This window comes from Lotus japonicus, chromosome 2 (assembly GCF_012489685.1).
Source record: "Lotus japonicus ecotype B-129 chromosome 2, LjGifu_v1.2".
NCBI classification, from domain to species: Eukaryota; Viridiplantae; Streptophyta; class Magnoliopsida; order Fabales; family Fabaceae; genus Lotus; species Lotus japonicus.
The window spans coordinates 54,896,643-54,968,731 of NC_080042.1; the positions used below are offsets into that span (position 1 = coordinate 54,896,643).

General features: G+C 40.3%; 4 protein-coding genes and 1 long non-coding RNA gene across 5 annotated transcripts; 3 read left to right on the forward strand and 2 right to left on the reverse strand.

The window, feature by feature from the left end:
* Window positions 1–3,581: 3,581 nt before the first annotated feature.
* Window positions 3,582–4,304, reverse strand: LOC130736658 (uncharacterized). The gene has a single exon (XM_057588461.1). The coding sequence runs from the start codon at window positions 4,302–4,304 to the stop codon at window positions 3,582–3,584; it is 723 nt and encodes a 240-aa protein (XP_057444444.1).
* A 2,945-nt stretch (window positions 4,305–7,249) lies between these two features.
* Window positions 7,250–10,263, forward strand: LOC130738371 (uncharacterized). Its single transcript, XR_009019355.1, has 4 exons — window positions 7,250–7,438; window positions 7,719–8,883; window positions 9,625–9,735; window positions 9,988–10,263. It is a non-coding gene; the product is annotated as an uncharacterized LOC130738371 (long non-coding RNA).
* A 13,263-nt stretch (window positions 10,264–23,526) lies between these two features.
* Window positions 23,527–25,485, forward strand: LOC130738372 (carboxylesterase 1-like). Its single transcript, XM_057590343.1, has one exon. The coding sequence runs from the start codon at window positions 23,591–23,593 to the stop codon at window positions 24,581–24,583; it is 993 nt and encodes a 330-aa protein (XP_057446326.1). The 5' UTR covers window positions 23,527–23,590; the 3' UTR covers window positions 24,584–25,485.
* A 5,893-nt stretch (window positions 25,486–31,378) lies between these two features.
* On the forward strand, window positions 31,379–41,702 carry LOC130736659 (uncharacterized). Its single transcript, XM_057588462.1, has 2 exons — window positions 31,379–31,747; window positions 41,139–41,702. Exons 1-2 carry the CDS (start codon window positions 31,379–31,381, stop codon window positions 41,700–41,702), a joined length of 933 nt encoding a protein of 310 aa, XP_057444445.1.
* Window positions 41,703–68,623: 26,921 nt separating this feature from the next.
* On the reverse strand, window positions 68,624–69,870 carry LOC130738373 (carboxylesterase 1-like). Its single transcript, XM_057590344.1, has one exon. The coding sequence runs from the start codon at window positions 69,808–69,810 to the stop codon at window positions 68,755–68,757; it is 1,056 nt and encodes a 351-aa protein (XP_057446327.1). The 5' UTR covers window positions 69,811–69,870; the 3' UTR covers window positions 68,624–68,754.
* Window positions 69,871–72,089: the final 2,219 nt, after the last annotated feature.

The following is a 72,089-nucleotide window of genomic DNA, read 5'->3' on the forward strand; positions in this document are numbered from 1 at the left end:
AGCTTTTCTTTCCATCCCTCAATCTTTTGTATGACCCTATCTTTAATCCATCTAAGAGTAGAGTTTTTAGATCCGCCCCATTCAGCCGGGAGGCCAAGATACTTCCCTGGGGAAAGCCAAACACTCATATTAAGGGTAGTTGCGATCTGATGCTGGTGGTGAAGTGGGACATTTCTTCCAAAGATGACCCCTGATTTCTCCACACTAATCCGCTGTCCTGAGGCCATTGAATAGGAATTAAGCACTACAATTAATTGGTACGCTTCCTCCGAGGTCGCCTTAGCAAATAGTATAGAATCGTCTGCAAAGAACAAGTGTGTTAAGGTGGGGCAGTTTCTTGCCATTTTGAGTCCTTGTATCTCTCCCTTAGCATGCTTCTCATTTAACATATGTGAAAGGGCTTCCGCTGCTAGTACAAAGAGGTAAGGGGACATGGGGTCCCCTTGTCTAATTCCCCTTGTCGGATTAACCCTTTGGCCAACAACCCCATTGACCTTAAATCTGTACGAAGCTCCTCTAACACAAGTCATAATCCTGCTGATCCAAGTCTCATTGAAACCAAAGGCATTTAAGCATTCAGAGAGAAAGTCCCATTCCATCCTGTCATAGGCTTTGTTCATGTCCAATTTAATGGCCATGTATCCCTCCTTTGCATAATTTGTCCTTTTCAGGTGGTGGAAAGCTTCATGGGCAATTAAGATGTTATCTTGGATTTTCCTTCCACTAATGAAAGCGCTTTAGGCAGGGGAAACGATGGCATCCATGTACGGTTTGAGTTTATTGACCATTAGCCTAGTGATTACCTTGTAAAGGAAGTTGCAGCAACTTATGGGGCGCAATTGAGTTATGCTCTCTGGGTTCTGGATCTTGGGGACAAGGCTGACCAAGGTTTCATTCATGAAAGGGGGAAGCACTCATGATTGGAAGAAAACTCTAACTGCCGTACACACTTCATTCTTAACCGTGGCCCAGTGTTGTTTAAAAAATAGGCCATTAAGCCCATCGGGCCCTGGGGCCTTCAGCTCTCCTAGGCTGTCCACTGCTCCTTTAATCTCCATGTCAGTAGGGGGCTCATTGATTAGGTCGTTACACTCATCGGGGATCAACTTGGGGATGGGTCTGATGCCTTGTTCCATATTCCTGGGACCTGTGGTAGTGAATAGGTTAGTATAATAGTGGTTCACAGCCTGGAGAATGTTATCCGTTCCTTCAACCCATTCACTGTTCTCATTCTTGATTCTTAGGATCTTGTTAATGCCTCTTCTTTGCACTGTAGTAGCATGGAAGGACTTGGAATTTCGATCCCCCCATTTGAGCCATTTTAACCTTGAGCGTTGACCCCAAAACTTCTCTTCTTGCTCCCATTTAGTCTTTATCTGCTCTTGTATCTCTTTGGATTCTGCCACTACTTGCTCAGTCTGATCATGGTGAGCTAAGTCCTCCAGCCTAAGTTTGAGTTCCCTGATCTCATAATCTGCCCTTTTAAAGGTTGCTTTCCCCCAGTGTTGTAGGTTTGCACTGCTGCTTTTTATGTTCTTCTTGAGCTTCTCCCAGGGTAGATCATCTACACTGTTGATGGGTTCCCAATTCTCACTTACCACCTGCTTGCAGCCTTGGTGGTCACCCCAATAAGCTTCATACTTGAAGTGAGTTGGATAGTGTTTCCTTGGCTTAGTAAAAATTATCAACGGACTATGATCGGAGCTTACTGGTGACACCGCTAAGAAATCAACGTGTGGGAACATTTGCCGCCACTCCCAGTTCAATAAAATTCTGTCAATCTTTTCCCTTATCTGAATATTATGCCTTCTTGCTCCTCTCCAAGTGAATTTGCATCCAGAAAAGTCAGTATCCATGAGTGCTGTGGTATTGAGGAATTCACGTAAGATGTTCATCCTGTTTGGACACACAGGTCTGAGGCCTTGCTTATCATGAGGGTGCAAAACCTCGTTGAAATCCCCCACGCAACACCAAGGCCTGTTGATGGGGGATTGCAAGCTGCTGAGGACGTTCCAGAGCTCTCTTCTGGCAGCAAAATCTGTGCTTGCGTAGATGAAGGTGTTGTCCCACATGTACCCTTCATCCCTACAATGCACTAAGGTGTGGATGTAGTTTTGAGAGTAGGACATGATGTCTACTTGTACATTTTTGGTCCAAAACAGAGCAAGGCCTCCAGCTAGGCCAATGGGGTTAACATAAAAGCTACTATCAAAATTCAGTCTACGCCTAATAGAGTCAATTTTTTGGTTTTTTACCTTAGTTTCACAAAGAAATAAAAAAAAGGTTTATAAGTCTTACATAGGTGCTTCAGTTCATTCATTGTAGAGGGAGAAGATGCTCCTCTACAATTCCAGCTAATTACATTCATGGGGGGGGTTGGGGGCTTGATTCGGCCCGCCTCTTCGGCCTTGGTTGGGATTGGGAGCGGCTTTGCTCCTAGGTATCCAGATTCCTCAGCATCACCCATCCTTTGCATTTTCTTCCCTTCTTCTCCCTGGTGAATTGCCCAGTGTCTCCTCCTTTGTCTTCCATTCTTAATCTTTTGAATGAGAGACCCTCCATTCCTGCCGCACTAAGCCCTTTGTGTATCTCTCTATCCTCAGCTTCATCTTCAGGCATCTCCACAAAGTATTCTTGGTTCTTGTTGCTTTTCGCTTTGTCAGTCCGTGGAATCCACACTGAGGCCGCGTCCCTTGCTTGTAATTCATGGCTGACCTTGGAGAGAGTTTTGTGGTAGGGGAACTCAAGATCCTCTTTGGTTCTCTGTCTTCGGTGTACTAAGGAATCCTGAGCTTTCAATTTCCTCCTGCACTCGTCAATTTTCCCTTGTGTTAAGTTCACTGAAAATGAGCTTGTTCCTCTTTTGATGGGGCTTGGGAAGTCTGTAATGAACACCGGTTTCTGCAGCCCAATGTCTTCCCTTAGGAACCCAACTTCTTCTGGGTCATCTGGGCCCAATCCCGGTTGGACTGTATGAGTCTTCAGGTCAATTTTTGTAACACTTCCTTCTTTTTTGTTTAGGCCTTGAAGCCAGTTTTTATTCATAAAGGGATGGAGCTGGGTCCATTGTGGGCCATCAGTTCTATACTTTAACTGAGTGGTGGGGTCCTCTCTCGTAGCCAACGAGCTAAACTTTTCCTTGACTGCTAGTTGTCTTTGGTTACCATGGGTTTGCCTATGGCACTCCACTTGTGTGATCAATTCTTGACAGTTGTGCGGATCTTCACTTTCTGCTTCCATACCTGTTGCCCGAGGAGCTGTTGATTGATTGATTTGGGGCATAGGAGGCTGGCCCTGCTGTTGCAGAGTAGACTTGGCTTGTAGAAGGACAAGAGAAGCTTCCTCCTGGGCCATAGGCGCCACTCTATGGCTGGACCCTAGGTTATCTGCTACAGTGTCCTTGGGCCCCATACTCTGAAAACCACTGCTCTGATCCGCTCCCCCGCTGCGAATTCCAACCCGGTTTCCTCCAACCCTGTGGAAAGAAGCCATGTCATCATCTTCCTCCCTGTTAGGGTTCCTCCCCTTTCTAGTTGTGCTTTTTGATGCTATGGCTGCCAAGGACTTGGCCTGGGGAACCACTAAGGAGATACTATACCGTGGTTTACTTGGGTCAAGGGTAGCCATCGCTCTCGGCCTCGAACAGTTTCTCTGCAGTTGAAGCAGAAGCCCTGCATCTTTTCATATTTGATGAAGACCCAGGTCCTAGGGAGGTCCTTCCTTGGGACCCAAAACCCTGTGGCCAAAGGTTTCCTAGTGTTGAGGTGAACTTGCACTCTCATTAAGGACCTGAGCATTTGTCCCTCGACAATGGGATTTTCCACTTCCCTGACTTCCCCAATATGTTGGGCAATTTTAGCAGCATTAGCAGTGGTGAAGGATTCCAGGGGCAGCCCATGTAGCTGAATCCAACAGAGTACTTGAGAGAAGTCTAGTTCAAAGATTGATTCCTCAGGGATCCAATTTTGCAAGCTCAAAAGGTTACCCATAACATTCCACGGACCTCCTTCATAGATTTTCTTGGCTCCTTCTTTGTCCTTGAAGTTGAACATGAAGATATTCAGTCCCATGTCAGAGATTTTAACTTCATCCTCTGTGGCCCAAGCTTTGGTGAGGACATCTTTGATAGCAATCTTGTTCAAAGGTTTTTCAGCTAGGACTTTGCCCACCAAGGTTCTTTGGGCAAGTTGGAGTCCACCCACCTCATCAACTTCTAGCTCGAGAGTAGCTCCTTCAAGATCCATCTCAAACTGCTTATTCCTCCTACGGACAAGGTTATCTTGAGAGGTATCCATGGATTCCATGGTAGCCTCACTTTTCGGGGAAAAGTGTACAAAGATTGAAGAACTAGAGGGACGGAGAGAACGAGGAGGAGAAAAAGGTAAGGACTTTTAGTAGTATCTAGATGGATTAGGATGTATAGACAGGGTGGTTGAGAACAATCAGCTAGTCACACATGGTTGTGAAGAAGCACCGCTTGAACGGAGAGAAATTAACTCTTTAAACCATTGCTTAGTTATGAGGAGGAATGATAGATGAAGCCTTTTTTTTTTTGGTCAAATCTTCTATCATTGAAGGATTTAAATTTACTGTTCATGGCCAACTTTTTTTTTGCACGGGATAACTATTGGGCTGGGCCTTGCTGAGATCATAGCCTAAACCCTTGCGTGACACCTACTTCATCATCCTCTGAGATCCTTCTCCCCTAATAGCTACCTCTGCTCCTACATACAAAGCTATTGTCTAAACCATCTGCCCATAAAAAACCTATGATGTACTTGTCGTTGTTTCTGGAGCATGCCATAGAACTCGCGAATTCCTCCTCTTCCTTGCCTTTTTCCTCCTATTCTATCCCTATGCCAGACGCTTGACGTACATTCAACTCGCGAATTACAACTGTATGATGTCCTTTACAGCTTCTCGATCTACACTCTATGCTATGTACCCTATTACTCTGTGTTGCTTTACAGACATGTGAATCTATGCCTTTTCCCTTCTATTCGTACGTTTAGGGGTAAATGGGCAAATGATGCCAGCGTTCTATTAATACTACAGCTTCGTTGCTGATCTCCCCACACTTTCTATACTTATTCTGCTGCTTTGTTTTGACTTAAAGCGTGATGAGTATGCTACTGTGTGCTTCTCTTTCGTTTTTACTGCCATTGAATGCCGCTTCACAAACTAAGCTCCATTAGCCTGAATGGGTTTTCTGCAGAGACGTGAAAGATGTTTTTTTCTATTCTCGGTGTCAATTTCTGTCGTAGAGTTGCCGCATGTTTCCGACTTCAGTGATGAATGATGAGTGTTTTCATTTGTACTATGAGATGCTATGCGGGAGTCTTTACTTATCCATTTTCAAATCAAACATGACCTTTGTGAACCAAATCTTTCATTTTTTCTTTTACTCTAACATTCTTCTTATGTTGTTTTTCTGTTTAGGTTCATGATAGAAACTGAAATGTACTAAAGAAATGACACCCTCCAGATGCAAAACCACAAGGTACATACCATTACTTATATGATTAGCTCGCTTCCTAGAAACAGTTCATTCCACCTAGAAAGGCAAGATTAGCTTATATTTTTAAATTTATTTTCTTTTATGGGGACGGGTGGATGAAAGAACATTTTTTTTTCTTTCCGTTTTGGTATATCTTGGGATTGAGAAATCATGAGTTTCCTGTCTTCATTCTAAAATTACAATTTGGGATCAATTTATTTTGCAGCTTGTGTTAAGCCTTGGAACTGGCGTCAATGGTTTCACTCTTGACCCGGCTCTTGGTGAGTTTATCCTGACTCACCCTGACATTAAGGTATTACTCTGCTCACTCATGGACCTTGATTAAAAGTATACCCTTCTCTCTATTGTAAGATAATATACAGATTCATATAGAGCATAAAGGGAATGTATATCCACACATCTGTGGATTACTTGAGACATGTGTTAACTCTTTGGTGTGTGGTTCTCTGTGCAGGTCCCAAAGAAAGGCAAGATTTATTCTGTGAATGAAGCAAATGCCAAAACTAGGATGCTCCTACTGCCACGTATGAGTAATCAATGAGTATATTCAATGAGTAATGCTTAGTTTGTCAAGCATCTATTAGTGATTTTATTTTTTATTTTTCTTTCTTAGAGTCTGCATATGAATTTCTCTTTTCTCCACCTAATATGCTTCCTTCTCCTATCTGTTTTATAACTCACTCAATGGTGAATCTGATATATATTAAGCCAAAGTTAGTGAAATAAGGCATTTTAAGTTAATCAAAAAATTGATAAGGGTGATGCAAGTAATCTTTTTTAATTGCATACTAAAGTGATTCATGTATGCTTAGAATAAGATTAGTATTTGATGCTGCGATAAATATAATGAATCTAAACGAACTGAATATTTTGTGTTTCAGAATGTGAAGACACTAATGTTGCAGTAAAGATTGCATTAAGAACTCCAGTTCAGTAAAGAATAATTCATTTCATGAGAACATCTTCTATTATATACTTTAATTTAAACCCACCCTATTGACATGATCTCATGGAGCTTAATGCGACTGGATCCGAGCACAAATGGCAATGGTGAAGTCAGTTTTTCTATTTTCCTGTCCAATGGGTGATTTTGTAGATTTGAATTCATCTCATTTGACTTGTACTATTTGTTATAGGTAAAGGTTTGTGATTTTTTGAACAACTAATCATCCATCTTGTGTAGCATCTAAAACTTATGAAGTAGTAAGCTTCTATTTCTCACGCATGATATGATGCAATGTAAACACTATAAACCCATAAGGTGACAAAATATTAATGATGAAGGTAGAAGGTTCTCAACAAATATACCATATAGAAGTGTGTCTGTTGTTGTTTCTTATTTAATGGATGATGCTTATTCACTTGGTGCTTAATTAGCTCTTTGTGTTTACTGAAATATATGGATCAATAAATAGGGTGCAAATGTGCAATTGATTCTACCAATGCTAGTGCTAAAAGTTTTTTCTACCGGTTAACTTTTTACACTTCTGTAGGTTTTTGCTTATTCATCCGATTTAGATGTGTCTAAATTTCTTGTAGATTAAAAAATTGGAGTATATTTGGGCTTCTTAAATCAGTCCTATAACTATTCATATTAATCAATGCTGGAACTTGGTGTACAGGGTTTTGCTAGGAGTCTTGGCTCGACCACAATTCTCTTGGCTCGATATTGGAGGATCCTTACAGCTCTGCAAATAGCTTGGGCCAAAGAGTTAGATACATGGTAGTACGATGACTATATTTCTCTCTAGGTTCCTATGATTTCTATATGCCTAACTTGTGATTTGTTTGCTTTAATTATGTACATGTTACCAAGGAGCATAGTCATAACACATAAACTTTCCGATCGTATGTAGATGATGGAATGTTGGTCCCAGTTGAGGAGAGAATATCAGCTTCAACAGTATGTCCTCCCTCGGGGTAAGAGATGTAAAATTTGGGTTTTCATCTTTTTGATCTACAGTTTTGGACTTTCTTTGATGCCTTGATTCAACAATTTGTGCATAAATGACCTGTTCTATTTTTCCCAAAGTGTGATCATAAAATATTTTCTGTGAAGTTAACATGCCCGATGAGACAAAACTATAAGATCAAGTTTTGATCGAGTAGTACAACTCTATGTTTTGATGATTACAAGTTAACATTTTAGTATGAACAATTATGGTACTCTAACGTGTTTTTCTGAGTGTGCTATTTACAGGCTCTGACCTCAATTCAATCTCACACAAATCAGAAGCATTGTGCATAAAGAGTGACCCAAGCAACGCTTTCGCAACATCTATGTTCACTCTGAACAGTAGAAACGCTTCAGAAGATCTGAAGTCATACAAGCTCTGATATGGACTCAGTCACTTGAAGTTCTGAAGATCCAGATGTTCTGACAACCAAGAAACTCTGAAGGTTCAGATGTTCTGATGGTGTAGAAGACTCTGAAGATCCAGAAGCTGAAAAGTGGAAACTCTGATATCCAGAAGCAAGATGACTCTGAAGACCATGTACTTCCCTCTGAGTTCAGAATCAGAAGATACAACGGTCAGAGGATCTCTGCTTCCCTCTGACTCTGATCAACGAGCTTCACAAGTTCCAACATGAAGCATTCCCCTGATCAGAAGTCTACTAGGTTTAAAGGTCAAGTCACTATCCAAGTACAAAAGTAAATGTACTATCCTGACGACCTACCTAACATTCTCAGCCACAGCAGAAGCTGGAATTTCCAGAACTGCCCTCCAACGGTAGCATTTCCATGCAGCGTTCAAACCCTAATCCTTGGAGTATAAATAGAGGCTGAAGATTGAAAGATGCGGTTAGAAGAATCTCAGATGCGCAAGCTATATTCAAAAACCTTCTAAGCATTCTTTCATCTGAATTCATTGTGTTTACTCTTAGCTTTTCAGAAGCAAATTCTTTGTAAACATTCTTTCCTAAACAGTTGTTTAGTTACCTTTAGGAGATCAAGGTTGATCGGATCCTAGAGAAGACTAAGAGAGTGAATCTTAGTGTGAGCTAAGTCAGTGTAATTGTTAGTCACTTGTAGGTTTCAAGTGCAGTTGTAACACTTACCTGATTAGTGGATTGCCTTCATTCTAAGAAGGAAGAAATCACCTTAACGGGTGGACTGGACTAGCTTGAGGGATTTATTAAGTGAACCAGGATAAAAATCCTTGTGTGCTTTTCTATCTCTTATCTTTAGCAAGGCAAAGCAATTATATATACCCCATGATAAGTTATTAAATAAGCTAAAGCAAGGGGAAAAATAAAGAAAACTTGGTGAAAGCTAATAAGCGTGACAAGGATGTCATGATAAGTTCTCATGACAAATCAACTTGATTGGTATTGAATCAACTCTGTCTCATGTTAGTGAAGTTGTAAGTAATTATATATATATATATATATATATATATATATATATATATATATATATATATATATATATATATATATATATATATATATATATATATATATCCCCTTTTGACATGTTTATGATGAGCACTTATGTACCATCAATTCTAACTCATACACTAGCTTTACAAAATCTTTTATGTTTTAGTAGGCTGACTTCTAATGCAAGCTCTTGTGTTTATCTCATAAATAAACATAACTATTCCTGTTTTGAGTACTCAACTAAGACTCCTTCTCCAAGCTTTTGTGTAAAAATGTCAGCTTGGTGATTTAGTTATCAATTGAAGCTCCTTGATAATTATATGATGGAGAAGCAAAATATCCATCATTAGTGCCATGGATATTTGTAAAAACTGTGCTTTAGCCCTGTTTATTAAATTAAGTGCATTTTTAGAAGAAGATTTTCAAGAGTTAAGTTGTGAAGCTTTTCAATGCTTTGATAGTTTGAAGCTAAAGGTGAATTCTACATGTCACTCATGAACGCCAGATTCTTTGTTTGAACAATAAAGCATTCTGTGGTTGTTTATTAGAATCATGTACAACTTTTGTTTTCTCAAATTTATTATAGCAGTTTATACTTCCTTGCTAGAAAATGAATATCATAATAACTGAAGTTGTTCCGATGCTTGCTTAAAAACCAAAGGCTAATAGTAATTTGTAATTTATCACATTTTAAGCCATGTATATTTGTAATGATGCGACAGGACACTCATCTTGGTGGAAAAGGAAGTGATATTGAGAGAAAGCATGAATCAACACCTTCACCAAGCAAACAACCACCAACTGGTTCCAAGAAATCTGTTTCACAGGGTGAGGTAGGTTTCAAAAATTTGGCTATGAATCTATATATAATTTAGCACCTTATTTAAATTGTGTAATTAGAACTATTAGAACTATTACCAAATACCACATATTGTAATAGCAAGTTCTTCTCTCTGCATTATTTGTATTATTTCCCACCTCATAATCTATGTTGTACTCTTCGTTGTCCATGTAGTAGCCCTCGCCCTCCTTCCGGTTTTCATGACTTTTTACCCATAGTAACTTGCGTGTCTGACAATTTGTAGGTACCTTCAAGCTACCAAAACCAGCTGGAAGTTCTTCTTTATAGGTTGTTTGCCTACACCCTATCTCATGGTTGTTACTCTTTGGGATGGTGCTTGGGTTGTTGCTATGAAAAGGGTCTCAAATTAAATGTTGATTATTTTGATGCGAGGAAATATTCTCCAGCACAAACTTCATAAACTAAGGAGTTAAAGTGTGTTCAGATATAAAAGTGATGTATAGTTAACAATTGATTGTACTCCATTATTGAGATTTGAGACTAATGCTACATTATATGTTGCATGTTATGCTATTCATTTTCTTATCAAAACTTCATTATATAGTACGTATGGTTTTATTTATAAGAACTAAATAAGAGGTTTACTTTGGGCATTTTTATAAGAATTAACTTGCAGTTTGTAGTGCAACAATTATTTTTGATAAGAGTATTATTTAATTGAACTTTCTCTTTCTTTCTACTCTCCTAAGCATTACTAATACACAGAAAATAAGAAAAGTGAGTTCAGGACAATTTCGAAAGTTCAATAATAATTGAGAACAAAATTTATGCAATTAACTACTTTAACTATATTTTTTAACCCGTGTGAATTAGTTTCTCGGTTTTTATAAATAGGACTAGAGGTAGTAGCTTGGTTTGGTTTTCGCTTAAACTTAGATATTCATTTTAATAATGTGATCTATTTTTTTTTTCGGTCTCACATGTCAAACATTAACCTTTTATCAGTCATGTGATATATTTTTTTTAGTCTCCTAGCCTTAATTGAAAGTCCTAATTTCACTGTTCATGGACACTTTTTTTTTTGACCCGATTTCGTTTGGGTTGGGCCTGTAGCTAATGCTAGCCCTTAGTTGATTGTAGGGGGTTCGTACACCTCTGTTTTTCAGTTGTGAACTTCAGAATCCCATCCCACCGTTTTTTGTCGTGATCGCCTCAAACGCTCATTCCTAACAGCGAAAATGACATAGCTCCAACTCATCCTCCCGTACCTATTCCATGCTATTCTCACAGTTGTATTGTACTTCCTATATCTCCTTTTCATGGATTCTCGCTTAAAGACAGGTACAAATTTCCTGTAGCCGTCGTTCTCCTCTATCGCTTTTCCATGATTTCCTTCTTACTTTTACTGTTCATGGGGCAATCTCTATGAGGATAATAATTATGAAGTGTTCGAAAGTTGTCTGATATAAAGTTCACTAATATTGAAGATATTTCCCTTATCATTGCAACGTACGCGCGGTTTGTTGCTATAACTTTTAGTTAGGCATAAACTCAAAAAAAACGACAGATGAAGCCTAACGTGCATCGCACGAGAACCATCCTAGTGATAGCTCAAGCTAGAGTGACTCTTTTAAGAGTTTAATGTTTGTTTTTTTTGTCAATAGAGTTTAATTTTTGTTAGTCGGACCTTTGCATAATGGGACAAAGCCCACAGGAAAAAGGGACAACTTAACCCAAGATACAACATACCAACATAGTCGAGTCCTTACACCATAAGACTAAAGACCATGGGCTAGCATGATGATAAAATAAAAATAAAGTTGATAATTAACATGATTCGTTGATATTTAGAAAATATATTTTCTAAAATATTATCAAAATAAAAGAAAAAATATTTTCATTTTCACCTAAAAATTAAAACGATTGAAAATAATGAGATGAAAACACGGTGGTGGGGAGATTTTTGGTAGTGAGGTGGCAGCGACAATGATGGCAGTAGCGGCGACGGTGACGATGGTGGTGGTGGCAGCGACCGCAATGATGGTGGGGGAAGTGACAATGGCAATAAGAGTGGTCACTAGTCACAACAAAAAAAAGGGTACCAAAACTAGTGTCGACCACGACATCGACGCTAATTTTGGCTAATTAGCTCGACTAAACTGATGCAAAGAGTAAAAAAACACATTTATGTCGTCAATCTGACCAACGACAATCAGTGTCAGTTAACTAACATTTATTGTTGGTTAACTAACATCTCTATGCATTTTAGACAAATGCTAAAATCAATGTCCCATATGTAGCGTTTGATGCCTATAATTAGCAGTTGTGTGTGGTTGAGTCAACGTACACCATCAATCTTTGCATTAGTTTTGACGAATGCTAATGTGGAAAAATACAATCCATTTCACGAGGCTGAAGGGCTAGAGTCGTATAGGCCGATGCTAACTTTCGTTGGTTTCTCCGCCCAATCTTTCTTATGAAGGTATGAAAAACACTAGAAGGGGAGGTTCAATAGAATTTTGCAATAAAAACGTTTACTTTTGAAGTTTCACGTAAATCTCTCGGTATCAAAGATAAAGGGAGCAAAGAGTAAAGAGAGAAGCACACAAGGATTTTATCCTGGTTTACTTGAACAAATCCTCAAGCTACGTCCAGTCCACCCGTTAAGGTGATTTCTTCCTTCGTTGAATGAAGGTAATCAACTAATCAAAAGTTGTTACAACTGCACTAGCAAACCTTGCTCAGTGACTAACACGCCTATGAACTAGCAACCACAAAGACACACAAGTCTTAGTCTTCTCAATGATCCTGACCTAACTGGTCCCTTAAGGAATACAAACAATATATTCAAAGTTTGGGTGTACAAAGAGTACTTCTAAAACAAGCAAGGTGTAAACAAATTTAGAACAATGAAGAAAATGATTGCTAAGGAATGCTTGAGTGTAGGTTGATTGCAATGAGTTTTTTTAGCTTTTTCTTCCTTTCTTCAGCCTTTAAGTACTCCAAGCCTTGAGTGATTTTTCCGTTGTGAAATTCTATCCGTTGGAGGGTACATCTGGAATTTTCAGATCGTACAAAGGCTGATCCTCGTTAGGTGGTGGTCAGGTTAGTACACTGCGATTGTACTATTTGATAGTGACCATTGTCAAACGTGAATCTGTGAAGCTTCTAATCAGAGTCACAAGGATGCTTGGATCTTCAGAACTTCAAGCCTTCAACATCTGGACCGTGCACTTCAGAACTTCTAGTCTTCAGAGTAGAAGCACTTGGTCTTCAGAGCCAGCTTTCGTTGGGTCTTCATAATATTCAAGTATTTAGAATCTTTGATCGTTCACTCAGAACTTCTGGTCTTCAGAGTCTTAGCACTTGATTCTTCAGTACCCTCATCAGAGCTTTTATCTTCAGAACATCTGAAGCAGTAAACTACCGTTTGTCAGAACGTAGTGAGTGCAGAAGCGGTTTGTTGGTCAATACTTTGGTCTTTGACTTCTGATAAATTCCACTTTCAATCAGAATCAGAACCTGTTTGTCAAACATACAAAAGACAAACGTTAGAGTACTAAAGTTATTCATATACAAAATATATACTTGTTATCATCAAAACCTAGAGATGTACACAGAAGTAAAATCTTGGTCTAACATTTTATACGCCTCTTCTCTCCCTCATTTCTCAAACCTTTACATTCTTCCGCTCCCTCTGTCGCCCTCTGCATTGGCCCCTCCCTCCTCCTTCTCTTCGATGCTCTCTTTCTCTTAGGCCCTTCCTCCTACTCTTGCACCTTCACCCTCGGCCTCCCTCACCCTTTCTCTTCGTCCCTCCCTCCTCCTCGGTTATCCTCACTGTCAACATCTCTATCTTCTTCCTCCACCATCCTTTCCCTCATCCTGAACTCTTGGCATTTTCTTCCTCCATTCTTCTCCTCCGCCACTATCACCCTCACCCTGGACCTCTTCCTCCTATACCTTCAGCTACGCCACCTATCTCTCACCCTCTTCCTCAGACCCTCCTTTATAATCTCCTCTCATCCTCACCCTCTCTCTCGACCACTTCCTTCTCCCTCTAGTGACGGTACCGTCACCGCCTCCCTCCACCAAACAATCCTGTTGTTGCACTGCCTTCAATTGTTGTCGCACTTCTGTTGAGAGATTTTTATACATCGATACTACATTCAAAATTCTCCAGATTCAATTGTAGTATAGTATAAGGTTTTTTTGTATCCACAGGGAATTGCTAATACAAATGTCATTCTATAGTAAAGTTACTCAAGCAATAGAATTTCAAAAGGTTGATGATTTTTAGTGAACAAATGCACATGTAAATTAAACAAAGTAAGAATGAAAAGCGATTGGATATCAAGATGAGAAAGCAGTTGGAAATGGAGTTCACTGTTTAACTACTAGTGTCCTATGATTCTATATGCAAATTCATTCCTATATATGATTCACCAACACCAGCTCTACCCTATTTCATTGATTCCTCACATTAGTGGTTATATATAACTCACTTTCCTAAGTATTGATTCCTCACATTTATAGAAAAATTAAGTTATCTTTAAGCTTAGGTGTTTAAATGACTAACAAGCCTAATTCCATTCCTACACATTAGGTTTATTAGATGGTGAATCCTAGGTCAGACTTTAGACGTCGTAGCTTCCGCTCTTATGCCGAATCAGGCGATATGTTCTAGGTGCGCAAACTAAAACATAGCATTAAGAACAAGAGACAACCATTGAATCATGTGATAAAAATGATATTACATATAGAAATCAAGAAGAGCACATCAGAGTTAAAGGTTACATCTAAATCCAACAAGAGAAACTTAGAAACTCATGTTCATGGATTCCTTCAAGCTTACAAGAGAAGTGTTAGAATATAATATTAGAATAGAATATTAGAATATTCATTCTTGATTTATTATGATGTAATTACACATGTAATCTAGTTTAGATTTATTTCCTATTAGCTATTATCCTAGGACTTTTGTATATATATACTCAGTTGTTTATCAATGAAAAGCACGGAATACAATTCTTTCATGGTATCAGAAGCTAGTTCCGATCCTATGACCTAGCCTTTATTTCTTTTTAAGTTTTTTTTAGTTTTATTTTCCTTTCGTCGCCGCCGCCGCACCTTCTCCTGAACGTGCCGCCGTTAAAGCAATCGTGTCGCCCTTTATCCTTAGAGCGTCGCCTCCACCGCTGCTCTCACAGGCCCTTGCCGTGATTGAGCCCCCGCCGTCCCATTCTCCTCTTTGAATGCCGTTGTCGCTCACACGTGCATCTTTGTCGTGATTGAGTCGCTCTCACGTGTGATCCTCGTCGTGCTTGAGCCGCCGCCGCACCACCTTTTCTTGTTCTTCCTCTTTCCCTCACCACCTTCTTCTCTTCTTCTTCATTCAAACAAATAAAAAAAAAACCCAGTCGTGCTCCACCGTATCGCCGCCACACGCTTCCCCACCGCGTGTCGTCGCAGTATTTGCATCAGCAAAACCGCGACCACGTATTACGCCTGTGGTCTCAGCGTCATCAACGCGCACGCCTCCTGATCCGGCCTCGTCGCGCCACCGCCTACAACCTCCGACACCGACCTGTCCCGATCCGCCTTCTCTCCACGCTCACGGGATGTTGCTTCCACCTTCCAATCGAAGGAACCCGCGACCCAGACAAAGCCAAACAGACACGACCTGCAAGCCACGAAACCCTAGCCCAATTTGACCCCAACCCCAAAGAAAAAAAGAAACCCAAAAATAAATCCGGGTCAACCTCCAACCCAGTGTACCGGACACTCGGTTTGCCCAGGCCTCCAGCCGGTTCTTCTCTAGAACGGTTGAACCATCCCAGCCAGATAGAGAAAAAAAAATGTTTTCCATTTTTTTCCTAATCCATTTTATGGCAGATCACACTCCGATCCCGGCTCTCCAACGCCAACGGTTGTTCCTTACGCCAACAATGGTTCCTCCTCTTCAAGTCACTCAGAGTTTTTTTCGGCCGCTCTCGCGTTTGAATAGTATTTTATTTTTACGAAAGGCTTACCTCGAGTCCTTTTTGATGATTTTTGCTCCAGTCTCAGCATCGGTGAACCTACAGCTTCGACTACTGGGGTGTGTTAGAATATAATATTAGAATAGAATATATGAATAATCATTCTTGATTTATTATGATGTAATTACACATCTAATCTTGTTTAGATTTATTTCCTATTAACTATTAGCCTAGGACATTTGTATATAAATACTCAATTGTTTATCAATGAAAAGCACGTAATACAATTCCTTCAAGAAGAACTAAGATGATGGTGATGATTCGTGACGTCCGTGAACCGTGTACAACTCGTCGCAGGGTCAAGAATCCTTGTGCACAGCTTTCTTCTTCGTTCTCTCTGAAGTTTTTCTCTAAGAAGTTCCAATCTCCCTAAAAAGTGGTGAGCTTTTTCTATTTAAATGAACCAGAGTCGTGGATTTACGCTTAGCAAAGATTTGATCGCGAAGCGAAATTCTGATAATCTCCTTTGAAATGCCTTACTTTCGCTTAGCGAGCCTTATTCTTGCTAAGCGAAATCTTTTTCCTTCATGGGAAGGTTTGCTTCCCTTGCTAAGCGACATATATCATGGCTAAGAGAAACTCTCCTCTTCAAAATACATTTTTCTTGGCTTGGATTTTCTCTAACTCTTTTCCTACATCAAAAGCTCACTGTCAAAACACTTATAAAGCATATTCTAACTAAATTAAACATATTACAACTAAAAACTATATATATATATATATATATATATATATACCAAATCTAATCAAAGGATAGTCAATTTGATTGAAATTTCTCATGATAAGTGCCTAAACTACTACGGAAAATTAGGTAAATTATGCACTTATCAACTTCCATCGTCGCATTGGCGCTCTACTGTCGCTACACTACTGCTGCTCACCTCCGCTCAACAACTCTCGCCCCACTACCGCCTAGCGACTAAGCTAGTATGCTGATTTTATTTGTGATTTTTATTTTTCTTAATAGATTGTATTAGTTTTATTTTTATATGTTGTGGTTATCGATGCAATATTTTGTGGAATAACAAGGTGTGATCATTCCTTATTCTATATTTTATTACAAGTAGGTTAGATCTCGTAGAAGACACTGAAAAATAGTATCTTAGATTAATCGTGGAGTCATCGAAGACCCTAATGTTGCTAGGGAGTAACAAGAAAGGATTAAATGAAGAGAGCATATGAAATTGTATTTTCCCTTGAGAAACGGTTTAAAGATCAAAAGAGTTGTTTATAAGCGTAAAGTTTAAACGAAAAAAATAATTAAGAAGAAGATGAATGTGTTGGATCAAGTGATAAACCAAAAAAATAATTGTAATAAGATTATTAAATGATTAATAAAATATTATAAATTATATTGTTGTCGGTTATTGCAAATGTCTTTTAATTGTTACAAATATGTTAGGATTATTTTCACCACAACAACGTCAAATTCATGTTGCATTGTATCCAATTACACCTCTTGTTTGCTTTTCAGTTGTTTCTCGACCTAAATAATTTTAACACTGAAATATAGATAAATGTTTGTTTTACATGGCACTGGATACCATGCATCATCATTGTATGCTTCGAATTCGATCGCGTTGCTTTACCACTTTATCACTGTAATTTCTCTATTCTAAGTCTTTATTTCTCTATATGAGAAACAGGAAATGAGGACATAGAATAAGGAAATCACATTGATGATAGTATTTAATGAGAGTAAACAGTCATTTTGGTCCCTGATTGTGTATACCAGTGACGGATTGGTCCTCATACTTTGAAAATGGTAGTTTTTAATCCCTGAATGCGTTGTCGTGGGTCAAGTTAGTCATTTGTTCAGTTTTCCGTTAGTCCTTCAGACGGAAAATGTCAAATGTCACGTTTTTTTACACGTTGGCATCATATGTGGCTCTCCAACGGTCAGAATGAAAGTAAGTAAACACATTCAAGGACCAAAATGACGGCTTACTCCAAAAAATCACTTAACCATCATCTTCAACCTCATCATCTTCATTCTCAATGTCACCTTCTTCTTTCATCATTTCCAGAAAACAAACACAAAGTCCCCAAATTTTCATCCTCCATCATCTTTTTCCATATTCAACCATTAAACTTTAAAAACCCAAAAAAAATATTTCTTCAACTTCATGTTACTCATCTTCTTATTCTTCACTTTTGGGTCTTTTTATTCATTATTTTTGTTGCTACTATTAGTGTTTCTTCAACCCTTATCATTTGTAACTTTGTGCTCTTTCATGCTTTGTCTTCATTTGTAACTGATGTGAAAAGTCTTATAAAAGTTCACTGTAATTTCGAAATTGCCACCGCATTACCTTTCACATCAGGTATTTAATCAACTGATGTGAAAACCCTGATGTGAAAAATCCTTTTTCTAGTAGTGAATATGACTCCTTTCTAATTTTGTGTATTCTATGGCTATGGAATGAATATGGGATATAATTTTAATTTGTTTGTGAGCACAAACACTGCTGTTATATTCAATTTGGATTTCTCTTTTCAATTGTTGGTTTTGAATTGGAACTTTAATATTACGGTCAACTCTGCTTCTACCCTTGACAAAATTTGTGTTCTCAGTTGTGGGATTTTAACAGGTTTGGAACCTTGACATGCCTATATATAATGTTTGTAAGTAAAGGTAATCAATCACATATTAATATTAAATCCCACTCTATTAGTTTGTATCCAAATTTTACGCTGCTGAAAAGGGCAAGGGTTTGTGGTGCTTCAAGAATCATTGGAGTAGATTTAGTTTCCAGCCGATTTGAAGAAGGTATAATGATTTGTGGATCAAATGATTTTAAAAGGTTCATCAAAACCTAATTATATTACTTTTCCTTATTGATGGTAATCTATGATTTTAATTTCGTTGGAAGGTAACAAGTTTGGATTCAATGAATTTGTGAAACCAAAATATCATGAGAAACCTGTGCAACAGGTTAGTTCATGAACACCCTTAAGTTCATTATCTCTCCAAAAGTTGTTCCACTTTGGTGAAAAAATTAACAATTATTATTTTGCAGCAGTTTAAAACTCCCGGTAAGCTTGTGTATTTTCCTAAAAATATTTTTACGAATTTTGGTTTAAAAATATTTCCAGCAAATTTTTCTTTAAAAACTATTATATCAAAACCCACATGTAAAATGCAAAATATAGGACCCTCACTAATTTGTGGTTCAAATCTAGGATCCCATGATGATAGGATCATGTGGAGAGGTTTGGGATCCTGAGATACTGACGTTATCCTTTTCCCTCGATGATGTGTGGCAGTGTTATAAAACTCGGCTCGAACCGGCCGGTTCGACCGGTTGAGCCGAGAACCGGACCCTAAGCCGGTTCGAGCCGAGCATCAGATCGGCCGTGCAATTCACCCGTTGCGATCCGGAAAAAACCGGCCGGTTCAGTCCAAAAACCGGTGACTCGGTCCTTACGGTTGGACCGGTTCGCTATTTAAAAAAAAAAGTGAAAACATAAAAATCAAAACTGTGTCGTTCAGTCAGTAGGGTTTCATTTCAACTTTCACAGTTTCACCCATTCGATCTTCAGAGTCTCAGACCTCAGTGCTGCATCCTTCACCCATTTGATTCGATCTTTCTCATCGTGCGCCGCCGCCGCTCCACCACGTGAAGCTTGTTTCCGCCGCCGCTCCACCACGCCTTGCTCGCGGTTCACGATTCAGCTTCTTCTTCCTGGTGAGCTTCTTCTCCTTTCTTCCTGGTGAGCTTCTTCTCCTTTCTTGGTGTTTCTCTAAATCACACTATATGTTTTTATTGTAGATGACTTCTAATTCTAATGGACCCGAATCAGTTGAAGAAAGAGAAGAAAGATTCATGATTTCATTAAGTTTTGGTTGAAAATCAAGTCTTGTGGGAGAGAAGGAGAGAGCGTGAGAGGGAGAACTGCTTACTCTTGTGGGTGAGAGAGAGAGAGAGGGGGGAGAGAATTGCTTGTGTTGTGTGCGGCTGTGGTATTGTCCCAATTGTTTGCTATTTGCTAGGGTTTCTCATTGTCTCACTCTCATGCCCTTTTACTGGTTGCTCTCTTTTTATTGTTAAACTTTATTTTGGTGGTATTGGGCCCAATCTCAAAAGTTGTGGTCTGTTATATTTTTTTGAACGTGTCTCTTACATAAAAAAAAATTGGTGAATTTCTGTTACATAATTTTTTTTTGAAGGCTAATTTCTGTTACATAATAAACAAAGTTACATAATAAACAAAGGTGTGTTAGGTAAAAAAAATAATAATTAAATTATGATGAATTAATAATATTTCAGGTGAAATTGTAATAATAATTATAAGACTTAATACTTATATTAGTTTGTTTGAAGGTTTTAAATTTACAATTTGAAATAATTAGATATTAGTATTAACTTGTATTATGATTTTTTTAAATAATAATATATTCCGAGTCAAACGGTTCAACCAGTGATCCAGTGGTTGAACCATTGACTCATTGACCCAGTGCCTCGACCGAGTCGATCACCGGTCCGAGTCTGATAACACTGATGTGTGGTTTCTTTTTATCCTCGTGATTAGTGTATTCATTGGTGTTGGCTTCTGTGGGTCAGTGAAAACTGACTCACCGTGGTACATTAATTCTATTCTCCACCGTTGGATTTATTGGTTAAATATTAGGCAATTCAGATTAAAGGTTTAAAATAATCACAATAACAAAAATACCCTTGATCTACTTCCTCACTGGTACAGTGAACCTCTCTTCTGTTCTCACTCCATCTCCACCAAGCTCAAGGCAGACCATTGTGCTTCTCACCTAAGCCACCACTCCATCTCTTCCGGTTCATCTCTTCCATCCATGAATTTGTCTCTTATTTTACCCCCAAATGTTATTATATTGAAATTACTCAAAATCTTAACTCTAATCTCAAATTGGTACCGAATGATTGAAGCACTTAACTAGTTAATTATTGAAAGCAAGCAATGTTGAATTGCAAACCCAGGACATAGAAAGTCCAATAGAAGAAGTGTGTTTGACTCTCTGATTTTTTCCTTTTTTTTAGATGGTTGTTATGGCTTTATTGTTAGGTTCTTCAGGAGGCCTTTGTTCTTGGTGCGGATGACAGAGTGAGCATGAGAAAAACGAATTGAAGACACGAATGGTGGGTCCATGGGATGTGTTTGTTGAGGTAATGGACCAATTCCATGATTGGTCAGAGGGTATAAGCCTCTTCAGCCATTTTCGCTGACAGTGAAAGAGGAAAGATTGGAAGAGGTGGTGGAGGGGTGGAGGTCGTGGAGCGGCGGCTGGTAACAGCGACACATGTCGCCAGAGACAATTTAGAAGAGACTGTGGGAGTAGAGGAGAAGGAAGGGATGTGAAAAAAATAAATGGGCATTTTGGTACTTTAAGTGTGGAACAGTACCTGCACCATGGTGGTTCAGTTTCAAACTGAACCACCGAAGACATCGTCGTATTCATTGCCGGTTTCTACATATAACAGCGTGTGATTGTTTGTGATATTTGTGTATGTGAGATGGTTTTTCAAGTTTGTGCTTGGAAATTTATAAAAAAAATACTCCCTCTATTCCAAAATTATTATAGTTTTAGGTGTGTGCACAAAGTTTAAGAGTTCATTAATTGATGTTATAATTTGACAAAAATTCTCTTACTTAATATGAGTTATATGAAAAAGAGAGAATGTAAATCATTGGTCAACTAATTTGTGAGAATTATGATTGGTGGAAATAAGAAGTAGTACTTGGGAGATGCAATATTAAATAAGGGTATGAATGGAAGAGAATGAGATAATGTGTTTTGGATATGTAAAACTACAATGGTTTTGAAACAAAACAAAAAAACTAAAACTACAATAGTTTTGGAACGGAGGGAATAATAGAATGAGATGAAATATAATAGGATAGAATAGGAAAATAATTTTATGTGCACCGTGTTTGGTATATATCCTGTTTAATATTTGATTAAGCATAGAAAATAGAATAATTAAATAGAATAATTTTTTCATATCATTCTGTACATATTAACTTAAAACTTAAAGCTTATAAAAAAAACTTGAAAATATATATATTTATCTTAGTTTATAAATTTTATCAACAAGTCCCCGAACGATAACTCAAGTAGTAAGAGTTAAGGGACATATGGGTTGGGTGGAGGAGGTCCAGGGCTCAGCACTCTGTCACACAACCTTTCTTCCCCAACCCAGATATCTTTCTAGAAACTAACAGAGTCCCCCTCCCCTAAGTGTAGAGTCAATCCATTTCCGAACCAAGCTCCTTGATGATTATCATAGCAATGACTTCTCAAGTCTTTCCACCAAGTTGAGGCAGAGGCGGGCACATTGCCCTTATATTTGGCGGTTAACACCCAGCTCACCAAACAGTCCTTATCCGTCATCAATCTCCATCGCCACTTTCCGAGCAACGCATTGTTGAACTTTCCCCAATCCCTCAAACCAAGGCCACCTTCATCTTTGGGGTTGCAAATAGCGTCCCAACTTACCCAAGCTAGTTTATTCTCACCCTCCTTTCCTTCCCATAGGAATTCCCCCATCTTTCTCTTACAGTTCTTTCGGACACCAACTGGCATTTTGAAAACGGACAGAAAATACAGCGGAATTGACGCAAGAACACTCCTTTTTAGGCTATCATTTTGGGATCCGGTAGTGCTTCGATTGCAGAAGAAGTTGTCAAATTGGAGGAGGAATTCTCTTTCCTTTGGCGGCAAGATTTGCCTAACTTTCCGTCTTGTTTTTCTTTATCTCTCTTAACTTTTTTGGCACTATCGAAGAACATCTTTCCGTCTTGTTTTTCTTTATCTCTCTTAACTTTTTTTCAACATATCACATATTATATTTTCCACTTATATCTCTCACTTTTATCTCTCTATTGGTTTAAGTGAAATGAGTGTGGATGAATTATTTTAATCAATACAATTATACTTACACTACACCAAATAGTATAAATATAACATAATTCACCAAATATTTATATCTATCTCTCTTCTTAATTATTACATTACATTATATATCACATTCACATTACTTCAATTTCCTTTTTTAAACTCACTCTAGCATTTGTGAGTGTCTTAACCGCGCATGCTAGGGACGGATGTAGGCCCCGTTTGGAAAAATAGTTTAATTAAGCACTTATGGTCATAAGCGCTTATGACATAAGCGCTTATTCATAAGCTATTTTTGAAAATTTATTGAAATAAATTAAAAATAAGTTGTATATAAGCATAAGCTGTTTTTCATAAGCTATCCTGAGTAGCTTATGAAAATAAGCTGAAAATAGCTTATGGTAGGTCATAAGCTGTTTGCATAAGCTCTCCCAAACACTGGCATTAGAGCTTATGCTGTCAGATAAGCTCAAATAAGCTCTTCCAAACTGGGCCGTAGTGTAGTGGTATGAGGGCAAATGCCCTCACTTAAATTTGGAAAAAACATTAGAAAAAAAATTGAGTAGTAAAAGTATGTGGTTTTTTATGGCCCTTTAATAAAAAAATGTTCTCTTATATGTCTGACATTGCTAAGTATCTTCACTTGTGTCTCACATTCCTAAATGCCCTCACTTGAGTAGTAAAAATATGTAATTTTTTATGCTCTTTAGTAAAAAATGTCATCACTTATGCCTTCTTTGGTAAAAAAATGTTCCTAGTTCTAATAGTATATGTTAATTCTTTTTATTACGAATTTATATGTATATATTGTCTCCACTACATTAAATTTCTGGTACATTAAATTTATGGATCCGTGGGTGCTTAATTACTCTATATAATCTAGAGCTGGCCTGGTGCACAAACTGTATTCCATCACAAGACGTTGAACTTCTTCACTGCAATAATCAAACTCAAACAAACCTTTCTCCTTCACCATGTCCAACCAATTAACATGCCCAAAATCTCAAACCATCGACCCCTACCAGAACATGAATCTGGTTGTGAACTCCGACGGCACGCTATCTCGCTTATTTGAAGATCCACTCATCTTACCTTCATCAGACGCCACTCTTTCAGTTCTCACCAAAGATATCCCAATCAACCCATCAAACAACACCTGGCTTCGTTTATTCTTACCTCGAAACGCAACCCTTAATCACAACCAACAACAAAAGCTTCCCCTCATTCTTTTCTTCCATGCCGGTGGCTTCATTGTGCTCAGTGCTGCTTCCACCTTGTTCCACAGCTTCTTAGTGGAAATGGCGGAAACTGTCCAAGCCATCGTTGCCTCCGTCGAATACCGCCTCGCGCCGGAGCACCGGTTACCAGCCGCGTATGACGACGCCATGGAAGCGCTGCACTGCATCAGAACCAGCAAAGATGAGTGGCTGACAAAATATGCTGATTACTCTAATTGTTACCTGATGGGAAGCAGCGCTGGGGGAAATATCGCATACCATGTAGGTCTACGTGCTTCAGCGGAGGTGAATGATCTTGAGCCGTTGAAGATTCAAGGGTTGATATTGCGGCAACCATTCTTTGGTGGGACCAAGAGGACTGACTCAGAGTTGAAGTATGAGAATAACCATGTTATCCCCTTAACTTTTACTGATCTCATGTGGGAGCTTGCATTGCCAATTGGTGCTAATCGTGATCATGAGTATGCTAATCTGACAGCTGGGGTTGGTTTTGATGAGAAGCTGGATAAGATAAGGGAACTTGGGTGGAGGGTATTGGTGAGTGGGACCGGTGAGGATCCTCTGGTGGATCGTGAGAAGGAGTTGGTGATGTTAATGGAAGAGAAGGGTGTGCATGTGGTTAAGGATTTTCTGGAAGAAGGTTATCATGTGGTGGAGTATTTTGAGCCATCAAAAGCAGAGCATGTGATTAGCTCGGTGAAAGCTTTCATTTTCTCTTCGGGTCCATAAGATCAAGAGTAATGTTTAAGGTTCCCACTAGGGTGGACCGGTGGACAACTTAAAAATTGGTCCACCGGTGCACCAAGGGCTATTTTTGTAATTTATAATATATTAAAAATATAAAAAAATTCAGTCATCTTCCCTATTGATCTCTGCCTGAGCTTCAGACAATTCTCTTTCCTTATCTGCAACCACGCACACAGACACACACACCACCACAATCAACAACACGAAGAAAATCAAGTGCAAAACTCTTCAGATCGAATCGTGCAGCAAGTTCATGAAACCGCCGCCTCAGGTTCATGACACTGCCTTCCTTAAACGATCCAGACACCGCCAACGGCGCTGGAGTAGCCACCGTCGCCTCAAGTCCACCTCCGCCGGAACACTCCGCTATGGCCGATCTAACCGATGCCGCCACAGCCCGCAGCCACTCACATCCAAATTCTCCTCCTACATCTGAAGATCCCAAATGCTCGTTGTGCATAAATCTGCCAGGTCGAGGGAGAAGGAAATGCGGTTTCGCGGCGTGAGGAGCGTCCCCTAGATCCCCATCTCCCATGGCTTCTCCAAGTTATGGAAAGAAAGCCCGCGTCTCCCAGATCCCCATCTCCCATGGCTTCCATCTTCCAGATCCCAATCTCCCATGGCTTCTCCACGTTCTGGAAAGATGAAGAGCATGGTGTACCAACTGAAGAGAAGATGGGTTACTGTGTGTGGGTGTGTATGAACTTTGATTTCATATCCCAATCTTCCTTCTGTGTTACTGTGTGTGGGTGTGTATGAACTTTGATTTCACTGTTTAATTTGGGTTGAGCACTGATTTGGTTTCTCATAGTTGAAATCTTAATTGATTTGGCTCATTTCTAAGCTCTGCTACCACTGTGAATAACATGTAACAAGTTTGCTTCCTACAGGAAAAAATCACAATGAGGAGAAAGGAGATTGGGTTTGAGAATTTTGGAGGACAATTATACCCTTTATATAGAAATTCAATCTTGACCATTGATCTAAAGAATATTCTTATATTCCAAGATCTAACAGTTGTCAATGATGGTCCACCAGTGGACCAAAATAAAAGTTGCCCACCCTAGTGGGCACCAATGTTTAATACACACCTCTCTTTTGAGGTGAGGTGGAGAGGTGGAATGGTGAGAGATAAGAAAAAAAGAAAAAGTAAGAGAGAAAATATGAGATGTGATAGATGATAAGATGAGAGAGATAGAAATAAAAAGAGATAGAAATGGAGTGTTTAAAAAATGAGGTGTGTATATATTATTACTCTAATATCAATCATGTATCAAAATCAAGTTGAGGAATATCACGTTTTTTTTAATGGTAAATTATGTGGTATTCTAGATTTTTTTTATGGTACCCGTATTAAGTAATTTAATAGATTATTATCATCATGTTAGTTAAGGTAAATATTACATCTTTAGATTTTATTTTACTTATCAATTAACTTTATCTTATGAAATTCATATTTTAATGAAAAAATGAATGAGAGGTGGAAACGAATGATGGTGATGAAGATACGCGTAAAATGACCATGGTTGATGGATAAATAAAACTCAGAAAACCTAACTCGCAAATCTCACGTCCCAAAAAATGCAACGCTGCATTAATACGATAGAATAAAATCAAACTTTGAATTGATATATTGAGTTTTTATTATCGAACGAACTTATTTTGAATACCACGTCTTAATCTGGCTTAAGGTACCACACCAATAACCTTTATTTTTTTATTTTTTGAACGTCACGTTTTTTTAAATTTTTTAAAGGATGCTTGTAGTATTAAAGAGGCACGGAAGCCAAAACCAGTGGTGGAGGCGGCATTTCAATCAAAGGGGACCAACCAAGAGACTTGTTTTGAAAAATATTATTGGTGATATAGAAGTTGTAGTTTCCATACTCTTAGTAACTATGTGTTTGGATATTTGTTATCTTTTTCATTAAGTACGTTTTTTTTTTCTATTTTAAGTGTGTTGTTTGGGTACAAAAGTGTGTTACCGACACTCTCAAAACATTATTATTAGTGAGATTTGTTTTTTATTATTTTCTCATCAACGGGTAGATCATCAAATAACCCTTATTCAACACATTATTTATTAATAATAATTATGATTTAAAAATGAGAGAGAAAGGTAGAGAGAGAGAAAACACGAGAGTGTGGGAGAGGAAAAGACAAGGTGAGAAGGGAGGATGGACGAGACTGATTGGCAGAAATCGTGGATGTATTACTACGTTCTTTTTCACAAATTTCCCGGAGGACCATGGGGAGGAAGCGATGTGGAGACTCTTTCAGTGGTACGGGAGGGTTTTGGAGGTATGTATCCCATCTAGGCGGGATAGGAATGGGAGAAGGTTCGGATTTATTCGATTTTTGGAGGTGCAGAACTCGCAGGAACTAGAACGAAAGCTGGATAAGATTGTAATAAGGAACTTGAAGATTCACGTTATCCTGCCTAAGTACGATGGAGGAAATAGACAAGCGGTCCAACATATACCGGGTAAGGAAAGACAGCAGAAGTGGAAAGAATGCAGAAGTGCACGTGGAAGAGGAAAAGAAAATGGCGACGCTAGAAACCTGGGTAGGACCGGAGATACCAAAAGGTGATGACTGGTTACTTAGGAGCAAGGTGGGAACCATCAAGAACCTGGAAGAAATGCATCTGATCCAAGATGCGTTCTTGTTGGAGGGGCACAACACCATCCAAATAAAGTATCTAGGAGATGATCAGGTTCTCCTTACTGGGCCAGAAGGTGTAACGTTTGAAGATGCTATGCAAGGGTCGGAGGAGTGGTTGAAGGAGTATGTGACCAATATCCAATCATGGAGCCCTATGATTGCTCCTATCAGTAGAATCACTTGGGTTCGCTGTTCTGGAATGCCGTTGAATATGTGGACGCTAGATTGTTTTAAGCATATTCTCCTTCCTGTAGGCGATGTGATAAACGTGGATGAGGACACAAGTACGTTCACGAGGTTGGAATACGCAAGAATTAAGATCAGAACAACGGCTCTGGAGTACATATCTCAGACAAGGAAGATATTCATTAATGGAATTACATATACAATCATAATTGTGGAGGAGATGTGTGGTGGGCATGCGTGCTGCTGTACGGATGAATCAGAGGAAGATAACGAAGCACAATCAGGATGGTCGTTGAACTGCGGCGGAGAGTTCTCGGAACCGTCGGAGGGCGATGCGGAGGACGACCGTTCATGCCCTGGGGAGGAGGAAGGCCAATGCGGTTTTCAAGGTGCAATAAATCATTCTCTTGGGGACACCAATGATGTGGCTAATAATGAGGGTGGAGAAAACCATATTGTATTGGCAATGATTATGCACTCAGTGGAAACGGAAAATCAAATAAATGTGGAGGCTAATAACAACTTGGTGGGGCCCAGCACTCAAACAGAAACAGAGGCCGTAAGTGAAGCACATGAGGAAGGGGTTGGGGTTATTATGGGTAATGCTTTGATGCAGAATGGACTTGGGTCAAGTGGGTTGTTGCAAGCCCAAATTGAAAATATGGGTTGCAATCAGGAGGTTCCAGAAACAGAAGTGGGTCGTAATGGGGAGAATCAAGAGGAGATAAGGATGCCAGATGAAGTTGTGGTTGAGGAAAACCAGATAGTAGATGGGCGAAGTAATCTGGAATGTTCACAAGGAGAAGCTTTAGATGAGAGGGAACTGAACCCTAATGTCACTCTAACAACATCAGTGACAGTAGAAACTACTTGCAATTCTCAGGGGGAAGCAGTAGCAATCAGAAAACCGCTGATGCTGTTGAGTAGAACTGGAGGAACTTCTAGGCTCCTACAGGTTGCAATGCATGATGGGAGGACATCAGAAACGAGGTCGCTGGTCAGAATGAAAGCTGCGGAGAGACGCCAATTCAGGGCATCTTTGCGCTCTTCGTGCAGTTCATTAGCAGACTCAGGCTTTAGAAATTGCAACAAAGCTTTCTGGTTGCGGAATGAAGTAGCAGAAGCCTGAAAGCTGTGGTCTATGGGTAAGGAGCTTGGAATCATAGCTGCGGGTACAGAGGAGGAAATTATTAGCAGATTAATTGACATGGAGCATAGGGATGGACAGATGATGCGGGAACAGGCTGGTGTTGTACCAGGCAGGGGTCATGATATGTTTCTATGAAGATAATGACTTATAATGTAAGAGGATTGGGTAGTGAGGCCAAAAGAAGGGTCATCCGGGAGCTGGTGAATAAGGAACAGGTGGAGATGTTGTGCATTCAGGAGACCAAACTTGAAGCAGTTGATGTGAGAATATGCTCTCAAATTTGGGGGGACAATGATTTCGAATGGAGGGCAATGCCAGCAATCAATAGAGGAGGTGGACTTCTCTGTGTGTGGAAAAGAGGCATTTTCCAGGTACAAGATTGTGTTTCTGGCAATGGATTCCTGGGACTAGTTGGGGTATGGGGTGACATGACAGTTAGTTCTGTTATTGTCAGCATTTACTCATCCTGCCATATAGAGGAGAAACGGAGTATGTGGAGGGCGTAGTTAGACTGGAAAGAAAGGTGCAATTTGATTGTATGGTGTTTGTGTGGTGACTTTAACTTGATAAGGAAGGATGATGAAAGAAGGGGTGTGGTGATGGGGGGAGGTCCACAGAGGAGGGAGATCATAGAATTCAACAGTTTCATTGAAGGTATAGAGCTGATAGATTTACCAGTTGCTGGGAGGAAGTACACATGGTACAGATCAAATGGGAGTGCTCAGAGTCGCCTCGACAGGTTTCTCATATCAAATGATTGGCTTGCACATTGGCCCAATAAATCTCAATTGGGGCTTAATAGAGACATATCCGACCATTGTCCCTTGTTACTGAGAAGTAGAATATGTGATTGGGGACCAAAGCCCTTTCGGGTGATGAACTGTTGGCTCAAGGAACCAAGATTTGAGAGGTTTGTGAAGGAAGCATGGGTAGAGAAACAATTTTCAGGTTGGGGAGCATTTATCCTCAAGGAGAAATTAAAATATGTGAAAGCAAGGTTGAAATAGTGGAATAAAGAAGTGTTTGGGGACCTCAAGAGCAGAAGGAATGTGGTTGTACAGAAATTAAATGATCTAGACAGGAAGGAGGAGGTTGAGGGGTTGTCCATAGAGGAAATCCAAGAGAGGAGGACATTGTAGGAGGAATTCTAGTCAGTGTTAAGGCTTCATGAATCTCTCCTATGTCAGAAGTCACGGTCAAAGTGGCTCATGGAGGGTGATCAAAACACAAAATATTTCCATTCGCTTATCAATTTGAGGAGACATTCAAACTCGATTGTGGGGCTAATGGTTGATGGAAATTGGGAGGAAGATCCACAAAAGATCAAAGTTGAGGTGAATGACTATTTTGAGCGGCGGTTTACAGCTACAAGGGGACCTGGACTATGTCTGGATGGGGTGCCGTTTAAAGCAATAACTGACGCGGATAATGCGATGTTGACAAGTCGATTTGGGGCTCATGAAATAAAGGAGGCAGTTAGGGAATGTGGCGGCGACAAAAGCCCGGGCCCTGACGGGTTTAACTTTAAATTCATTCAGAAATTCTGGGAGGTGATTAAAGGAGATTTTCACCAAGTGTTAGAAGATTTCTGGAATAGGGGAGTGTGGCCTAAGGGAAGCAATGCATCTTTTATTGCATTAATTCCAAAGGTCAGCTCTCCTATAAGTTTGAATGATTTTCGGCCAATCTCGCTTATTGGGTGCATGTACAAGGTGGTTTCTAAGGTGCTGGCTAATCGTCTAAAGAGGGTTTTACCTAAGGTTATCCATGAGAACCAGTCTGCTTTCCTAGGCGGGAGAAGCATGCTAGAGAGCGAGGTAGTGGTCAATGAAACTGTAAATGCAGCAAAGAAGGCAAAGAAATCGACTGTGATTTTCAAAGTTGATTATGAAAAGGCGTACGATTCGGTCCAATGGGATTTCTTATCCTATATGATGAGGAGGATGCAGTTTAATGATAAATGGATACATTGGATCTTGAATTGTTTGCAATCAGCTACTGTTTCTGTGTTGGTAAATGGAAGTCCGTGTGATGAGTTCAGAATGAGCAAAGGACTGAGGCAAGGTGATTCTCTAGCACCCTTCTTGTTTCTAATTGTGGCTGAAGGTTTGAGTGGCATGTTTAATAGAGCAGTGGAGCTGGGCAGATTAGAAGGTTTTAAGCTTGGCATGGGTGGTGAGGTGGAGGTTGCCATGCTACAGTTTGCAGATGATACCATTTTCATTAGCACTGCAACTATCCAAAATGTAGAATGGATTAAGTGCGTCTTGAGATGCTTTGAGATGGCTTCAGGTCTCAAAGTAAATTTCCATAAGAGTAAACTTGCAGGTATAGCAGTTGAAAGGGGGAGCTTACACAGATTTGCTTCTGTTCTTCACTGTAGATTGATGGACATCCCCTTTACATATTTGGGAGTGCCAGTGAGTGGAAGGCTAAATTCATTGGCACTTTGGGAACCAGTTGTGAATAAAATACGGGGTAAGCTCTCAACTTGGAAGCAAAAGCACATTTCCTTTGGTGGACGCATATGCCTCATCCAAAGTGTGTTGTCTTCAATGCCTTTATTCTTCCTATCTTTCTTTAGAATTCCAGCGGAGGTGCTCCAAACTTGTATAAGTATTATGCGCAATTTTCTATGGGGTGGTGTAGAGAATGAGAGAAAGATTGCGTGGGTAAAATGGGAAAAAGTATGCAAGCCAAAGGATGGTGGCGGATTAGGATTAAAGGACTGGCGCCTATTTAATATGGCGTTGCTTGGAAAATGGCAGTAGAAATTCATGACAGAACCAGATAGTTTATGGTGCAAGGTTGTCAAAGCTAGGTGTGAAACACGGGGTGGTTCTTCATGGTGGAATGATATTACCTCTGCATGCGTGTTAGAAGGGTGGAACTGGTTTGAAAATGGGGCTCAGAAATTAGTGAGGGAGGGAAATGACACTGCTTTTTGGACAGAAAGTTGGTTAGGAAATGAGTCTTTGCAATCCAGGTTCCCTAGACTGTATAACCTCTCAAAACAGAAGCGATATAGTGTGAAAAATATGGGGATGTGGAGCAATGGAGTTTGGCATTGGGATTTCAAATGGAGAAGGAGTCTTCGAGGAAGGGAGGAGGCTTGGTTGGAGGAGTTAATGGGGATGTTAATGTTTGTTAGAACATGTTGCCATGCATTTTGTCAAAACAACCGATTGTCGAAGCAGATGCCGTGGCATCTGACCTCGTGAAGCTAGGGCATCAGTCGTTAGCTTGTGTATCTGTTGTGGGCCCTCTGAAGATTTACTGAAGATATGTTTTTAAGTTACTTGAGGAGCAAGTAGCTATTCCAGAAGGGTTTATTTGTTGGGTTGTTATTTGTTGAAACAATCTTTGTTAAAAGATTGGTTTCTATCTTTTCTTGTGCAATAAGAAACCGAATCTATCAAGATTGCGTTTTTGAATTGCTGTTACCGCAATCTGTTTCTTCAGCCCGTGCCAACCCTAAAGCCCATGCTACCGCTGCTGAAGTCTATAAAAGGATGAAGACCTAAAACATGAAGGCATCGAAGCTGCTAGAGAGAGATCGAGTGTTTTAGGATTTGTTAATTGTGCTTTGTCCTTTGTTAGTTGTGAATCTGTCTTTGATCACTGATTCTATAAAGCAAAGAGAGATTCTGTGTGTTTGATTGCGTTCAAACTCTACTTGTTTATTGTGTTCACCAATCACTGTGGCAGTGATTGAGAGAAAGTGAGAGGGACTCTCATACTTAGGTTGAGATTCTAAGTAGAAATACACTGGGTAGATTAGGAAGTGAACTATGAACTGAGTTGTTCATGAGTGTCTGTAATTCCTGAATCTTGAGATAGTGGATTTCCTTTCTTTGGGTGCAAACCCTCCAGACGTAGGTGAAAGTTTTCACTGAACTGGGTTAACAATTACTGTGTGTTATTGTTTCTGTTGTTAAGTTTTGTTTTACTGTTAAGCAGTTGTCGAACCTCTTGTCCCAGCATCGTGCAGGACAATCGTATCAGAGGGAACCTGAATTACAATTGGTATCAGAGCAGGCATCCTGTTCTGGTTGGGTGAGCTCCAGGGAGTTTTATTCAAGTTCTCATGGATAACAATGAGGGAGTTTGAAGGGAATTGGCTTTGACTAGGGATCAGTCAATAGGCCACCCATTCTGGATGGTACTAACTATGACTACTGGAAGGTTCGCATGACAGCCTTTCTCAAATCAATTGACAACAAGACTTGGAAAGCTATTGTCAAGGGTTGGAAGCACCCCACTAAGGCTGAGGTTGAAGGCACCTCTACTACTGTTGTGGAAAAACCTGAAGAAGAATGGACCAGTGTTGAAGATGAAGCTGCTCTTGGAAATTCAAAGGCTCTAAAGCTATCTTCAATGGAGTTGACAAGAATATGTTTAGGATGATCAATACGTGTACTGTGGCAAAGGATGCTTGGGAAATTCTGAAAACTGCACATGAAGGAAATACTCGAGTAAGGATGTCAAGGCTTCAGATGCTTACTACTCAGTTTGAAAATTTGATGATGACTGAAGAAGAGACTATTTCAGAATTCCACATGCGTGTCCGTGACTTGTCTAATGCTTCATTTGCTTTGGGAGAACCTATGTCAGATTAGAAGCTTGTAAGGAAGATCTTGAAATCTCTTCCTCAGAAGTTTGCTATGAAAGTCACTGCAATTGAGGGGCTCAAGACATTGAGAACATGAAGGTTGATGAACTTATTGGCTCTTTGCAGACATTTGAGTTGAAACTGAGTGGAAAATCTGAGAAGAAGAATAAGAGCATTGCTTTTGTGTCAAACACTGATGAAGGTGATAATGAAGATTGTGAGGGTGAAAATCTTTCTGAGGCTCTGGCCATGCTAGCAAGAAAATTCAACAGAGCATTGAGAAAGATTGACAAAAGAACCAGGCCTAATGTCCAGGACATGAAATTCGATAACAAACCCAAATTTTCTAATTCACAGAGGAAGACCAAAGAAGAAGAAAGATCTGGTCAGAATAAAGGAGTGCAGTGTCATGAATGTGAAGGATATGGTCACATCAGGTCTGAATGCGCCACTTATCTAAAGAAGTAGAAGAAAGGTATGATGGTAACTTGGTCAGATGAAGACACTGAAGATGAGGAGGAGATATCTGCAAACAAAGTCAATGCTTTCTCTGGAACCGTCTATGAGTCTGATACAAGTGATGAGGACATTACAGATGAGGAACTGGCTGAGACTTACAAGCTGCTACACATCAAGTGGGAAGAAGCATGTAAACTTGTGAGAGAAAAGCAAAGTGAGATAGAACAACTTGTCTCTCAGAATGAAAGGCTGAAAGAGCTCAGCACAAAGCTGAAGGAAGATCTGGAGGAATGGCAAAGTAAGTTTAATAATGCTGACGTTATGGAAAAGGCTAATCTAGTGTTGATTAATGCAGGACTTCAAGAGGAAGTGGCAACTCTGACAAGAAAGCTTGAAGCTACTCACAAATCTGTTAGAATGTTGAACAGTGGTTCTGATATGCTTGATGAAATTCTGAAAGAAACTAGCAAGCAAGGAGGGAGTTTGAAGGGAATTGGCTTTGACTATAGAACAGCAAACAAAGAAAATCAGAAAGGTTCAAAGAAATTTGTGTCTGCTGCAAAACAAACTGAATTCAAGAAGCCCAAAAATTATCAGGTGTCAGATTCATTGCCTCGACATGTACCTCTGCATGTAAAACCCCAGCTTAAGCTTGATAAAACTGTACATTGGAAGTGTCACTACTGTGGTAAGAATGGTCATATAAAGCCCTACTGTTACAGGTTATATGGTTATCCTCAGATGCACGATAAAAAGCCTGTTCAGATGAGGAAGCAATGGAAGCCCAAGGGTGAAGTCAGATGTCAGGTAGCCTATACGTCTTTCAGAGCATCATCAAAGGAAGATTGGTATTTTGATAGAGGCTGTTTAAAGCACATGACAGGAAACAAGAGCTTCTTGCAAGACATCAGAAGTCACTCCACCAACTATGTTACTTTTGGAGATGGAGCTAAAGGAAAGATCAAGGGAGTACGAAATCTTGTTAGCACAGAATCTCCTAACTTGAACAATGTGTTACTTGTAAATGGTTTAACAACCAACATAATCAGCATAAGTCAACTGTGTGATCAAGGATATGATGTGAAGTTCAATAAGATAGAATGTGTTGTGACCACTGATGATGAGAGAGTTGTGATGAGAGGAGTCAGATCAAAAGACAACTGTTATATGTGGACATCAGAAGATAAAGCTCATGTTTCCAGATGTTTGTTAACTAAAGAAGATGAATTGAATGTATGGCATCAAAGACTAGGACATCTCAACTACAGGAGCATGCAAAAGATTCTTGCAGATGAAGCGATAAGGGGATTGCCCAATTTGAGCTTGGGAGAAGGAAAGCTATGTGGAGAATGTCAGATTGGTAAGCAAACCAAGGTGCCACACAAGATGCTCCAGCATCAGACCACGACAAAGGTTCTGGAATTGCTTCACATGGATCTCATGGGTCCCATGCAGGTTGAAAGCTTGGGAGGAAAAAGGTATGTGTTTGTTTGTGTAGATGATTTTTCAAGGTATACATGGGTTGAATTTATGAGAGAAAAATCATAGACTTTTGAAATATTCAAGAATCTATGTATGAGACTTCAGAATGAGAAGGACTGTGTGATTGTGAGAATCAGAAGTGATCATGGAAGGGAGTTTGAGAATTCAAAATTCTTGGAGTTCTGTGGAACAGAAGGTATTAGCCATGAATTTTCTGCCCCCATCACTCCACAGCAGAATGGAATAGTTGAAAGAAAAAATAGAACTCTCCAGGAATCAGCTAGAGTAATGTTACATGCTAAGAAGATTCCACACCAGTTCTGGGCTGAAGCTATGAGTACTGCCTGTTACATACATAATAGAGTCACCATCAGGGCAGGGACATCCTCCACACAGTATGAGCTATGAAAAGGAAGAAAACCGTCTGTAAAATACTTTCACATATTTGGAAGTTAATGTTATATCCTTGCAGATCGTGATCCTAAGAGGAAGCTTGATCCTAGAAGTGATGAAGGAATTTTCATGGGATATTCTATGAACAGCAAAGCTTATAGAGTTTTTAACTCTCGCACAAGGACCATGATGGAATCTGTGAATGTGACTGTAGATGATGAACCAAGTAAGAAGGAAGAAGAAGTTCTGAATGAAGATGATGATGGTACTGATGTTCCAGCCGATGCTCCAGCAACCGCCCTCGACAATGAGTCAGAAACAAGTGCTGATGAAAAGGAAGACAAAGATATCACATCAAACAAAGCTCCATCAATCAGGGTTAAGAAGAATCATCCTCAAGAAAACATTATTGGTAATCTTCAAGAAGGGGTGACTACCAGATCCAGAAGTATAATTGCTTACAGTTGTTTCATCTCTAAGATAGAACCCAAGAATGTCAATGAAGCTCTCACTGATGAATACTGGATAAATACTATGCAAGAGGAGCTAGAGCAGTTCAGAAGAAATGAAGTGTGGGAGTTAGTTCCTAGACCTGAAGAAGTAAACATCATTGGTATAAGTGGATCTTCAAGAACAAATCAGATGAAACTGGAACTGTCACATGGAATAAAGCAAGGTTAGTTGCTCAAGGATATACTCAGATAGAAGGATTTGATTTTGATGAAACCTGTGCTCCTGTAGCTAGACTGGAATCTATAAGACTCTTGTTAGGTGTAGCTTGTCTCTTGAAGTTCAGACTATATCAGATGAATGTGAAGAGTGCTTTTCTGAATGGCTATTTGAGTGAAGAAGTTTATGTTGAACAGCCTAAAGGATTTACAGATCCACATCATCCAGATCATGTGTACAAGTTGAGGAAGGCCTTGTATGGCTTGAAGCAAGCACCTAGGGCTTGGTATGAAAGGTTAACTGAATTCCATGTAAGCAATGGTTACAGTAAGGGTGGAATTGATAAAAATCTGTTTGTAAAGAATGACAAAGGTAAGCTCCTGATAGCACAGATTTATGTGGATGACATTGTCTTTGGAGGAATGTCGAACTCAATGGTGGAGCATTTCGTCCAACAAATGAAATCTGAATTTGAGATGAGCCTAGTTGGTGAATTGAATTATTTTCTAGGACTACAAGTCAAACAAATGGAGGATTCTATGTTCATATCACAGAGTAAGTATGCCAATGGGTTAGTCAAGAAGTTTGGCCTTGAAAAGGCTGGTCACAAGAGAACTCCTGCTGCTACACACATCAAACTTTCCAAGGATGAGCAGGGGGAAGATGTTGATCAAAGTCTCTATAGAAGCATGATTGGAAGCTTGTTGTATCTCACTGCTAGCAGACCTGACATCACATTTGCTGTCGGAGTTTGTGCTAGATATCAAGCAGCTCCTAAAGCAAGTCATCTGCTACAGGTCAAGAGAATTATCAAGTACATCAATGGCACAAGTGACTATGGTATTCTCTACACTCATGATACAAATTCCTCTTTAGTTGGATTCTGTGATGCAGATTGGGCAGGTAGTGCAGATGATCGAAAGAGCACATCTGGTGGATGTTTCTTCCTTGGGAATAATTTGATTTCATGGTTTAGCAAGAAGCAGAATTGTGTCTCATTGTCTACAGCTGAAGCAGAATATATTGCAGCAGGAAGTAGTTGTACACAACTCATGTGGATGAAGCAAATGCTGAAGGGGTATGATGTTGAACAGGATGTCATGACATTGTACTGCGACAATCTCAGTGCAATTAATATTTCTAAAAATCCCATACAGCATAGCAGGACCAAGCATATTGACATTAGACATCATTTTATTAGAGACTTGGTAGAGGATAAAATTGTTAATTTGGATCATGTTACAACTGACAAGCAATTGGCTGATATTTTCACAAAACCCCTTGATGCAATCACTTTTGAAAAATTAAGAGGAAGTCTAGGGATTTGTCTTTCTGATGCATAGCAATTAGCGTGCTCCAGTATGTTAACGGCTAGTTTATTCTTGGTCATCATTAACTGCCGTTGTGACATCAGCAGAGAGAAAGTTACTTCATGGTTCACTTATCCTATAACTACCTCCAACGGGAAAATTGTGTTCTCTCAACCGCTTGTGCATCTATCTTCTTCCAGACTTATCATCTCTCATTTGCAATTCTGTTTCGTTGTTCTGTGCTCTATTTGTAATTGCTCTCAATTCATCATGTCTCAAAGTTCAGGAAAGAAGGAATCTGTCAAGACCAAGATTGAAAGAAATGCTAAAGGAGTCAAGTGTATGGGTTTGAAGAGTGATTCTTCTCAACCATCTTCTGTGTCCAAGAAAGCTCCCAAGAAGATAAGATCACGAAATCCAACGTGCAAGGTCTACAAATCACAGGTCAAGAATAGCAAAGCCCCGAATGTTCCTATCCTTGAGGATGTTCCTGACGAAGAGGAAATCAATGATGAAGATTCTCCTGTGAAATCGCCCCCTGATGTTGTGCCTGATGTTGAGACATCTGGGTCTAAGGAAGGTTCTGCTCAAGAAAATTCTGGAAAGGATTCCACTTCTCATGAAGATTCAGGTGGTGCTACCCAGCCTAATATCTCTGTATCATCCTCTTCTAAGGATGCTGATTCAAAGAATGATAACTCTGCGGGTATCAATTCTGAAGAGCCAATCCAGGCTCCAACCTCTGTTCAGGACATCTCTGATGATGCTTCTGATGATGTTCCTCTGACTGAGACTTTTGCTGATAGTGTTGCTGTGAGGATGAAGAAGAAAAGAAGGATTTCTTCTCCTGAAATCACTCCTACTCCATCAAAGAAATCCAGACAGGCCAGTGTGAAGAGTAAGGGAAAGCAAAAGGAAGAAAAGACTCCCACTGAGAAGAAGAAGAGGAAGATTTCAGTTGAAGTTGAAGACTCTGAGTTAGATGTTGAAGTCGGTGTCCAGGACATTCGATCTTCTGAGAAAAAGAAGTTTTCTGGTAAGCGTATTCCTCAGAATGTTCCTGCTGTTCCTATTGATAGAGTGTCTTTCCACTTAGAATAGAATGTTCAGAAGTGGAAGTTTGTTTGCAAGAGGAGAATGGCCAAGGAAAGGGAAGTTGGTTCTGATGTTCTTGAATGCAGAGATGTAATTGCACTAATTGAGAAAGCAGGTCTGATGAAGACTATTCAGAATGTTGGAAGGTGCTATGAGAAGCTTGTGAGAGAGTTCTTGGTGAATCTCTCTGTTGATGTGGGACTTCTTGATAGTGCAGAATTCAGGAAAGTCTATGTGCGGGCTGAATGTGTGATGTTCTCACCTGCCGTGGTCAATCAAGCACTTGGAAGAAGTGCTATTGAATTTGTTGATGAAGAAGTGTCCATGGATGATGTTGCCAAGGAGCTTACTGCAGGTCATGTGAAGAAGTGGCCCAGCAAGAAGTTGTTGTCTACTGGAAATCTGAGTGTGAAGTATGCTATCCTTAACAGGATTGGTGCTGTGAATTGGGTTCCTACTCAGCATACCTCTGGTGTTTCTGCAACGATTGCCAAGTTGATCTACAGGATTGGCAAGTCTATTGCTTTTGATTTTGGAACTTTTGTGTTTGAGCAGACATTGAAGCATGCTGATACTTGTGCTGTGAAGCTGCCTGTTTCATTTCCTTCACTTCTTACTGAGATCATTTTGAAGCAACATCCTCAGATTCTCAAGGCTGATGATGTGGCTATGTCTCGTGGTGTTCCAATCACTTTGGATCAACGTTTGTTTTTGGAGCCACATGTTCTAGACATTGCTTTACCAACCAGCAGAACATCTGCTCCTCCTGTGACTGAATCTGGTACTAAGGTCATAATTGCTGAATTACAGGAAGTTTCCAAGGCTTTGGAGGAGACAATCAGGGTGAGCACTGCTAGGAAGCTTAAAGTTGATGCGTTGCTACACAAGCTTCAAGAAGAAGAACGTCAAGGTGGTGAGCACAGTGCTGCTGCTACAGCTGCTCAGAAAGCGAGGAATGAAGAGGAGGAAGGATCTGAAGAAGGAGCAGAAGGGTCTGGGGAGGAGTCAAGTTCTGAAGACTAGTTTGCTCTGATCGTGTGCACCCTTTGCAAATTTGTGCTAAAAAGGGGGAGTAGTTGCAGTTGAGATTGAAGACTCTTCTGCTATGTGTGTTCTGATCGTGTTAACTCTGATAGTGTTGGCTTTGGTTTGTTTAATTTGAAGACAAGTTCAAGATCAAGGCTATGTTTGTTTCAAGAAGCATTTTCTGATTAGCAGTATTTCTGATAGCCTATGTGGTGCTAACTTCTGATAGCAGTAGTTCTGAAACGTTGCATCTGATTAGCAGTATTTCTGAAACGTTGATGTTTTAAGCTGATCTATTTTGGTGTCATCATATACTAAGGCCTGATTGTACTTCTGGTTGTGTGTTTGTGCTGCTAAGTGTTTTTTGTTCCAACTATGTCTTCTGAAGAATGGTAGTTGGTTGTGTAGTTGCATCAGTTGAGGGGGAGATCTGACTAAGGGGGAGAATTGTTTCTCTAGTTTTTATCCTCTCTAATTGTGAGTTGTTTTAAACAAAATTTGACAAAGGGGGAGATTGTTAGAACATGTTGCCATGCATTTTGTCAAAACAACCGATTGTCGAAGCAGATGCCGTGACATCTGACCTCGTGAAGCTAGGGCATCAGTCGTTAGCTTGTGTATCTGTTGTGGGCCCTCTGAAGATTTACTGAAGATATGTTTTTGAGTTACTTGAGGAGCAAGTAGCTATTCCAGAAGGGTTTATTTGTTGGGTTGTTATTTGTTGAAACAATCTTTGTTAAAAGATTGGTTTCTATCTTTTCTTGTGCAATAAGAAACCGAATCTATCAAGATTGCGTTTTTGAATTGCTGTTACCGCAATCTGTTTCTTCAGCCCGTGCCAACCCTAAAGCCCATGCTACCGCTGCTGAAGTCTACAAAAGGATGAAGACCTAAAACATGAAGGCGTCGAAGCTGCTAGAGAGAGATCGAGTGTTTTAGGATTTGTTAATTGTGCTTTGTCCTTTGTTAGTTGTGAATCTGTCTTTGCTCACTGATTCTATAAAGCAAAGAGAGATTATGTGTGTTTGATTGCGTTCAAACTCTACTTATTTATTATGTTCACCAATCACTATGGCAGTGATTGAGAGAAAGTGAGAGGGGCTCTCATACTTAGGTTGAGATTCTAAGTAGAAATACACTGGGTAGATTAGGAAGTGAACTATGAACTGAGTTGTTCATGAGTGTCTGTAATTCCTGAATCTTGAGATAGTGGATTTCTTTTCTTTGGGTGCAAATCCTCCAGACGTAGGTGAAAGTTTTCACTGAACTGGGTTAAAAATTACTGTGTGTTATTGTTTCTGTTGTTAAGTTTTGTTTTACTGTTAAGCGGTTGTCGAACCTCTTGTCCCAGCATCGTGCAGGACAATCGTATCAGAGGGAACCTGAATTACAATGTTTGTGTGCTTGGTTGAAGACAGATCTGATAAGTGGATATGGGAGCTAGAAGGAGGAGGAACTTATTCGGTTAATTCTTCTTACTTTTTTTTGCAGGAAAATGCTAATGAGGAGGGTGATTCAGATTCGGATCCAGCCTTTGCCTCCATCTGGACAGTGTGTGCACCTTCAAACGTCAGAGCATTTGTGTGGAGACTACTCTTGGATCGCTTACCTACAAGGGATAATTTGCGGAGAAGACACTTATTAGGCGAAGACGATGATGCACGGTGCCCCCTTTGTCAGCAAGCGGATGAGACAAGTGAGCATCTATTCTCATTGTGTCCAGTAACTACTCGACTATGGAGCGCCTGCTATGCTTGGCGTGGGATGCAATCAGTATTGTCGGCTTCTGTAAGAGAGCACTTCCTCCAATTTCCGATGATTGGGAGGTCAAAGAAACAACAAGCAGGGGAATGGGCTCTTTGGATGTCCCTTGTTTGGACTGTGTGGATGCTGCGAAACAAAGTTGTCTTCCAGGGAGCAAATGTAGAGCTGGAAAATACTTCGAAATTGATTCAAGTTAAGTCATGGCAGTGGGTGAAAGCAAAAGTGGATGGGTTTAGCTACTCGTGGTTTGAGTGGCGGTCCAATCCAAGTGCATGCATGGATCTGTTGTAATAAAACCAATGAATTGTTTGCTGGTGTATGAAGAATGTGGAGCAACTGTGCTTTTGGGACTGTTGTAGGAGGAATGCTGGGTCTGATGCATGTATTGTTATATTTTTGGGCCACATGTTGTTATAAACTTGGGGTGGAATGCTTTGAACTGTTTAGGCACCCTTGGAGGGTACTCTTAGACTTAGAAAATATTGTACTCTTTTTCCTTGATAGGGTTTTTCCCAAGGGGGTTTTCACTATTAAGGTTTTAATGAGGCATGTTTTCTTTGTCATTCCTCCAAGGTTGGGTTTTAGGTTCTAGGTTTGTTCATGTTCTTGCCTTTATTTCTTATCTCTTTCTTTGTAGAATCTTTTTCTTATCCTTGTATTGGGTTGAAGTACCCCTTGTACTTCATTTCAATATATTTTGGCTTATCAAAAAAAATTCAACACATTATTTCTAAACAAAGTTCACTCGTTTAAGACTTTAAGGGAAATTGACTACCATTACACCTTTGGAAGACGTTGATAAGGCTTTATAGGCAAGCCAATCTTCTGATGTATTTCCCTCACAATTAATCCAACATAGTTTGACATGCCAGACTCTGGACAGTAAGTCACCGATTTCACCTAGCAAGGCTGCATTAATATGGTACCTCCAATTCTCAGGCCTCTCAAAAAATGTGACAAGATCTAAGCAATCGCTCTCACACTGAACCTAACGGTAACCCTTGTTCCAAGCAAACAGCAAGCCTTCACGAAGCGTTGAGGCTTCAGCAATGAATGGGCTTCCTCCATCTTTACGCCACAAAAAACCACCAAGCCAGCTGCCAGTGTTATCACGCAATAAACCTCCTCCACCCATACTGTCAACTGTCTCAAGAAAACTCTCATTCGTGTTAAGTTTCACGCAACCCACTGGCGGCGCCCTCCAACGATTGCACAACCAGTCAGTTTCTCCCCCTAAGGATGCCGGAACTCCACGAATTCGTCGTGATCAATGCGAACCTTCTGCCATGCCACCTGCAGCGGCCATGGATTATGATCAAGGACCATATATAGTTTCGCCACTTCCAGGCTCCCCAAATCCCAGCAAAGAATCACATAGAATTGGTGCCTCTCACTTGAGTTTTTTATCCAAACCTGAAGATCCATACTCCTTAAATTACGCCATCCCCATGCTTCTAGTTTTCCCCACAATTCGCAAGCGTGAAGGCAATCCCTCCGAGCGTGTAACCCATCTTCCACCGTCGCAGAACAGTGAGCGCAGGCTCCTGAAACTGCTAGGTGGCACTTCAACCTATTAGCACTCACCGGTAGCGCTTCACCCAGGGAAAGCCAGAGGAAAGTCCGGACTTTTTCCGGCGTCGGAAGTTTTCACAACTAGTCCACGAATCGCCATCAACCACCACATGGTTCTGCTCCCTCAACCCTGATTAACCATCACGCACTGTATAAATCCCATTGTCGCTCCCGCTCCAAGTCCATGTATCAGAATACTAGGATCAAGTCGAGGCTGCACATAAGAGAATTTCTCAGTTATCTCATCTGGTAGCATAGTCGGTAATTTTTCTAAACACCAATTACTGCGCTGACAACATCCTTCAAGCATAAAGTAGTATCTGAGACATGGACGAAACGGAGATGATTTGCAAAACAATCACAAGCAGTCCAATTGCTATACCAGATAGAGGTCTCCCCATTCCTTATTCTAAACCTGAACCCCTCACTGATTTGATCTCTTGCACGCAAAATTCCTTGCCAAAATTGGGACGAGCCAACAAACCTCTCCACACTCAAAATTGACTTCCCTTGCAGGTATTTATGCGACAGAACATTCACCCAAAGCTTATATGAGTGGATTAGCAGCTGCGATAAAGCTTTACCTAGCAAGGCTGAGTTAAAATCTTCCATCTCCTTCACCCCCAAACTGTCATGTTGTTTATCTTGAATTATTGTTTCCCAGTTAACCTTGTTCCAACCACGTTGTCCACTATTCTTACTGTCTTGTTGATATGCTGCGTTAAGCTCCTACGCAACCAAAAGGCTTGCATCGTGTATGTTGGGACTGCTACAATCATGGATTTCGCCAGACAAATACCACCCTCCAAGTTCAAAAGAATTTTCTTCCAAGAGGCTAGCTTCCATTAAATGTTATCTAGTAGATAATTAAATTTATCTTCGGTGATTCCCCCTTTAGCCAAGAGAAACCCCAAGTATCTCTCGAGGTCACGAACAAAGGGAATAGGAGCAATTCGGTTGATCTCTTCGCGAACTCGGTGAGGAACCCCCTTGGAAGTTATTGCCTTTGACTCATGTTAATCTTTAAGCATGAGCTTTCACTGAAATTCCTAAGCACCTCAACAGCCACATTTACCTAGGAAGTCGTAACCTGGTAAAAAAGTAAGACATCATCAGTGAAAAGGAGATGAGAGATTTGGGGGCCGCCCTGGGCCACACGGATGGGCTTCCACAACCCTGCTTCCACCGACTGATGAATTTTAACATAAAATCTTTACATGCACAGGACAAAAAGGTAAGGGGATAAAAGGTCACCTTGACGGAGGCCACGCCCAGGGGAAAATGTCAGTAACTGTTTTCCATTCCTGAGAATGGCAAGTTTGGCACTGCTCACACAACCCAAAATCAGATCTATCAACTTGCTGAGAAACCCAAAGATGGCCAAAGTGTCCTTCAAGAAGCCCCATGAGACACTATCATAGGCTTTTTCGAGATCAATTTTGAAAGTCAAGCTTCCCCTTTTGGCGGTAGAAACCCCCATGTGGTGAACAATCTCCTGAGCCAAGAAGCATTATCCATAGTCCCTCTCCCTGGAAGGAAGTTATTCTACATCGAACTTTATCAAACATCATTATATTAAACATTATTCAATTCGTAATTTATTCAATGATAAACCAAAAAACCCTCTATAGATTTGTAGTAGTGTCTATCATCAAAGACAAAAAGTCCTTAATGCAAAAAAAAAAGGCTTGAGCTATGATATGTTTACACCTCTTTTTGTGGTTCATCTCAATTTTCACATATTTTCTCTTCTTATCTCTTTATTATTTTCTTATTAGATCAACTATCATTTTTCATGTTTTGTAGGAGCCTCTGCCATGTATATACTAGAGCAACGTGATTTTGAAGATTTACTATTTGATTAATGATAGCTCCTTTGCAAGGGTACAAAGTTGCCCCGTGGTAATAAATTATCGATCCCTCGAGGATTGTGATTCAATTGTAGTTTCTATTATTTCTCTTATTTAGACTTAAAAAAGTAAAAACCAATTTCAGATTTTAGAAGTAGTGATGTTGAACGCAATAAGCAACAGAGAAAATTAAACAGATTTGCGAATTCAGTTAGGAAAAATAGCACTCGGGTATGTTTCACCTATTTGTCCTATGCTTCAATTCTAACAGTATTTATATGAACTCAATAAACCTTTCTTCGGCGATCTAACCTTTATTCTAGGATGTTGATAACTCACACGCCCTAGACTTCCAATTCAAATACTAAGTCTGTTTTACGAGCACCTAGACCAGAGAATTGAAGATTAAGTCCTAATTAAACTAGTCAACGCAACTATGTTCTACTCTTGAATCAAGCAGTAGGGAACGCCTAATCGAATTGAATCCTTATTTCCTAAATTTCTAATCAACTTCCGTTCTCGTAGAAATTAGCAATTTCCTTGCGTGCACTCAAGAATAAACAATGTAAATTGATTCAATTACGAAGATTGGAAAAGAGAATTCCTATAAATAAAGATTCAAATCAAAACATAATTCAAAAGGGATTCACAACCCAAGTACTAAAAGAAGTTTAGCCAAGCATGGCCATAATCAAGAATTCAAGAGAAAGAAAATAACACCTAAAATCTTCAGGAGCAACCTTGCAAAAGCTCTCAAAACCCTAAGAAATTTGTGCTCAATTCCAATCACCAAAAGCCTTCAAAATAATACTACTACCAAAATAGGAGGAGTTTATTATGGTCCTCTAAAAACTTGTGCATAGTTGCACCATGCACTTTTTACCTGTTATAGTGGGTTTATCAGGTATTTTGAATTAAATTTAATTCAAAATATATATTTATTAGTTAATTAGTTAATAAAAGTTTTACTAAATTAAATACCTAATAACCTAATCACTAAATTAAACCCACCATCATCTTCATCCCCATCTTCATCTACCTTCATCTTCAATATTCATCATCATCCACCCTCCCTCCCCCAACCTCCTCTCCGGTCACTCTAAACCATCACCACTCAACCTTCACTTGAAACTTCCGATGGCACAAATTCTGGGTAGAAACTCGATGTCCAAGACACAAAACCCAAATTCAAAACATACATAACCCACAATGAGATCTCAATTCTGAACTCCACCACACAATTTTTCAAAAACAAAAACCAAATTGCGCACAAAGATTTAAAACTTTCTTAAGCTTTAGGGAAAGATGAAGATTGGTGGTGCAAGGATGACACATCTAGTGAAGTTGTCTGCAAGTGAAGGTAGTGGATGAATCAAGTTCTGGACCAGCGTGAACTCTTCATCTTTTCGCAGGTCAAAACCCAGATCTGGGTTTCCTCTTCTCAGATCTGGGTTTCTTGTCCTTACATCTTTGTGCTCGAGCAAGATCGGTGTGACGGCAGCCGCGAGATTGATGCAACAATGAAGATGGGTTACTCAGTACTAGAGATGGAGAAGATGAAGATATGGTGGATGGAAGAAGGAATTTGTTTGGTGGTTCGGTTATGGAAAATCTGGTGGTGGTGATGAGAGGGAAGAAGATAGTGGTGTTGGAGGTGGAGGAAGGATGGGACGGTGGTTGTTGTGGCTGGTGGGCTCGTGGGGTCTTGACTGCATGTTTTGGATTGATGGTGGCTGGGTGGCATGGAGGTTTGAAGATGAGGAATGAAAAATGGATTTCAGAATGGGTTTTGGATCTGGTGTAAGAGAGAAGAGGAACAGAAGATTAAGGATTAATGTTTTTTCTAAATTAATTAAGGATAAATGTTTAATTAAGAAAATATATATTTTGATTTTTTTTTTAAAACCTGTTATAGTGAGTCAAAATGGGTTGGTGTAACTTTGCACAAGTTTTAAGATGACCATAATAAATTTCTCCACCAAAATATATATATCTATTGTTTTTTGCAATATTCCCTTTCCGTTTCAAAATTCTGTTGCCTGCTGCACTCTTCACGTGGTCCCCTTTTTGACATTTTGTCTTTTAGTTCTGCCACGTGTTAGAATCCAATTAGTCCAAGCTTTAAGTGAAGATTCCCGTGCTCCGCGGGTGCATGGTCTTTCAGTAGACCTCCGGCTTGATTAGATCACGTGGCAAGGATAGAAACAACATAAATCAAAATAAAATCCTGCAGCTCCATTGATCTCCTGCGGGTGCACAATAGCTCCGTGGACCTGCAGCTCCAGATCAGATCTCTTTTCCTGATTTTCTCTTTTCTTTTTATTCTGAAAATCCTAAATAAAATAACAACATAAATCAAAATAAAATCCTAAAAGAATGTAAATTTCAGTTTGAAACAAATCGCTCCCCTAGGGTTTTTCTCCCTCTAGATTCCCTCAACTGTGAGCCTTCCCGTTCCGTGATGCCTGCTTCAGGGGAGCCGCCGGAGGGCGGCAAAGACAAGCCCAGGGCCACGACGTCATGCCTTAAAGACCCGGGTACGTCCGGAATCTCGGGTACTGCTACGGAGATGCCTCTGGCTAGAAAGGTGATCTCGTACAAGGATATATGCTTGGGCATCAATGATGGAGAGGATACGGAAGAGGAGATAGATGACGTTCAGTTGGAAGGTTTCTTGTCTGATTCCGGTGATAGCGAGATGGCAGAGGAGGAGGAAGCCCCAGTCAATCCTCTGTGTCCAGTGATTAGGCTCTCCAAGGAGAAGCGTAGGGAGCTGCGCAAACCCTGGCAGAATGCTATTATTGTCAAGTTGCTGGGCAAAAGGATCGGCCTAAACTTTCTTAAGGATCGTCTGACAAAACTGTGGAATCCTTCTAGGGAGATGGAGGTCATTGATCTTGACTTTGATTTCTTTGTGATTCGGTTCGCTAACCGAATTGATTATGCTCATGTCCTGTCCGAAGGTCCTTGGGTAATAATGGGCCACTACCTGGTTATCCAGCAATTGCGACCTATGTTTATCCCTTCAAAGGGGGAACTCACTAGAGTGGCAGTTTGGTTCAGAATTCCGGGATTCCCAGTTGAATGTTACGACCAAGAGGTCCTACATGAGATCGGGAAGAATGTGGGTCGTTTTTGTAAGATCAAGTTTTGATCTAGTAGTACAACTCTATGTTTTGATGATTACAAGTTAACCCTTTGATATGAACAATTGTGGTACTCTAACGTGTTTTTCTGAGTGTGTTGTTTACAGGCTCTGACCTCAACTCAATCTCACACAAATCAGAAGCACTGTGTATAAAGGGTAACCCAAGCAACGCTTTCGCATTCACCATGTTCAGTATGAACAGTGGAAAAGCTTCAGAAGTTCTGAAGCTACACAAACTCTGATGTGGACTCAGTCGCTAGAAGCTCTGAAGATCCAGAAGTTCTGATAACCAAGAAACACTGAAGGTTCAGATGTTCTGATGGTGTAGAAGACTCTGAAGATCCAGAAGCTGAATAGTGGAAACTCTGAAGTCCAGAAGCAAGAAACTCTGAAGGCCATGTTCTTCCCTCTGAGCTCAGAATCAGAAGATACAATGGTCAGAGGATCTGTGCTTTCCCTTTGACTCTGATCAACCGGCTTCACAAGTTCCAATATGAAGTATTCCCCTGATCAGAAGTCTCCTAGGTTAAAAGGTCAAGTCGCTATCCAAGTACAAAAGCAAGTGTACCTTCCTAACGACCTACCTAACGTTCTCAGCCACAGCAGAAGCTGGATTTTCCAGAACTGCCCTCCAACGGTAGCATTTCCCATGCAACGCTCAACCCTAATCCTTGGAGTATATATAGAGGCTGAAGATTGAAAGAAGCGGCTAGAAGCAATACACACGCGCAAGACATATTCAAAATATTCTAAGCTTTCTTTCATCTGAAATTCATTGTGTTTACTATTAGCTTTTTAGAAGCAAATCTCTTGTAAACATTTCTTTGATAAACAGTTTGTTTAGTTCCTTTAGGAGATCAAGGTTGATCGGATCCTAGAGAAGACTAAGAGAGTGAATCTTAGTGTGAGCTAAGTCAGTGTAATTGTTAGTCACTTGTAGGTTTCAAGTGCAGTTGTAACTCTTACCTGATTAGTGGATTGCCTTCATTCTAAGAAGGAAGAAATCACCTTAACGGGTGGACTGGAGTAGCTTGAGTGATTTATCAAGTGAACCAGGATAAAATCCTTGTGTGCTTTTCTATCTCTTATCTTTAGCACTTAAGTTCTCGAAAGATTTGTCAAAATCTTTAAGGTGGAAGTTTTGTTCTGAAAACGTTATTCAAACCCCCCCCTTTCTACCGTTTTTCATACCTTCAATTGGTATCAGAGCGCAAGTTCTGATTACCACACCTAACAGTGTTCAGTGATCCGGGCCGGTGTGAAAAACAATGGCTGCCACCACCAGTGAAACTCAAAGAGATGGTTACAATGCAAAGCCTCCTATGTTCGACGGTCAAAGGTTCGAATATTGGAAAGATAGACTGGAAAGTTTCTTTCTGGGTTTCGATGCAGATCTCTGGGATATTATTGTGGATGGCTACGAGCGTCCAGTTGATGCAGATGGCAAAAAGATCCCAAGGTCAGAGATGACTGCAGATCAAAAGAAGCTGTACTCACAACATCACAAGGCAAGAGCAATTCTTCTGAGTGCTATTTCCTATGAGGAGTACCAGAAGATTACAGATCGTGAGTTTGCTAAAGGCATTTTTGATTCTCTGAAGATGTCTCATGAAGGAAACAAGAAAGTCAAAGAATCAAAGGCATTGTCTTTGATCCAAAAGTATGAATCCTTCATCATGGAGCCAAATGAGTCCATTAAAGAAATGTTCTCCAGATTTCAATTGCTTGTAGCTGGCATACGACCTCTCAACAAGAGCTACACAACAAAAGATCATGTCATAAGGGTCATCAGGTGTCTTCCTGAAAGTTGGATGCCTTTGGTGACTTCAATAGAGCTCACGAGAGACGTTGAGAATATGAGTTTAGAAGAACTCATCAGCATTTTGAAATGCCATGAGCTGAAACGCTCAGAGATGCAAGATCTGAGGAAAAAGTCCATAGCCTTGAAATCCAAATCTGAAAAGGCTAAGGTTGAGAAGTCAAAGGCTCTTCAAGCTGAAGAAGAAGAATCTGAAGAAGCATCAGAAGATTCTGATGAAGATGAGCTGACTCTGATCTCCAAGAGACTCAACCGCATCTGGAAGCACAGGCAGAGCAAGTTCAAAGGCTCTGGAAAGGCAAAAGGAAAGTATGAGTCCTCAGGCCAGAAGAAGTCTTCAATCAAGGAAGTCACATGTTTTGAGTGCAAAGAATCTGGGCACTACAAAAGTGATTGTCCAAAGTTGAAGAAAGACAAGAAGCCAAAGAAGCACTTCAAGACGAAGAAGAGTCTGATGGTGACATTTGATGAATCAGAGTCAGAGGATGTTGACTCTGATGGTGAAGTCCAAGGACTCATGGCAATTGTCAAAGACAAGGAAGCAGAGTCAAAGGAAGCTGTTGACTCTGACTCAGAATCAGAAGGAGATCCTAACTCAGATGATGAAAATGAGGTATTTGCTTCTTTCTCTACCTCTGAACTGAAACATGCTTTGTCTGATATCATGGATAAGTATAACTCTTTATTGTCTAAGCATAAAAAGTTGAAAAAGAACTTATCTGCTGTCTCCAAGACTCCTTCTGAACATGAGAAAATTATTTCTGATTTGAAAAATGAAAATCATGCTTTGGTAAATTCTAACTCTGTGCTTAAGAACCAGATTGCTAAGTTAGAAGAAATTGTTGCCTGTGATGCCTCTGATTGTAGAAATGAATCTAAGTATGAAAAGTCTTTTCAAAGATTCCTAGCTAAAAGCGTGGATAGAAGCTTAATGGCTTCAATGATCTATGGCGTAAGCAGAAATGGAATGCATGGCATTGGCTATTCTAAACCAATTAGAAATGAGCCTTCTGTGTCTAAAGCTAAATCCTTGTATGAATGCTTTGTTCCCTCTGGTCCCATATTGCCTGATCCTGTACCTGCTAAAATTGCTAAAAACCCTCTTAAAAAGGGATCTTTATCTATGACTAAATATCATGCAAATATTCCTTTAAAATATTATGTTGAGACACCCAAGGTGATCAGAACCTCTGGGGTAACTAACAAAAGAGGACCCAGAAAGTGGGTACCTAAGGACAAGATTATCTATGTTGCAGATATCCTTGATAGCTCCACTGAAACACCAATCATGGTATCTGGACAGTGGATGCTCGCGTCACATGACGGGAGAAAAGCGTATGTTCCGAGAGCTGAAACTTAAGCCTGGAGGCGAAGTTGGCTTCGGAGGAAATGAAAAGGGTAAAATTATTGGTACTGGCACTATTTGTGTAGATAGTAGTCCATGCATTGATAATGTTTTATTGGTAGACGGCTTAACACATAACTTATTGTCTATAAGTCAATTAGCTGACAAGGGTTATGATGTTATATTCAATCAAAAGTCCTGCCGGGCTGTAAGTCAGATCGATGGCTCTGTTCTGTTTAACAGCAAGAGGAAGAACAACATTTATAAGATCAGATTATCTGAGTTGGAGGCTCAGAATGTGAAGTGCCTTCTGTCTGTTAATGAAGAGCAGTGGGTATGGCATAGACGGTTAGGGCATGCCAGTATGAGAAAGATTTCTCAGCTGAGCAAGCTAAACCTTGTCAGGGGCTTACCCAATCTGAAGTTCGCTTCAGACGCTCTTTGTGAAGCATGTCAGAAAGGAAAATTCACAAAAGTCCCGTTCAAGGCAAAGAATGTTGTCTCAACCTCAAGGCCGTTAGAACTTCTGCATATCGACCTGTTTGGACCAGTGAAAACTGAGTCTATAGGTGGCAAGAGATATGGGATGGTTATCGTTGATGACTATAGCCGCTGGACATGGGTAAAGTTTCTAACCCGCAAGGATGAGTCTCATGCTGTGTTCTCTACCTTCATTGCTCAAGTGCAAAACGAGAAGGCTTGTAGGATTGTGCGTGTCAGAAGTGACCATGGTGGAGAGTTTGAGAATGACAAGTTTGAGAGTCTGTTTGATTCCTATGGAATTGCACATGATTTCTCTTGTCCCAGAACTCCTCAACAAAATGGTGTTGTTGAGAGGAAGAACAGAATCTCTGTGAGACCAATTCTGAATAAGACTCCTTATGAATTGTGGAAGAACATAAAACCCAACATTTCGTATTTTCATCCCTTTGGCTGTGTTTGTTATGTTCTCAATACTAAGGATAGATTGCATAAATTTGATGCTAAGTCTTCTAAGTGTCTATTACTTGGTTATTCTAATAGATCTAAAGGTTTTAGATTTTATAATACTGATGCTAAGACTATTGAAGAATCTATTCATGTTAGATTTGATGATAAGCTTGACTCTGACCAGTCAAAGCTAGTTGAAAAGTTTGCAGATTTAAGCATTAATGTTTCTGACAAAGGCAAAGCTCCAGAGGAAGTTGAGCCAGAGGAAGATGAACCAGAGGAAGAAGCTGGTCCCTCTAACTCACAAACTCTGAAGAAGAGCAGAATCACTGCAGCTCACCCTAAGGAATTGATTCTGGGCAACAAAGATGAACCAGTCAGAACCAGATCTGCCTTCAGACCCTCTGAAGAGACCTTGCTGAGTCTGAAAGGATTGGTGTCCTTAATTGAACCCAAGTCCATAGATGAAGCTCTTCAGGACAAGGAGTGGATTCTGGCCATGGAAGAAGAATTGAATCAATTTTCCAAGAACGATGTTTGGAGCTTAGTGAAGAAGCCTGAGAATGTTCATGTTATTGGAACGAAATGGGTATTCAGAAACAAGCTGAATGAGAAAGGAGATGTAGTCAGAAACAAGGCAAGGCTAGTTGCTCAAGGCTACAGCCAGCAGGAAGGAATAGACTACACTGAAACATTTGCTCCGGTAGCAAGACTGGAGGCAATCAGACTGTTGATCTCCTTCTCAGTAAATCACAACATAGTTCTACATCAGATGGACGTAAAGAGTGCCTTCCTAAATGGTTATATCTCAGAGGAAGTCTATGTTCATCAACCCCCAGGTTTTGAAGATGAAAAGAAACCAGACCATGTGTTCAAATTGAAGAAATCACTCTACGGTCTGAAGCAAGCTCCCAGAGCATGGTATGAGAGACTTAGCTCATTCCTTCTGGAGAATGTGTTTGTAAGGGGTAAAGTAGATACAACTCTCTTTTGCAAGACTTATAAAGATGATATCTTAATTGTGCAAATTTATGTTGATGATATTATATTTGGTTCTGCTAATCAATCTCTATGCAAAGAATTTTCTGAGATGATGCAGGCTGAATTTGAGATGAGTATGATGGGAGAATTAAAGTACTTTCTGGGAATACAAGTTGATCAAACACCAGAAGGAACATATATCCATCAGAGCAAGTACACTAAAGAACTTCTGAAGAAGTTCAATATGCTGGAATCTACAGTGGCCAAGACTCCAATGCATCCTACATGCATTTTGGAGAAAGAAGATAAAAGTGGTAAAGTATGTCAGAAGCTCTATCGTGGCATGATAGGTTCACTTCTATACTTAACTGCATCTAGGCCAGACATATTATTTAGTGTTCACTTATGTGCTCGTTTCCAATCAGATCCAAGGGAAACCCACTTAACTGCTGTTAAGAGGATCCTAAGGTATTTGAAAGGCACCACTAACCTTGGCTTGATGTATAAGAAAACATCAGAGTATAAGCTTTCAGGTTATTGTGATGCTGATTATGCTGGAGATAGAACAGAGAGAAAAAGTACTTCCGGAAATTGTCAATTTCTGGGAGGCAATCTAGTCTCATGGGCAAGCAAGAGGCAATCAACCATTGCACTATCAACTGCAGAGGCAGAATATATCTCAGCAGCAATATGCAGCACTCAGATGCTCTGGATGAAACATCAGCTGGAGGATTATCAGATCCTTGAGAGCAATATCCCAATCTATTGTGATAACACTGCTGCAATCTCATTGAGTAAGAATCCTATCTTGCATTCAAGGGCAAAGCACATTGAGGTAAAGTATCACTTTATTAGAGATTATGTACAGAAGGGCGTACTTCTTCTGAAGTTTGTTGATACTGACCATCAATGGGCAGATATCTTTACAAAGCCCTTAGCTGAAGATAGATTTAATTTTATTCTGAAAAATCTAAACATGGACTTTTGTCCAGAGTGAAGATGGATCAGAACCTCTGACTATGATACTTCTTGATCAGAAGATGTCTAGTCCAGAAGGTAACTCAATCAGAGTGTGTGTGCCCACTGGTACTGACTCTGAAGCTGAGACAACAACACGTGCGTCAGAATTTCTGATGCATAGTTCCTTGTGCCCGTGTGACAGTCTGTTATGATTGCGTGTAGATATGCTTATCTCCTGTGTGTGATTGTGTATTTTACTGTTACTATCTATCTTTAATTTTCAACCGTTGATCTTAAAGTGCTTTTTGAATCAACAACGGTTATTTGATAAAACCCACTATACACACACGTTCTCGTTCACTTCCGGTTTTCACTCTCGCACTCTCTGCTTTTCAAAACCGCCTCTTTCTTGATTTCTCTCTCGATCTCTCTTCATCCTTCAAACTTCATCTTCTACCTCAAACCTTCAACCTCTTCAAAATGGTGAGACAAACCAGAAGATCTACTGCAGATGCACCTCAGTTCCCTCACATGGTAGTAGGTTTGGCAACGGGTCAAAGGGGCTCTGAGAACCCGGCACAAGAACAAGTTCAAGCTCAAGAGCAGATTGTTCCTATTGCAGAACGGGGTTGTGCCGTTCACTGCGTATTTCCTCCTGAGAAACTCCAAGTCCTGGCAGAATGGAGATTCAACCTCGATAACTTGGCTGCAAATGGGTTTGATCTTCGTCCTGAAGTCCAAGCTCAAGGTTGGGGAAACTACTTCAATCGACTTCGAGGACCGGTGTATGAGAAATTGGTAAAGGAATTCTGGAAGCACGCAGACTGCGATGACACTCAGGTGGTTTCTCACATTCTTGGAAGGAAGATCATTATCACTGAGAAGTCATTCGTGAATCTGCTAGGTGCAGATATTGCTTATGGGTATCGTTTCCAACTGACGGAATCGAAGCTGAAACCCAGCACCAAGGACATAGTCAACAAGGCTCTGTACACCACCTTCAAACCGGGCAAGACGAGTTACAAGGTGATGGACCTTCACCCCAAACTCCGGATCTGGCACAAGATCCTGCTCAACTGCATCAATCAGAGACCGAAGGGCAGTTTCCCAGATTACATCAACTTCAACCAGAAGGCGATGTTGTTCTTCATCCAAAATCAGGAGAAGATCTGCCTTCCCTACTTCCTGTTCTCCTACTTGAAGGAATGCATCCGGAAGTCTCGCACCACCGCCTCCATCAAGTCTGCAATCAAATATATCCCTTTTGGGAGGCTGCTCTCAGACTTTCTCATTGAAAGCAACTTGGTGCAAGATTTGATCAATGCTGGTTGCACAGAGGATTTGAGCACAATTGTCAGCGATGTCTTCACTGCCAACTCTCTGAAGAAGATGGGTTTGGTCCAGAAGAAGATTGCTCCTGCTCATGAAGACACATCTTCTGAGATCAGAGGAAGAAGAATGCCTCTGAATGACTACCCTCTGTGGACTCAAGCAGACCATCCTGACGCCATCAGATGCTATGTTGAAGACCTCAGGGCTCAAGGATTCGAGATTGACCTTGATGATTTCGTCAGCAGACTTCCACCAGCTCCAGAGTTTCCTTCTCCTCCCAAGAAGAAAACCAAGAGGAAGATGGTTCTGGAAGAATCCTCAGAAGAATCTGATGTCCCTCTGGTCAAGAAGACGAAGAGCAAGCCTGATGATGGTGATGATAGTGATAGTGAGGATGGTCCTCCAAAGAAGAAGCAGAAGAAGGTCAGAATCGTGGTGAAGCCTACTCGGGTGGAACCAGCTGCTGCAGCGGTCAGAAGGACTGAACCTCCTGCCAGAGTGACTCGATCATCAGCACATTCAAGTAAGCCTGCACTTGCTTCTGATGATGATTTGAATTTATTTGATGCACTTCCTATTTCTGCCTTGCTTCAACACTCCTCAAATCCCCTCACTCCTATTCCTGAATCCCAGCCAGCCGCACAAACCACCACTCCACCACATTCCCCAAGATCTTCTTTCTTTCAACCTTCTCCTACTGAAGCACCTCTCTGGAATTTGCTTCAGAACCAACCCTCTAGGTCAGAAGATCCAACCTCTCTCATTACCATTCCATACGACCCATTATCTTCTGAACCCATCATCCATGACCAACCAGAACCAAACCAAACAGAACCACAACCCAGAACGTCTGATCACTCTGCTCCCAGAGCATCAGAACGTCCTGCTGCCAGAACCACGGATACAGACTCTTCAACAGCTTTCACACCTGTATCCTTCCCAATCAATGTTATTGACTCTCCTCCCTCCAATACCTCTGAATCAATTAGAAAATTCATGGAGGTTAGAAAAGAGAAAGTGTCTGCCTTGGAAGAGTATTACCTTACCTGTCCAAGCCCTAGGAGATATCCTGGCCCTAGACCTGAACGTCTAGTTGACCCAGATGAACCTATCTTGGTCAATCCTATCCAAGAGGCAGACCCCTTAGTTGCAAGAAATTCCTTCAGGTCTCTCTCCAACTCTGGACGCAGGTCCTCTTCCAGCAGTGTCCGTGTCAGCTCCGCGATGGTAGTTTCACCCTCTGGATGCCTGATGTTCAGGAACAAGTCCTCTTCAAAGGCCTTCTTCCTCAGCTCTTCTAGTGCTACGTTGTATGATGCCATTTTTTATTTTTTTTACTGAAAATTATTCGAGGTGTGAAGCTTACCATTCTCTCCAACGCTTTTTATAGGCTTCACTTTCTCTCTGAAAGTTAATGCTCTTACAGTTTCTCGAGGTTAAGTTCTTGGTAACTGACCCTTCTATTTACTCACTTGACCGGTGGTAAACGTTCATCCCTTGCATTAACTCTTCTATTTATTTTTCGCCTAACTCTGATTCTTACATCGTTTTCATTTTCTTTTAAACTTAGACCTTCTCTAAGGGGGAGTACCTTGTACTTCAAGCTAAGTTTTTCACACCCCAAGCTTTTTGCTTATGACAAAAAGGGGGAGTAAACCCAGTTTTTGATGTGTAAGATGTGTTAGTGTGACTTATTTTTCTTTTGGAGATTTTAAGAGTTCCACCTTCATGACCATAGATGTGTCACTGGGCAAATACAAGGAATACATTTCACTTCTTCTGAAGTGATTCTAAGTTGACTCTGATACCCAAGACTCTGATACCTTGTCCATGACTCTGATCACTTATGCGCTCTGTTTATTCGTTTTTCATCTATGTCATAAGTTTTTCACTCTGAACTCTTATATTTTTTAGCTCAGAATCTAGACTTTACTAACGTTTTCATCAAGTATTAGATTCAGGGGGAGCTAAGCTCAGAATCAAGTAGTGACTTGAATTCCGAATGAGCAAGATAAACTATTCACATCAGGATAAGTCTTATTCTATATCTCTAAACTCTGAGTGAATTCAGTTTAATGTTTAAGAATTGTTCATCAAAAATCTTAGTTTTGTCATCATCAAAAAGGGGGAGATTGTAAGATCAAGTTTTGATCTAGTAGTACAACTCTATGTTTTGATGATTACAAGTTAACCCTTTGATATGAACAATTGTGGTACTCTAACGTGTTTTTCTGAGTGTGCTGTTTACAGGCTCTGACCTCAACTCAATCTCACACAAATCAGAAGCACTGTGTATAAAGGGTAACCCAAGCAACGCTTTCGCATTCACCATGTTCAGTATGAACAGTGGAAAAGCTTCAGAAGTTCTGAAGCTACACAAACTCTGATGTGGACTCAGTAGCTAGAAGCTCTGAAGATCCAGAAGTTCTGATAACCAAGAAACACTGAAGGTTCAGATGTTCTGATGGTGTAGAAGACTCTGAAGATCCAGAAGCTGAATAGTGGAAACTCTGAAGTCCAGAAGCAAGAAACTCTGAAGGCCATGTTCTTCCCTCTGAGCTCAGAATCAGAAGATACAATGGTCAGAGGATCTGTGCTTTCCCTCTGACTCTGATCAACCGGCTTCACAAGTTCCAATATGAAGTATTCCTCTGATCAGAAGTCTCCTAGGTTAAAAGGTCAAGTCGCTATCCAAGTACAAAAGCAAGTGTACCTTCCTGACGACCTACCTAACGTTCTCAGCCACAGCAGAAGCTGGATTTTCCAGAACTGCCCTCCAACGGTAGCATTTCCCATGCAACGCTCAACCCTAATCCTTGGAGTATATATAGAGGCTGAAGATTGAAAGAAGCGGCTAGAAGCAATACACACGCGCAAGACATATTCAAAATATTCTAAGCTTTCTTTCATCTGAAATTCATTGTGTTTACTATTAGCTTTTTAGAAGCAAATCTCTTGTAAACATTTCTTTGATAAACAGTTTGTTTAGTTCCTTTAGGAGATCAAGGTTGATCGGATCCTAGAGAAGACTTAGGGAGTGAATCTTAGTGTGAGCTAAGTCAGTGTAATTGTTAGTCACTTGTAGGTTTCAAGTGCAGTTGTAACTCTTACCTGATTAGTGGATTGCCTTCATTCTAAGAAGGAAGAAATCACCTTAACGGGTGGACTGGAGTAGCTTGAGTGATTTATCAAGTGAACCAGGATAAAATCCTTGTGTGCTTTTCTATCTCTTATCTTTAGCACTTAAGTTCTCGAAAGATTTGTCAAAATCTTTAAGGTGGAAGTTTTGTTCTGAAAACGTTATTCAAACCCCCCCCCTTTCTACCGTTTTTCATACCTTCAGTTTTGTGAAAGTGGACGACTACACGTGGAAAACTATGGCTGGCAAGGGTCAACCCGGAAATATTACTGAGCGCGCTAAGTTTGCTCGAATCTGCGTGGAAATAGACCTTCGGAAAACCTTGGTGTCGAAGTTTGTCTTTGAGGGCGAGGAGTTCAGGATCGAGTATGAGGGCCTGAACTTAATCTGTTTTGAATGCGGGAAATTCGGGCACAAGAAAGAAGGCTGCCCGGTTCAGGCTACTGGCGTGGAGGTTGCTCCTGTAACAGGTTTGGATAAGGGAAAAGAGGCAGAGGCTGGTCCTGGTGATGATGCGTTTGGTCCTTGGATGATAGCTAAACGAGGCTACCGTGGGGCTCCTAGGAAAGCTTCTGGGATGGGGAGCGGCGTTCCAACCAGCACCAGATTTCCGACGAAGAAAATGACCCCCGCTTCCAATCGCGGTGGAGCGTTTGGAGGGTCCAACTTTTCCGTTCTAGCCAACATGGAAGTTGACGTAAGTCATGGAGGTGATAACGATGGATCTCCAACATTGGAGGAAATTCCTAAACTTGGAACCCAATCAGGAGCGCCATCAGTGGGGGAGAATATTCCTGGAAATGCTACCCAAGCTTTGGAGCAGGTCTCGAATCATGAGCCTAGGGTTTCGCATTCTCCCAAGTCCAATCCTTCCTTGAATGAGCATGCAATTATTGGGACTGGCGGCGCACATGGGGGGAGCTGTCAATCCCTCGTCTTCTGGTACCAATTCAAAAGCCCCCTTTCAATCAAGCAATCAGCGAGCGGGTCCCACACCAATCATTGGAGATCAGGCATCAGGGCCCACTGCGCCATTAAACTTGTCAACACCAACTCCTCAGGGAACACAGGTGGGCCCAATATCTCTTAAAATCACCAAATGTAAAGCCCGCAAGTCCCAAGGTAGTTTTGATTTCAAATACCAGGATCAGAACGTATTGGGCACTCTGCTCGGATCTGCAAGAAGCCCTAATAAGGGTTCACCCTATGGGAAGAATGATAAAAAAGGTCATGATGTTGGGATGGCTAGAGACCGTGATAGGAGTTTATCTCCTAGGACACGTAGAAGCTTATCTTAGCTTCCTTTCCTTTCCCTCCTTGTTTTCCTGATGTTATACAACATTATTAGTTGGAACATTCGGGGTGCTGCAAGTAAAGGAGTTCCTCTTCTTTTGAAAGACCTTGTTTCTAGACATCATGTATCTTGCCTAGCTCTTCATGAACCCAGAGTTAGTGCTGTTAAAATTCCTATGATTCTTAAGTCTACTGGTTTTGATGAGTCCTTTGTAGTAGAAGCCGAGGGTTTCTCAGGTGGAATTTGGCTCTTGTGGAGTAAAAACTGGAGCTCTATTGAGGTGTTAGCCTCTCATCGACAATTTGTTCACACTCGTATCACATTACAAAGGAGTAATACCTCCTTGTTCGTTACATTTGTTTATGGCAGCCCTAATATTTCATTGAGGGATGCTCTTTGGAGAAAGCTCAGAGAGATTGCTACCACAGTAGCTGGGCCCTGGGCTATTGTAGGAGACTTCAATGCATACCTTAATGCGTCTGACAAAATGGGCGGTGGCCCACCTAACCTCCATGCAATGCGGAAATTCCAGGATTATGTGGAAGATTGTTCAGTTTCAGATCTGGGCTTTAAAGGACCTTCCTTTACTTGGGAGGGGAGGGGTGTCAAAGAAAGGTTAGATTGGGCCTTGGGGAATGCACAGTGGATGCATACTTTCCCTGATGCAACTATTATGCATTTACCCAAGTTGAAGTCAGATCACAAGCCCATCTTAATGAAGCTCTATAATGAATCAGATGTCTATAATCAGCGACCTTTCAGGTTCTTGGCCTCCTGGTTAACTCACGATGATTTTCCAAGGGTGGTGGGTGAGGCCTGGAGCTCGCACGATACTTGGCTGCCTTCATCGGATGCTTTTCGTGGGGCGGTCACAACGTGGAATACAGAGGTTTTCGGAGAAATTGGCAGGAGGAAGAGACGTTTGATGCGTCGTTTGGAAGAAATAAATACAAAACTAAGAATGCAATATATCCCCTACCTGGAAAAGCTTCAGAAGCGGTTATGGGAAGAATATTATAAAACTCTTCTCCAAGAGGAGCTCTTATGGAAGCAGAAGTCACGTGCGGCTTGGCTTAATCACGGCGATAAAAACACACGCTACTTCCATACTACAACAATGGTACGACGGAAGCACAACAAAATTGAAGCGTTGACGGATGATGGGGGAAACTTGGTAACAGACCCGAGCTCCCTCAAGGCCATGGCAGTAAGCTATTTTCGTAATCTGTATGCCAACTCGGAGGCAGTTAGTAATTACCATGCAGGTATGTCTTTCCCACAACTTCCTACATAAGCACTCAGGAAAGTTATGAGGTCGTTAGATGCCGAAGAAATTAAAGCTGCAATGTTTAGTATGGGTGCTTTGAAAGCCCCTGGGCCTGATGGCCTTAACCCTCTTTTCTTCCAATCCTAATGGAATATAGTTGGGAAGTCGGTTGTTGATTTCATACAGGAGTGCGTTCGCCAACCGGAAAAATCAAGGAGGTGAATGACACCCTCATAGTGTTGATTCCCAAGATAGATAAGCCAAACCTCATTTCGCAATTCCGTCCAATAGGCCTATGTAACGTGATTTATAAGACCATGACGAAGGCAATTGCTAATCGCTTGAAAAGCGTCCTGGACAAGTTGGTGGCTCCTAACCAATGCAGTTTTATCCCAGGTCGTCAAAGCTCAGATAACATTATTATTTCCCAAGAGGTGTTCCACTCTATGCGGTATTTGAAGAGGAAAAAAGGTTGGGTGGCTATGAAAATCGATCTTGAGAAGGCCTATGATAGGCTTGATTGGAATTTTCTTAGGGCGACGCTCCGGGAGGTGGGCCTTGAAAGTAATTTTTGTGATTTAATTTTAAATTGTGTTTCTTTGAGTTCTTTCCAGGTGCTGTTTAATGGCAGTAAAACTGAGAAGTTCACTCCCATGAGAGGGATTCGTCAAGGTGATCCCATTTCCCCGAACCTGTTTGTTCTTTGTATGGAGCGTCTAGCACACCATATCCAGCATGAAGTAGATATGGGAGGATGAAGACCTTTTTACTTGTCTAAAGATGGGCCTCCTATTACACATCTTTTCTTCGCTGATGACTTACTTCTCTTCGGGGAGGCCTCTATGGAGCAGATGCATTTAATGATGAGGTGTCTTGATAGTTTTTGTGCGGCTTCTGGTCAGAAGGTTAGTAAAGACAAGTCCAGAATCTTGGTCTCCTCTAATGTAAGTCGAGGGGTTGCTAATTCTATTAGCCAGGTTGCGGGCATTCGCCTTACGGATGCTCTCGGGAAATACCTTGGGGTCCCTTTTTTACATAAGACTCCCACTAAAGCAACATATAACTTTATTTTGGAGAAGACTCAGAAACGCCTCACCGCTTGGAAGGCGTCAACTCTAAGTCTCGCGGGGAGAGTGACTCTGGCAAAATCTGTCATCTCGGCTCTTCCCTCCTACTGTATGCAAACCATGCTGCTACCGAAAGGCGTTTGTGAGAAACTGGATCAGATTCAACGAAGCTTTGTTTGGGGATCTGAAAATGGAGCTAAAAGAATTCATCAAGTTAAGTGGGAGGTCATCTGTAGTCCTAAGTCTCAAGGGGGATTAGGATTTAGGCTCTCTTCTGACTTTAACCAAGCTTTAATTATGAAACTTGGTTGGGGTTGATCAGCCAACCCTCCTCGCTTTGGGTGCGAGTCCTTCGTGGAAAATATGGTTGTGGTTCTTCGGTCATCCCAACGGTGAAGAAAGCTAACCGAGAGTCCTTGGCTTGGCGAGGCATTCGTGCAACGTGGGATCGCTTGCTGTCGGGGTGCAGATGGATAGTGGGTAATGGTACTCATGTGAGATTCTGGTCTGATCCTTGGCTGCTTTCGGGTTACCGGTTACAAGACGTGGCGCTGCAACCAATACACCCAGATCTCTGTAACTCTCCGCTTTCCCAGTTCTTTGAAATCGGGAGGGGTTGGAAGACGTATATGTTTGCTAATCTTTTGCCAGAGAGATTCATCAGTGAGATTTTGTGTGACAGGACCCCATTCCTTAATTTTCAAAGTCAGGACAAGCTGCAGTGGGCTGGTACACCATCCGGGGTGTTTAGTACTAAATCCGCTTATAAGTTGATTGCAAGAACGATGCGCGAGCAAGGGGAAAGCATCTGGAAAATGGTGTGGCGTTTAAAGGGCCCCCAGCGTGTTCGGATCTTTATGTGGAAGTTCTTGAACAATGGTATTTTGTGCAATTCCATTCGAGTTCGCAGACATATGGGGAGCTCGGATCTTTGTCCCCTTTATCACAACGGAACAGAGGATCTCCTTCATAGTTTTCGTGATTGTAGCTTCGTTCTTCCCTTTTGGCAAGTAGCGTTAGCAGATAAGAATGCACAGAACTTATTTACAGCAGAGTGGAAAACTTGGCTTGCAGGTAACATATCTGGTAGCTCCATGATTGACTCGGGGATGGATTGGCCTCGGTTCTTTGCCACAGCTCTATCCTCTATTTGGCGAGCAAGGAATGAGTGGGTGTTCTCTGGTACCTTGCATAGTCCTCAGCGTATTTGGGGATTTATCCGATCATTGGGCATGGAGGACATCGTTACTGATTCAACGTTGGGGACTTGGCTGAGCCAACAGCCGGAATGGTCCACAGGGAGACCGCGAACTGCCCGAGCTCAGAGGTGGGAGAAACCGCCTTCGGGTTGGCTAAAAATGAACGTAGGTGGAGCTCTCACTAATTCCTTATTGGCCAGCTGCGGAGGGTTAGTAAGGGATGAATCAGGGTCGTGGAGAGGTGGATTCTGCACAAATTTTGGTAGTATGGCCTTCCCGAATGCTTTTCTCATTGAGTTGTTAGCAGTGAAGTCTGTTATGGATTATATTATCAGCAGGGACCTTCCCCAAGTTATCATTGAAAGTGACTCCTTGGAAGTGGTCAACTTGCTGAATGGAGATGAGGTTTCAGACCACCAGTATGGTCAACTTGCTCAGGACATTCTACAGCTCATAGACACTCATGGAGCTGTTATGGTTGCCCATTCTCCTCGGGAGACCAACTTCCTAGCAGACTACTTAGCTAAGGTGGGTCTGTCCCTCCCGCTAGGCCACCACACCTTCGATTCACCCTTTGGCGAGTGCCATTCGATGCTCTCCCGGGATATGGAACCCCTGCTTGATCCTCTTGTAGGATCTGTTTCTTAGTTTTCTGTTTTTGTTCTGGGACTAAACCTCTCCTTGTAACCAAAAAAAAAATAAAATCCTAAAAAGATAATAATCAAAAAAATAAACAACCTAAATCCTAAGTCCTAACCAAATCTATAATTTAAAAAGTACTAATTAATGATAAGTTAAAAATTACTAAAATCTACCAAATCATAATAAAAACTCCTAAAATCCTAAAATAATTAAAAATACGAAAATTACTTAAAAATATCATAAAAGCTAATTAAAACTCAGAAAATAAATTAAAAATAAAATAAAAGACCCACAAAAATACCCTTATATCCCCGGGTCAACAATTAATGTCTATTATATTAATATTTGATACTACTATAGAAAAGTTTTGTAAAGTCTTGGGGTGACAATCGCCCATGTATGCCGCCACCTCTTGTCTCCGCCCCTCGTCAAAACATCATCAATATAAGTCTTCAGTGGAACGTCCTTTAACCTTTATGGATATTGAATTAGCATAAGTGGATGTACTCTAAGCTAGAAAATCGACGACTTTATTATCAATTCCACGAATAAAGATAAAATGAAAAAAAATTCTAAATAGTGGCACTATATATATATATATATATATAAGAAAAATATTTTCTAAACTATACGCCACGGTTTCCGGCGGTCTCACGTTTCAGTATTATCCTATCTCCTTTGATAAAAATTGCTCGTACATTATGATAATACTGTAAGAAATTCTAACCTATTATGTGGGATATGCAGCAATTATCACGTATTAATTGATCTCTATTATAAAATACGAAATATTTATTTAGTGTTGAGAAAAATTGTGGCTTAAAACGAGCTCTTTATGGTAAGGGGCATGAACTGATTCTTGATACTTCTTTAGTCAACACTTATTGTATGTTACATAAACTAGTGTTACCAAAAGAAAAAATATTATACATTGAGCAATGACCTTATTTAAAGCATCACAACATTGATATAGTATAAAGTAAATAATATGAATACACTCTTTATTTTTGTAACTTTCTCTTAAAGCTCATTTAATATATTGTAGAGTATAAAACTTGATAGTATTAGGTCTGGTAGTATTAGGCATCATAGGATAATGTCTGATAAAAATTTAATACTAAACATCATTTAGTCACACACTGTATAATATATTATATCATTTATATTGATACAATCATATGTTTGGTGGAGGGTGATTGTAAGAACCAGGTTTTTATTATTAATATTATAAATTAATTCTGACTCACGCTTAAGGTTCTGTGTTGGCGTGAGGGGAACTTTGACAAGTGTATGATAAAAATGACAAGCGAAACGATGTAAAATATGTTTTATGTATAATTATGGGATCGTAGTCTTTATGAATGCTAGTTCGAGTCATATTCATACCCAACTGTGATTCAGAGTATTCAAAAAGTGTTTTCCCACTATTGGAACACTAATTTAGCCCGGATTCTGAATCGGAGCGGGAATAAGACACTCAGGGTATTTTGTGTAAATGTGTGTTCCATTCTAGAATTTTCGACTGTAATATTGTTAGAGTTTGTTTTCCGGAAACCCGACAAAGTTTTACTTAACCTCCGTAGGGACTTAAGTGAACTCTCGGACCAAGGAATTTGGTGTTCGAAGCTCATTCAATATTTTCCGTTCGCGATGCCTTAATCCTTTTTCCTTAAGAAATATTTTCCGCGAAAGAAGTTTTCTTATCCGGAGAAGATTTCCCCAATCAGTTCTGCGTCATGTTTTGGAGCAGGCTGCTTCCAAAATATTTTCTCACTTGAATAAATGGGGTCTGCTTGATTACAGTTTTCGAAAAACAGTTTTCTGTTTTTAAAAACTGAAAGTTTAAAAATATGTTTGTTCTCAAAAAATATTTTCGAAAACAGTTCTCAATTTTAGTTTTTAAAAGCAAAATACTAGAACAACTAAATGATGGTTTCAGATTTTAGTTTTCATATTACAATTTTTTAACGTTGGAAAACATCTAATTCGAAAAGTTTTTTCTTGAAAAACAGTATTCAAAAATAGTTTCAGTTTTAAAATATAGTATTTAAAAACTGTAATCAAACAGGCTCATAGTGTTTTAGAAATTTATTTTCCTATGAATTTGTTCCTAGTTGAAATTCCTACCTCAATATTCGATTACGTCTACATAAACCCAACCAGGCCAAGTTCCAATGGTCCGTCTGTTACATCTACATGTCTTACCGTTGTGATGAGATTGCATGGCTTGATAAGGTCCAGAGGAAACATAGATGAGAGAGGAATGACGGCTTGATGGTGTCCAGATGAAACAAAGACGAGAGATCGAGATCGAGGACCTGAAGCAGATGAGGAACGATGGTTTGATGGTGTCTAGAGGCGCGACAACTTAGGCGCGATGGTCGATCAGCTAAGGGCACCACTTGGGTTGTGATGGCCACGATCCTTGAGTTGTCTAGCGGGTTGGCCCGCTTAACCCGCGAGTTAAATGATCACGGTTGCAATGACCTGGGTTATCTTCGAGCTAAACTTTAACCAAACCAAGTAGGGCCAGGCTGGTCCGTGGATTGTAACTCAAATTGATAACTCTAATTATCATATTATAAGTGAAGAAAATACATATAATTAAAAGATAAACATACAATTTTAGGATAGTATATCATTTTTCAAACCTAGACCAAAACATAAGAAAAAAAAATGGGGCATGTGAGTGTAGTGAGAGAAAAAGGCTACCAACATTTATTTATTACTTTAAAACTTTTATCAATCTCTTTTATTAATTAAAATTTATGCAGATCCACCAAATAAGAAGTATAGGTATATAACTTGGTAGGCCCTACACGTATTACAACCAATAAAAAGATAGAGTGATGGTAAGAAAGTAGTATCTTGGAATGTGTTCGGTAACACTTCAATTCTCATATAACACTTACGAGTAATAATAGTGTACATTCACTTTATAGTTGATGTACAATAAACACACATTACTGACGATTTTTAACAGTTGCATTTCTTAGTAGCGGTTAAAAATCACCATCAATGTGTATGTATGTTGTATCTCCACAAAAAATCCTAACCTTTTCCAATACTTACATTTGTCAATGAAAGGTAACAACTTGTTTTCGGTAGAGTCATGTTAAGCACCAAATGGGAAAATGAAACCCTTCACCAACCCAATGAGTTACTTTGCCTTGGAGGGCTCAACATACTCTATCTCATGGGCACATTCTTTCTGAAAGTCCTTGGCCACTTGATAGCGAGCATCAACATTTTGCTTTATAGAGCCTCCTCGATCTGTGCAGTCATTCTAGGCTCTTCAAACATACCCCAATCTTTGCGCTTGATCTGATCATTTACGCCACCACGGACGATTGAACTGGCCGTGTGGTTTTTTTTCTCAATAAGAATGAGTTCCTCTACCCAAAAGTGAGCTTTTATGGGGTTTCGGCTATAGCCGAGTCTAGAGTACTATGGTAAACCCATAGTACATGAAGGAGCTGATCTTGCCGATCCTTTAATTTCCCGCATCCTCCATACACCTTTTTCAGGGCATGAAGGATTATCAAATTGACAACTTCGACCTAGCTATTATTGTTTCATCGAAGAGAAGTGTTGTTTAATGTTAGGACAATTAAGTAACTTCTAGAGGACTTCTTATGCGCAACTCATTTGTGTTTGTGTTTTACGCACATTCTTTATGACTGTAAAGTGTAAGTTGTAACCTAGGAAAACATACGACATTTTCAAGACTCAAGAGAAATAAGCTAGTAACTAGCGACCGTAAAGACATAAAGTCTTTTAAGATTTGAATTACCGTAAGTGTGATATGTTCCATGATTAGAAGAGCAGACACAGGTTGAAAATTTAAATCATGGTAGGTGTTGAGTTTGTATATATTTGAAACGACAATTCCCATTTTCCAAATAAATTTTTTTAATTTTTTTATTTGGTAAGTCAACCCACAAACTCAACTTAATTAATGCTGGGTTGAGTTGAGATCTTCAACCCATTTTAAAAAATGGGTCAACCCACCCTGCTCTTTTTTGCGAGTTGAAGTTGGGATGGGGCGGATTGACCCATATCGCCATTTCTAGCTAGCCATGATTTGATGCGTTATGAATAGTCTCTGATAGGAAGTTAATTTCTATCAAGGAAAAACACGAGGAATCCTGAAATCAAAACTTAGAAAAAGATAAGAAAAAGATAGAAAATAAAGACTTGATCAATTTTCTTGTTATCATTCATGAAAGGGAAATACATATTTATACTGAAAGGGTCATTTCTAAAGTAATGATAACCTTACAAGTGACTCCATCCTCTTAAATGGAGCATTCTAGAATAGTAGTAACTAATTTCATAAAATTAATCAAACAAACTACTAATTCCACTAAACTTCATCAGCATACGTTTGGGCTGTGGTGGTAGAAGAGGTTGGCCCATCAATAGCACAGTGCCATCAATCTCTCACAATGGTGACTGAGACATTGTGTTCAAAACATTGGGCCGGGTCATAACTGAAACCCATGGATATTATTAGACAAAACAAAAAATATTTTGTATATATGTTTTTTTTTTTGAAAGATATTATGTACTTATGCTGAGTTCATCTAATTATGGCTCTCTAGTTGATAAATATATAGTAATTAAGACATATTGGGTAGTCTTTTTTTTTTTTTGAACTTGACATATTGGGTAGTCGATAAACCACGACTTGATCTTTTTCTACTGTATAAAAGTGTCAACTTCTCAATAAGAATTACAAGGTTAATTGGAAAGATAAAATAACAACTATATATGAAAGATAGTGCTTCATATAATCCTAGGGAGGCAAAGATGAAATAAACCTCTTGATTACCACAAAGAGTTGCTTTGCTTTCAAAGGCTCACTGTCTTGGACACCATGATAATCTCCTTCCGTGAAATGTCCCACAACTCTCACACCCTCCTTCTGCATCAACCTCACCAGCCCCACTTGCCGATCCATGAGCGGGTCACCCGAACAGCCGGTCACTAATATCCTCCATCCAAGCCGTTTGATCTCTTCCAATCTCACAGGACCGTTCCCCACCGCAGGATTGCAATACTCATTATCACGGTTGACTCCAACGGGTAGAGATAACTCCCACAGCATGTCATTAGAACACAGTGACAGATGAGAATCATTCACCATCCTCAATTCTGAACCGGTCCTAAGGGTCCCACTGAAAAATGGTTGAACCAATATCAGCCCTTGGATGTTAGAAACTTGTTTATCTCCAGCAGTTGCACGTAAGCCCGCGTTGTAGGCTATGTTTCCTCCTGCACTACCACCCATGAGAAACACATTAGAATACTCAACATGGTTGATGAGCCAATCATCTTTTTGATTGGTTTTGATCCAGTGCAGCGCCTCCACAGCATCATCATACGCCGCGGGGAGTCTATGTTCTGGTGCGAGACGGTACTCTACGGACGCAACCACCGCTTCAACATCGTTAGCCATGTTGAAGCAGAAAACATGGAAGATTGTTGAGGCTGCACTGAGGAAGATGAACCCTCCTCCATGGAAGAAAACCACCAAGGGAAGCTTAGAGCTATGGTCCAGTGCTTTGCGGGGTAGGTAGATCCTTGCCCATGTGCCCTTTGATTTGTTGATGGTGAGGTCCTTGGAGAGCACGGGGAGGGTGGGATTCAGTGAGGGAGGGCTCTCTGGAGGCTTGTTTGGGCGAGTGACTGAACCATTCGGGTTATGGATGAGGTTTAGTTGCTTGTAAGGATCGTTACATGAATTAGGTGTGGATGAATTTACTATGAAGAGGAAAGTTGAGGAGAATATTGCAAATGTAATTAAGGTTGCATAAGAGCATTTAGAGTTTGATAAGGGAAAGATGGGCATGGTGGATTTTAGAAAACTATGTGCGAAAGAAGAGGAATTAATAACCTGCTCAATTGAAACTTGAAAGGGGAATAAACTCTTGTTAATATCTTTATCCTGTTGGCGTTTTTCTGAGCCTCTGATTCTAAATAGCTAGCAGACAAATCTGTCAACTTTTCTTTTTTGTTTACAAGTAGTGTTTATCTGTGCCTCATGTTCTAGATTGCTAGCGGACAAATCTCTCCCTATAACTAATTCACCTTTCAAAAAAATCATGAATCTATAGTATTAACCACCCGCCACACCTACCTTCTTTCAGGCGGTCTACAATCATCAAAAAACATGATCTACTAAACTTCTAATTGTAGCAATCAAAAACTTCAAATTAAAAGTGAGGTGATTGCAAATGCTCGACACCATAGATATCTATCACCACTAGAGATGATAAGGGGTAGGGTCTGAGTATGGTATTATAGTACAAATTTTCATATAAACGTTTTCAAAAATTACTTGTACTTGTCCTCGTACCCGCATGCGAAGCAATTTTAACACTCTTTGGATACCTATATGTCCATAACCCGCAATTTAGGTAATAAAAATATATATTTCACTATTTTAAAACAAAAATACAACAACTATTTGATAAGTACCAAATTTACTTAATTTCTATATCATTTGTGGGCATTTATCTAGTTTAGAAATGTGAAATAGCTCTCAAATCGTAAAGGTTTAGTTGTTACTAGTTTTGTGCAGAGATCAAGTGCTAACTCTCACATTTTGATGTAGGAATGAGTTTGGTAAGATCTGTTTGAAGTTGTAAATCATGAGAAAGTATCAGAGATTGAAGAATTGATGCCTTGAAGCTTGAAGTTTGCTTGAAGCAAAGAAATTACAGAAGTAAAGATTGCTTGCTTGCTTGAAGCAGAGAATTTACCGTAGTAAAGATTGCTCGCTTGCTCAAAGATTGCTTCATGCAACCACTTTACAGTAAAGATGTTTTGTTTCTATTGAAGAGTGCTTGGAGAGTGCTTGAAGCAAAAAGTAAGACGGTGGAGAATTCTTCACCACGAAGAAAGCTTGCCTGAAGCTGCTTGAAGCAAACTTGGAGCAATCTTGACAGCAAAACTCTATAAAAGGACCAAACACACAGCTTGAACGACAGATTGGAAAAAAGAACATAAAGAACATATCCCAAAGAAAGAAAACACGCAGGAAAGATGAGGAGAAGGAAGTCTAAGGCTCTTGTGAATGATTAATTAATGTCAAATGATTGGTCTAGTGAAGTATAACAGGTGTTGATACATGATGTTAAGGTTGTTGATCGGCCGGTTGAGGTCAGTTTCATGCCATCGGTTGCGGCCAATTTCAGACCATCGGTCAATTTTATCGGTGAAAATCAAAAAAACCCCACCTTGCCACTGTTCGTGTAAAGTGTCGGATTGATCGGATCTCGGGTGTTGCGAGTGTATGCCAATATGGTTGGTTAATTGATAATCGATGAGACAAAAGAAGAGAGGTGCCAAAAATAAATTGTGATGGATCCAGATAAAAGTCACACAATACAACACATCATTAGAGTAGTTCATACACCGTCATTATCCAAAATATATTCATAAAACAAGAAAAGATCACACAAAAAGGAGGCACCAAATCTAAAGATGACAGGACTCAAGAACATGCAATGGAGCACATATTTGGCGCTAGGATTCCGGTAGCTTTCTTGCATGATGATCCTAGGCAAATTGGTGGTGGTGGAGCATAAATGCCAATGTTTGATGTGAAATGAGGCATCTGATTACCAACTTTATTATGATTCTTGATCGCCTAATCGATGGTAGTGGACCATGGGTTCTTCGAGTTAGTTGCTGACGGGAAGAGGGAAGAGAGAAAGAGACAATAGCGGCGGAGCATGGATTCTGAACGTGATGTATTTGTCGTGATGCTTAGAGACGGTGGAAGAAGATTTGAGGTGGATGGAGCTTTTGGTTGGGGTCTTAGAGGATGTTGTTGGAAAAGACCAAGGTTGTAAGCCTCTTGCACTATGTGGCTTCTAGCTTCTAGGATGAGAAGAGGAATTAGGGACAATGGTGGTTTTTGGGTTCGTGGTTGATGGAGGAGTTTGAGATGGCAGGTGATTGATATTTTTGAGCAGCGGGACTCGTATGATCCTTTAGAGAAATTAGAAGCTCCACGCAATTAACTTCATAAATAACACCCTTGTGACCTCTCCTCCAAGCAAGATCAAGACCATCCCTCAAGGCACTTGCCTTGGTTATCAAGGAATTGCCATCCTCCGCGAA

Coding starts and splice junctions, on each gene's coding strand:
- LOC130738372 (XM_057590343.1), top strand. CDS start 23,591: ATGTCCAACCAATTAACATGCCCAAAATCTCAAACCATCGACCCCTAC.
- LOC130736658 (XM_057588461.1), bottom strand. CDS start 4,304: ATGGAATCCATGGATACCTCTCAAGATAACCTTGTCCGTAGGAGGAAT.
- LOC130736659 (XM_057588462.1), top strand. CDS start 31,379: ATGACAGAACCAGATAGTTTATGGTGCAAGGTTGTCAAAGCTAGGTGT. Junction 31,748..41,138: donor TAATGGGGATGTTAATGTTT/GTTAGAACATGT, acceptor TTTTTTTTGCAG/GAAAATGCTAATGAGGAGGG.
- LOC130738373 (XM_057590344.1), bottom strand. CDS start 69,810: ATGCCCATCTTTCCCTTATCAAACTCTAAATGCTCTTATGCAACCTTA.